Source organism: Phyllostomus discolor, chromosome 5 (genome assembly GCF_004126475.2).
Source record: "Phyllostomus discolor isolate MPI-MPIP mPhyDis1 chromosome 5, mPhyDis1.pri.v3, whole genome shotgun sequence".
Taxonomy (NCBI): domain Eukaryota; kingdom Metazoa; phylum Chordata; class Mammalia; order Chiroptera; family Phyllostomidae; genus Phyllostomus; species Phyllostomus discolor.
In genome coordinates, this window is record NC_040907.2 from 54,391,783 (window position 1) to 54,463,871 (window position 72,089).

At 34.5% G+C, this 72,089-nt stretch overlaps 1 pseudogene; it reads left to right on the forward strand.

The window, feature by feature from the left end:
• The first annotated feature begins 30,660 nt into the window (after positions 1-30,660).
• On the forward strand, positions 30,661-31,839 carry LOC114498013 (annotated as a pseudogene).
• Positions 31,840-72,089: the final 40,250 nt, after the last annotated feature.

Below are 72,089 nucleotides of genomic sequence, written 5' to 3' on the forward strand. Positions count from 1 at the left end.
TTTTAATATTTTATTTATTTATTTTTAGAGAGAGGGGAAGGGAGGGAGAAAGAGAGGGAGAGAAACATCAATGCATGGTTGCCTCTCACGTGCCTCCTACTGGGGACCTTGTGCACACCCCAGGCATGTGCCCTGACTGGGAATTGAACTGGCGACCCTTTGGTTCACAGGCTAGCACTCAATTCATTGAGCCATACTAGCTAGAGCAAATTTAAATAATTTTTTAACATTATGGATATTTTTTAGCTAACCACAAAAAAAATGGTTTGGTCTCATATTTCATTTTTACACAGCAACAGTGATAATCAGGAAAGAAAATAAAGTAGGCCCAATATATTAAATTATTTGACTGATTCCACTCCGATGCTAGTTACAGCATGGAAATTTATTTAGGCTCTATAATATGATTAAGATATGACTAGCACACTTTTTAAAATGCTTCTCACTTTAGACAATTTTAACATTCAATGTGAAGGGAAGGAATCTCAATGCCCAGGCGTGGCTGAAACTATGAACATTCAAAAACCCAATCTGTACATTAAACACAAATGTGCCAGTCTATTGGTTCATGCTTGTGGCCAAAACATCGAGGGTATATGTCTGTCTGATATATGCTATGCTCAAAAATTCCTGATGGAGTTGGTAAACTAACACTGCTGTTCCAGCTGGCCATGGAATAGTAACCTGCATTTCTTTCCATGGGAAAACGACATCCTTCAATGCCATTGGCAAAGCTTGAGTTTTATGTTTTGCACTCATGTCAGATGTGTGGGAATGCCCGCATCTCCAAGGTCTTGCTTTCAGCTAGGGACTATACAGACTTGTACTTCCTTCATACTTTAAATTCTCACAGTGGGCTGGGAAATGTAAAACCTTGATGTCCTCCTTTTCCAGTTAATCCCTAGGGCCCTGCCTAAATTCCACCTTTCTCCATCCTACTTTTACCAAAAAAAGCTTTTTTCATTTTAGTTTTTTTTTCCCACTAGGGCAGCAAGTCTTGTATCTCAAATGGCATGTTCTTTGATCTCCTTCCAAGCATGAATGAGGGCAAAAATTAAGCTGGCAAAATGACTTATTAGGGAACTCTACCTCTGAATTTGACACATTTAGAGAAGCTCATAGCCCGCTAATAAATCTTATTACACTGTGGAACTGATTAAAGCAACCTTATGAAATGTAGCATTTACAAGCACTACTTCTATAATCTTTATTTAACATGAGTGTTCAGGTTGCTTTTGCCCAGAGCATATGAAATGATTCTGCTCCAAGCTGCAAGCACTAAAGCAAAAAGAGCAATCAAAACATCCCCCTTACACACCATACTCAGATGCCCTCTGCCCCGTGTAGAGAGTATGAGGGCCAAGAACAGGTGCCATGAATTGCCGGGGCCTGCTGTGTCTCTAAGAGAAGGAATTACCATCTGGGTAGGGAGATTCATCACTTGACTGGTGCTGAAACTAATTCAAAAACTACCCTACAACTTCTGGAAACAATGTTGGTAGGTCAACTTGACACTCAGCAATCAGAGTCTGCTAAACAAAGACATTATGTCAAACCATGATTAAAAGAAAAAGTATGATTATAAACTAATTTTCAAAGAAAAAGCCACAAGGAACTTTAGCATTACCTTAAAGTAGTTTGTAGTTAAATTGATGTACTGACTGACATCGAACACTTTTTACACTTATTTCCCTTGATAGTCAAAATATATTTGACATTTGTTAACCTCTATATTAGAATCTATTATACATTCCGTGAATGCAACTTTTTATCTTCCTGGGCACTGTTGCATTCATATAGGATTATTTCAAGAATTAAAATAGTGTATTTAAAGATGTTCATTTGCAAATTGCCTTTCTTGTTATAGAGCAGATGAACATTATCCACTAAATCCATAACCAAACACAGGTCCGGCTGCTGCCACCATGAAAGCCCATACTGGAGAGTCAGGTGCTGATATAAAGGGAAGTGATTTATTGAGATATCCACCATCTGGAAGATGGGGACTCATGTTGCAAAGCCCGTCTCCCCATCTCAGTGGAGGTAGAGGTTTTTATAAGAAGGGAGGGGAAACAGAATAAAGATATCAAGGGCGAGGTTGAAAAGTGCTCTATGTGAAGAGGAGCACAGTCCATTCTGATAAGGCAAGCAATATTCTGGTGCGCATCACCCTGGTTTAGTCATCCTGGCTTCACATCCTCCTGGTTCCACAGTTGCAAGTCAGCAAATCTCCTTTCAGAACCAGGATTCTTGAAGGTTGGAGTCTGTACCTTTTGAAGTTAATTCCTGGGATTCTTATACAACATGCTGTTCATGTACAAGCCACATTATCAATCAGAGTCAGCACTTACAGAAATAGTATCAAAAGACACTATTTTTAGTGTCAAATGTGTCATGAATAGTGTCAAAAGACAATAGTGTAGTTGTGGGAGGGGGTTACAATTTCCCTCTGTTACAAATCCAGGTGTTTATTTAAAAAAAATTAAAACATCACCACCAATGGGAAATTCCACTACAATTTTAAGTGAAATTTGCTTAATATCTGAAATCTGGTAATTATATGATTATTAACCTTTATTAACCTTAGTTTATATAACTTTAATAATATTCTTAAATAATTTTCTTTTCCTTCTTGGATGAATTATATATATACATATATTTATTATATAGTTGTTTGTTTGTTTGTTTTGTCTGCAACTTCTCAGCTGGGATTTGCTAGCAAAAGTCAGACTCAGGGCAGGGGGCAGGATGTTATTACTATAAATTCATGACCAAAATCTCCTCTAAACGTTCAGTTTCCCAGTCTCCACCTTTACACTGCATCTTTCTTCACTTATTACTTACATAATAAAGTTGGATTAACATCAACAAAACAACAAAAATGACAAAACATCATGATTGAAAAAGACATGGTGGTTTTAATCAGGTGGTTTTAAACACCACCTGATTAAAATGTATCAGTGTTTTTCCTATGGAAGGGTTTAAGGAATTAGTGCATTTCATTCTCATTTAATCTATATTTTTCCTTTTTTCCCAAGGTTAAACAGGGTTTTGAATACAGTCATTTCTATGGTAAAAATATGAGAGATGTGGTTCTCTTTCTCTGCCTCCTGAATTTTCCTCTTTACATAGGCTTGTATTTTGTGTTGCATCGTGAAAGCGTGCCCTTTTTAAAATTAATGATTCGTGTGTGACTGCTGACTTTATTTTACAATTGTTTTGAGTGGAGCGAGAATAGAGAAGCAAAATCTGCTCTCCTCATTTGAAGGACTTGCCACTAATTATTTATAATGTCGAATCCATGCAGATGCATGAATCACTTGTTGAAGAATGTTATGTACTTTTACACAGCATAGGGATACATTTAAGTTGTAATCATTCATTCATTCATTTAACAAATATTTATTGACAGTCTTCCTTTCCTGGATGTTGGGAATACAAAAAATGTAGTCTTGTACTCGAGTAACCTAAAAAGCTTAAAGCAAAAAAGGAAGTCAACAACATAAAGAGAGCTATGTGTACCATGGAAATATAGGTGTAAGGCAGGGAACTTACTGAACCAACTTGAAGTATCTAGACAAGAGCCAGCATCACACACATGCATGCACACATACACCTCACCTGACCAGGAATATTTAAACAAACTAAGACTTTGAGTTATCTGTGAAGTCAAGCTGCTTGGGTAAACACTTTGGGCTGCTATGCCCATGTTCTGTGCCCAAATTCTCTCATCTACAAAATACAGTTGTTTTAAACAAAGTAGTACTAAGGAAACAAGGCTGTTGAAAGCATACACAGTTCATGCTTAAAATAGGTCCTGGCATATGGTAAACAATCAATAAATACTAGTTGCTTTGCTCTTCTAATAATGCCCCTTTTTCTGACTAAAACCTATGTTTATTGTTTTTAGAAACAATGAAAAATATAGATGGGCAAAATATTTTTAACTATAAAATATGCTCCAAGATAATTACTATGAAAAATATTTGTACTTATCTTCATTTACATTATTATTCAGTGTTTTGCTTGTGTCTGTATATGCATGCTTTTAAAACTTACATGAATTGCATCATACATTAAGGATTTTTTTCACTTAGCAAGCTATTATAAACATTATCTCAAGTTAAAAATATTAATCTACAACATTTTTCTTAATTGCTAAAAGGCATTGTGTTGACTAGGTATAAAGATTTATTAAGTGAATCTTCTATTATAGGACACCTATGATAATTCTTTATTTTCACTTACACAAAACAGTCCGTGATAAGTATCTCTGTAATTAAACTCTTACATGGTTAACGAGTGCCTTAGGATTCTTTATTTTTTAAGAAATTCGAATTGCTCTTTCAAAGGTAACATACATCTATAAACCTGAAAAATATTAAATTTAAGCTGTAAAAAGAAGCTACTATAAAAACCATTCCAAATCCACTACTAAAAGGTTATTACAGATGATTATCTAGAAAAATTTTAAAGTGCCAATAAATAGCTAAATGTGTAAAAAATTGTCTTACATTTGCCATACAGCCAACTGCCACTCAACTCTACTTATCCATTCACTTCTGCAGAAAAAGCAGGAGAAAAACTTGTACACATTGCATGGGCTTGCCTCTCCACCAGTGTAAAAGACCATATTTGCGTGCCTAGGTTATTTCCCCTGTGTTTGAGTCTCATGTATTCTTTGCACCAATTTTAACTCCAGGCTTCTTTTTCATGTTTGTATTTGGTGGGGTAGGGAGCAGATATTGTTGAAAAGGCTTTCCTGAAGCCACGAGAAAAGCAAATTTTATTTTTTTGTAGAAAATAGGGACATTTAGAATGAAACTAGTTTCTTTGTTCTCTGTTGAAAAGAAAATTAAGCTCCATAAATTTCAATGGCCTTTTGAAACTTTATATTTTACATCGAATGCACAGTATTTTAAAAATTATTTTAAGTATATTTTTCCCTTATGGGTATTGCATCTTTTAATTTGGAAAATTACAAAATTGGATTTGCACTCATGAATATTTATGTGTTCAGGAAGTGTCTGAAAAAAAACACAATATTTCAAAGCAACTGACCTGAAAATAAGACTTTTACTCATCTGCATGTCTGGCAAGAACAATGGGGCAGGCTTTTTCTCTGGAATGCCACACTGATCCCTGATGTCAATATGATCAGCCCCTAGTGAAGCTGGAACTGCAGAATCTCAGATACATTCCTCTTTGCCTTAGCTGAGCACTTACACTGTATCAGGAACTACACCGAGTAATTTCATCTCTTTTCATTCTTACAACAGCCCTGTGATTTCAGCATTTTATCTCCATTTTTTAAAGAAAAAAAAATCACAGAATTGAGCTAGATTTTGAAACCTAGTATCTTGAATTGGAAATCTCTGAATTTCCATTTCAGCTTGCTACTTATTTTATTCCTTGACTTACTCTGGACAAATTTTTGATGACTTAGATAATGCATTCTCCAGATGAGCATAATGTCACCAGGCACCTTGGCCAACAGGGCTACCAGCCTTCCCTCCCCTGCACTGATCCCCTAGCTTTTTAAAATCTTTATACTTTGACTTTTCCATTCATCCCTAAATCAATATAATATTCTTTGCAGTAAATTGATATTCAGGTTTTCATAGTATTTTGCCCACCCTAAATAATTTTTATAATTAAAAATATCTTATTCTATAAAGGACACATGGACAAAAACTAGGGGGAGGGTGGTAATGGGAGGGAAGTGGGGAGGGTTGGGTGGGTGGGCTGGATTGGGAGTAAAAGGGAGAAAACTGTACTTGAACAATGATTAAAATAAAATTTAAGAAAATATATCCTGTTCACGTATCCTTCTAAAGAGGTACTTTGTATGTGAGAATCTACAAAGTGAGATTGCTGAACCAAAAATTATATCTTAAAATGTATCCTATATTATTTTCTAGCAAGGTAACAGAAACTCACATTACCAGGGTGACCTAACAAAGAACCCAATTCTGTATATCTTTTGTCAGAATAGATGGCTTTGATTTTTTTTTAATTTTAAATTGGATGATACAAGAATATTTGCATTTGGGGTTTACTTTCCTGTCATATAATTAAATAGAGTTTCTTTTAATTTGGTTATGGATCAACTGTATTTTTTGTGAATAGCCCTGTTATAAATCTTTGACATCATTTACTCTTGGTATTATCTTTTTTTCTCTCAATTTATAGATGGCTATCAAATATTAAGGGAATATTGAGTCTCCATCACATGTACCACAACTACATTTTCTCAATCTATTGTTTGTCTTTCATTTTGTTTGGCTATATTTGTCACACAGATATTTTAATTTGTATGAAGTCAAATGTTTCAGCACTTTCTATGGTTTCTTGTTTTCTCGTCCTGCTTAAAAAAGCTCTTTCCCACCAGTAGGCATTCATATATTCTTCAACATTTTTCTATTATTCTTATTATTTGATATTTTGCCCTTGAAATGTATGCCCTAAATGCATTGTTCTGAGGAAAGCAACTCATAGCCACCTGTAGTCATGTAATTAAATCTGGCCTTCCTTTTCAAGCTCCTTCCATTCGGTCTCGTACATAGCTCTCCTGGGAACTTCAATATATCCTAAAATCATTCATTTCTGCCATAATGTAATCTCCAGTTCTTTCTTTGTACAAGAATGATGAACAAGAGAGTAAGCCATTAATTCAATTTGTGCAAGTTCAAGTCATTTTTTCTAGTAACTATAATAAAATTGCATTTAGAATAAACATAATGACAATGAGCATGCCTTTGTTCTATTTTATTACCTTTGAGAGAGTGTTCTTCAAGCATTGCCACTGAACAGAGACAAGCTTCTTGTGTACATGTATTTATTGCATTACTCCTGAGCATTCTCTTTGTCTCCAAGCAAACAAATTAATTTTCATTTTCAGATGTTTAACTCCAACACTGTCCATATGTTTCAGTTGTGAGGATGTGTGTAAATTTTAGTTCCCTTCCATCTCCAACCTGGATTATTGTCCATAAGATGCTGTGTGAACTTTCTCATACACTATTCTCAGTGGTACTTCCCCTAGTCCAGCAGAGAGGTTTTCTTCATACAACCCTTTCCTAGTGTTCCATGTTCCTGAATACTTTGGAACTGGTCACTGATAATTTGCTATATCTTTTCTCATCTTTTTAGACCAAGAATATTCTCACTGAATATCCTGAATTTTGCAAAATTGGTTTGGGGATCCAGAATTATAGAGCTATTTCATTCCTTCCTGGAAATATGACAGCAAAATCCTTCTTGATCATTGTTTTCCCAACCAACTATGGCATCCTCTTTCCCTTCAGGTAAGTAGTGAGGCATGAAGCTGTCTCCAGCCTCTATGGAAGCACATATCACCCCACAGGGAAGGAACTCAGATAAATCTCATAATGAGATGTATAACAGGGTCAACCTATTATAAATATGTCTAAATTAGGTGCTGTAAACAAGAAATGACAACATCCAAACTATTTCTTTTAACACAGGAACAAATAAACATTATCAATTCAATGAAATTTTTGCATAATAAAATAGAAGGGTAGATTTTTTTAGCACTTCAGATGGAAGAGTGGAGAAAAAAAAGAGCAGAACAGCTTAGGAAGGGTGAGTAGATCTTGAATTTTATAAAAGATCAAGGGATTATTAAAAATAGGTACATCTAATATTCCATTTTGTGATATTTGTTCTGCTAGTGCATAAATTCCAATAACTCTAAAAGTAGCAATTCCTTGCACTAGAATTCATATACTGCATGCACAATATAATATAAACAATATATGTGTAATTCTTATTTACAACAGTAGTTTTAAAGGTAGGTGACATTATCATGTCATATTTGCATGTGTAGATGATGAACAGATAGTCTGAGTGATTTGCTGAGTGTCACACAGGTAGTAAACATGAAGGTCAGATTTAAAACAAAGCGGTTTGATCCCCGGAGTCCATATCAGTAAGAGTACACCAAGTGTTCATTACAGGCTGATTCACACAAAAAAGCAGAGGGGTATTTTTTAGGAGGATAGACCTCGAATACAAACTTAAGTTCTATGCCTTTGTAAACATGTAGCAGCACATGGACCATTCCCATGAAGTACTAAAGTGATTTCTTCATTGCCACTTGCCTAGCTAAAGACAAAATCCTACTTGTATGGACTAGATGGCTATATGTAATTTTCTATTGCTTTTTACTATTTCCATCTTTATATTCCCTTCCCTTTAGTAACAGAATCACAAGTTTCAGCTGTGTTTGTAGCCACATAATTAATTCTAGGCAGAGAAGTGTAAGCAGAAGTAATGTGAGTTAACTTAAAAGAGAAATTGCCTACCATCCATTTTCTTTCTTTTCCTACTCCGCGTGCTGTAATATGAACCTAATGCTTGTGAGCAGTGTCTATGGAGCTAATGGGGGACATTATGGGATAAAAGAAGAGAAATAAGAAAGAAAGAAAGAAAGAAAGAAAGAAAGAAAGAAAGAAAGAAAGAAAGAAAGAAAGAAAGAAAGAAAGAAAGAAAGAAAGAAAGAAAGAAAGAAAGGAATGATGGCACTATTGAAGCTACAAAAGAGAAGAATCCGGTTCCTGGAGTGATCCTTTGGAGGTGAAATCCCTACGTACCATGGAGCAACTAGGTGAGAGAGAAACTTTATCTTACTCATTCTATTGATTTTGCTGGCTCTCTATCACAGGGCTTTGTCTCTACCCTAAGTAACACATTTTTCTGCAATTCATTCACTATAGAGTGACCAAAATATACTTTTGAAATACATTTCAGATCACCTCCACACTTTGTTTAAAATCTTCCAGTTGTTTCTAATGTATTTTATTTGAAATAAAGTCCACACTTTTTGCCATAACTTGCAAGGCCCTTCAAAAACTAGAAGTACCTTACCTTCTACACTTTATCTCTCTCTCAGTTTGGCCTTGCTGACCTTTTTGCTGTTCCTTGAACAGCTTGTTTCATCCTGCTTTTGGTGTTTGACACTATGATCCCTCAGATTAAGGGCTTACTTCCTCAATGCTGTTTTCATAGCCAAATTCTCTTCAGCATATAGATCTCCTAAGAAAGCCCTTCCATAAAGTTACTGCCACCCCCATTTCTCTTTTATTCCACTAAGGTTTATTATGTTTATAACACTTTTCAACTCCTGAAAGCATTGTGTTTATGTATTTGCTTGTTTCCTTTGACTTCCTCTTCCTCTCACAATGTAAGCTGCTTGAAGGCAAGAAACTTTGCTTTCTTAGTTCTGTATACAGCCATATAGATCAATGTCAGCCCACTTATAAATATTCAAGAAATAGTAAAACAATTAGTAGATGGAGGAACTAGAGGGGACTATGAGAATGTTCCATTCTTGGTCATCCTATGATAGTTTATAAAGGGAGAGAAGTAACATATGGAGTCAAACACATATCTTAAAACACGTGGTAAACCCAGCTGACAAATGAGTTTAAAAGCTATATTTAATGAATATTTTGTTTGAATTATATATTCAACAGGATGTAAATTTTTGAAGAAACTGAGTTTTCCTAATGTAATCAGGATCTTACATTATAGCTTAGGCACATAGAGAGTTGCTTGATTATTTAGATAAGTAGATGAGGAAAAGAGCTGCAGAAGCAAATGTAATTCGGTGAAATTTTGAATCATTTAAAGAATTTTAGTGTGATCTTCCAGAAAAAACTGTTTATAACTGACATCTACAACATTCAGTCTTTTATTTCCCAAGAGTCAACCTCTTACCATAAAGACCAGAGAGTGATACTAAACCAGTGTTTTTAGTATCTAGTGTTTTTAGAAGGTGGGAACTCCAAATACTTTGTTGAAATTTACAAAAACAAACTAAAACTAGAATAAACCATAACCAAACCTTGACTAAAAGTTCCCAGAAACTCCACATAAGAGCACAGTGCAATGAAAGTATGTATAATAGTAAGAAAAGGGTTAGTAGGTTTAATAGGATAGATTATTTGGACATGAAAAGTTTATGTCTTTATGTTTTTTTTTTTTAATTTTCTGTTTTTAGAAGTGGTAGAATTTATATTTCCATTGAAGCTATGGAGTAATGACTAATTTTTCACAATTTACATACCTAATTTCATTTACCTTTGATGTTTCCATTACATTTTCAAACATTATAATTTTTTTCTTCTCTAATGTCACACTTCTATCCCTGATAGCACTTCACATAGAGTTCTGCATATAGTAAATGCTAAAAAATTTTGTTTGAATAGGTTTTCAAACAAAATTTTGAAAATCTTCCCTGCTGTCTTAGTAACAGCAGGAAACATATCTTACATATGAATTATATTTTCTCAGAATCTTGTGTATAATAATCTTGTCTGCAGGAGCTTAAAATCCACACCTCTCCAACACTTGTTCTCCAAATTCAATATAGCCTATATTGTTATATTTGTGAAACCATAGTATGTATGTGCAAGTGTGTGTTTAATATATTAACTTGATATGACCTTAATGCTGGTGAATTACATTAAAGAGAACCAGAAAATAAACCAAACTTGAAGCAGATATTAAAAATTCACACATCTGAGATTTCAAATGTTTAATTAGCTATCTCAGTATGATCCCTTCCAGGTATAGCACTGTTTAATATCTTGGCAATATACAGCTTTCTTGTTTTCTCTTTTTGACATTATGATTTTTATTGAACCATTTGATTAATTTTACTATAGAAAAGAAAACAAAGGGCCAGAAAATTTTGACTGTCTCCCCCACCATTTTAGTAGAAAAAGACAAATTTCACATTAAATGATCTTTGAAACAAAATTTTCGCAGGGAATAAACTACTCTGGTGTTTCATTTTATGCTAATGTGTTCTGGAGATGATTGTTAAATTCACTTTATTTGAGGACAGCTTTATTTATAAACTGTGTTTCGGTTTCTTCAACTAAAATCCAGTGTATTCATACACTTACTGTGCCCACTATGCTGGAGATCAAATAAAAATCTTAAAAATTTGCAAATGACTGTGCAAAAATTGAGCCTAAAAAACTGACTCTTACAAACTTGTAGCCAATGGGGTAGTCAAGAAATAACTGGTGATTTTTGGACTACCTTTGGGAAGTTACTGTGTGAATATCAGCTGTTCTCATTGGTCACAAGGGAAGAAATATAATTGCTGACATCCTCCAGGATACAATATTTTAAGGAACTGAAAGAAGAAAATGATATTAAATCCTTTTCCAAATCTGAAATGTTTTTTTTTATCCACACAAATAACAATAAATAACAATAAAAATTAGAACTGGAAAGTGTAGAAAACAAAAAAAAGAGAGATAACTAAGGAATTGGTTGTGATTTTCCGTATAGATTAGTTATGAGTTAAATTGAATCTCACCCCTTGCCTTACATAGAAAAAAAAAAAACTATAGGATGAATTCTTAACACTGTGTACCTATAATGTAACCTTATTTGCAAACAGGGTCTTCACAGATTTAATCAAATTAAATTGAGGTCATTAAAGTGTGTCTTAATCCAATATGATTGGAGTTGGAAAAGAAGAGGTGAATTAGCCCAAAGACACAGACACATATAGAAGTAGAATGCTATTTGATGACAGAGGCAGAGATTGGAATGATGCTTCTATAAGCTAAGAAACAGAAAACATTGGTGGGAACAGCCAGAAGCTGGGGGAGTTGAGGAGGCGAAGACGGATGCTCTTCCTCAGGGGCTTTGGAGGATGCGTACCCATGGCATTACCCTTTCCAGTCTTCTGGCCTCCAGAGTTTTGAGAGAATAAATTATTGTTTTATTTTAAGTCACCCAGAAACTGGTACTTTGTTATAGCAGCCCTAGGAAACTAACACATAATTATTTTTACTTAGAATGTTAGGTTAATATCCACCAAAGATTACCCAGGTAATCCTCATTCCAATTATCTACTGTGAATAAGGAAGTGATTATACAAAAACCTAAGTCACTATTTTTTTTTCAATTAATTGCCCTTGACTTGTGTATCTAGGATTTTTGTCTCATTGTTCTTGAACAATTTTGTAGATATGTACCTTATATGGATGTATGTTTACATTGATTGTTACATGCTATAACAAAAATAATGTGATAATGCATACATCTTTGGATTGTACATAAATACTGATGTATTGCCATATATCAGCATTTTAAATGTTTATTAGTAGTGGCTCCTGACTCCTGAGCTCCAATAAAAGATCTTTGGTCAAACACTACATTTAATATTACCATTGGCTCATTTTTAAAGCTTCAATTTTCCCTACTTTCATTTGAGTGTTAAATCTTAAAATTTCTATAATCAAAGCTCATCTTTCTTCTTTCCATAACTCATGGCCAACTCTGACCTGCAGTACTCCTCTACATTGTCAGAGAAGTGATAGGATTTTTTAAAATTATACTTCCCTTATACTTTCCTTAACACTTTGTCACCATTTCTCTCTCTCTCCCCCCCTCACTTTGATAATGAAGCCTTTCCCTCTTTTTGAAATTTTCAGTTACAAAATGTTTCACATTTTGCTAAATGATTCTAGTAGTCATTGGATGAATTTCCTATGATTATATGAGCTATATCTAGATAGCATTGATTATACTACCCACAATTGTTTACTATACACAGCTATATGTCAGATATGTTAATAATTGCTGGAGATAAAAAGATAAATGAAATATAGCCTCTTTTTACTAAGAACTCATGACACCCTAAAGGAAGTAGATATGCAAATAAAATGCAATCAGTATGGCATATGCCACCACAGGCACAAAAACTGCCATCATCAAGAACAGAGTCAATATTTCTGCCTGGAATTTTGAAGGATACACTGAGACAGTAATATTTAAATTGTTTTGGCAGAAGTTTTCTAAGTTTTCAATGATTTTTCTGTGGTTTCACCACTGAATCTTGCTGCTAGGCTGAATTTTCTGGGCCTTCATAGCTGGAAGAGATCTGTGACTACTTCTTTTCAATGGCAGCAGGAATTGCATATACCATTTCCAGGAGTGACCTTTAAAAATCTCTTAAAAGATGTTTATTCTCTCAACACTTGGTTGAGTGTAGAGGATCCACTGAGGTCTTCTTAGAAAATCACAGTATTGAGATAAAAGGGGCCTGAATCTCCGAATTACTGTGTAGACAGCAGTCAGCCAAATAGTGTGAAATATACCTTTTGCATTATACTTAGTACCAAGATCTAAAAAACTAAACGAGAGCTTTCCAGACAAAGAAGGGCTGAAGGACACCATGTACCAACAGACCCAGTTCCAAAAAATAGTAGAATATCCAGAGAGCAGGACCATCAGGGGAGAGTGCTATGTCATCTTTCAGGAATGCAGAGTGAGGTCTTAGGGAACTGGACAGTAAGTGACATGGATTTTAGAGGGCTTTAATGCCAAGCAGAAAAGAAAAACCAGTAAAAGAATGCCTTTTTTAAAGAGAAATAATGTCAATGATAGTAAGGGAACATATATAAAGGACCCATGGACAAAGCCAAAGGGGGAGAAGGATGGAGAGTGGGAAGTGGGGGTGGGTGGGTCAGGGGAAAATGGTGGTGGGAAAATGGAGACAACTGTATTTGAACAATGAAAAAATGATTAAAAAATAAACATGTAGACAGATAAAAAATAAAGAGAAAGGATGCCAATGACATGAGCATGTCTAGCTTTTACATACCTTCCTGCTTTCCCTCCCTTCACTCTTATTCTTGTTTCTTTCACAGAGGACAATAACTCCTGATACTATATAACTTTATGTGGACTTAAAGTGAGCAAGACTGGGTGGCGGGAAGGTAGTGGTATACCGCTGAAGCATTTTAGAAAGGTATGGTTAGGGTCTTGTATAGCAAGCAATGTGGCCTTGTCCAAAGCAGAGTCTGGTGGTTGTCCCCAGTTCCCAGAAGGTAACCTCTTAATCCTTGGCATCTCTTGAGTGTCTTTGTTTTTGATGCTACCTCCCTTGAACCACACCTAATAGTTTACTCTAAAGAGGTGACTCGGGGTGGGATTAGCCACACTGTGTAGTTCTAGGGTAGAAACTGGCTACATTAGAAAGCCAAAAAATATAATTTAAGGTAGGGGCTTTGAATCTTGCAATACCAATTGATCTAGACACTGAGTTAAGTTTAATAACCAAGCATATTTTTCAGTTCAACATGGAGACCAATCAATCATGCCTACATAACAAAGCTTTGATAAAATCTCTGGTCGCTGAAGATCAGGTAAGCTTCCAGAGTTGGCAACACTTTGTGTTTATGATCACATTGATGCTGGTAGGGTAACACATCCTGGGGAAACAGAAATCTTGCACGTGGGACATTCCCAGACTCTTTTCTATGTGTCTGTTTATTTGGTCGATTTTCTGTATCTCTTAGTGTAATAGTTATAACCATGAATATGATAGGTTCCGGTCATTCTGTGACACTTTCTGTTGAATTATTAAACCTGAGAGTGGTTTCGAGAAACCCTCATACTTGAAGTTAGTGTCAGAAGTGAAGGTAGTCTTGTGTGGACTCTTCTAACTCTTTACTGTTTGCAGTTGGAGTTAGATGCCTTCCATAAGTGTGGAATTATGGAGAATTATGCCCTTAACCTCCCAATTTGCTGCACTTAAAGTAGACTACATTAGAAATGGGAAATAAAGTTGGTCTTTTGAGTCAACTCTAGTTATAATGTTAGTGGAACACTTTCTCCCTCTAAATAACCCTGGTTTCCTTGTGCTAGCTCTTACTGCTAACCAGGGAAGTGGACTAAGGTAACTTAAATACCTTGAGAGAGAAAGAAACAGGGCTTCTAACTCAAACCATTTTCTCTTCCCTTTTTCTTTTCTGAGACAGCATCCTGAGGAGGCAAACACAGGTCATCTGCTCTCTATTTAAATTTTACTAGCTGGCTGCAATGGAGAGCATGACTAATAAATTTTTAACAGAGTACCTGTCTACTTCTTAGGTTCAGTATTACAAAGTCCATTGTTGCTGCACATCTATTTTAGTTCCTCCTACCTAACATTGTTTATTAATAAAGTTGTAAATTGATTTCCACATTCTGAGTTTGTTCATCTCTCAGTTAATCCAGAATTAGAGCAAGGTAAATGGAGTTAATAATTATGCCTCCTTTATCTTGTACAAATTCTCAATAACTGGAAGTAAATAGCTAGGAATAATTTTCTTAATGAAAAAAGGATAGGCTAGATTAGTGATATCTGCACAACATTAGATGGCAAGTTGTTACTTGCCACTGTACCAGGCTTGTTTTAAATCTAATTACTTTCATCTGTTAAGACAGTGGTAATAAAGATATACAAGAATAGTTAGTTTTGGAAAACATTTTTGAAATTAAAAGTAACATAATTTGAAAGCTACCAGGTTTGAGAAAAGAAAGAATGGGAGTTTATAGCTTGAGAGATTTGCATTTAGTAAACTATTGAATTCCCTTGTGAATTTGGGAAGGTGATGATTTTACTTGAAAATATATTAATTTGAGATTGTATATATAACATATTAATGAAATGTTTGGAAGGTAACCCAGACAGCTGGATAAAACAGTTTCTAACAAAGACAAAGAAATCTGCAATTTTTTCTTAATCTTTAAAGACCTATACTTTCACATCCCTATCTCATGTAAGCAGAAGTCATTTTGACAAAACTCCTAAATTAGAAAGAACATATAGAGTTTTCCCATACTTAGAAACCAAGAATGTTTTTAAGTAATTTTTTTTCTGTCTATTGCATGATATATTAGTTCTATTAAAGCCTGTTATCAGTGCAACAGTGTCAGTAAGGTGGTGGAATGGGAGTTACCAGGGCTTGTCCTCTCACAGAAAAATCCATTTGAATAACTATCCACACTCAAAAATACCTTTGCATGAGTTAGGAATTCCAGGTGAAAGATTACAGCAACTGATTTGAGTACAGACGCAAGAAACTATGCACTGAAGAGGGTCTGAATGAAAATATCACATTATGCATGTCACTCCTCTAGCAAATCTAAGTAGTACAGTACTGAGACAGACACCTTGTGAAAGAAGGAGAATGAAGTAAGTATCAGATTTTACTGTGATCCCCAATTCCAAGCTCACTTCAGTGAATCCAAGCACCAGGCTTCTACCCATGGACATAGGATCTAGCTCATCTCCACGGTCAAAGGCATCAGGACCACCTCCATACCATGCCAGCCCCCATGCACTCAGGATCAATACTTTCTTCAGCAAAAGATTAGTCTCTGTGGACAGAGTCTCCAGACCTGATCATTCAGACCCAGTCACAGTGTCTACCCCAGGGGTTGCTGGTGCTAGGCTGGTACCCATAGATCCAGCATCAAGGCCTAACCATCCAGATTCATATCTCAGGCCTGCCATTGTGGATGCAAGTTACAACTCTATTTTTTTAACCCAAGCATCATATCTTCCCCAGTGGATCCAGGCTCCAGGTCCACTGCCATTGACCCATGCACCAGGCCCGCCTATCTGCTGACATTCTGGATCATCCTGCCCACAGACCCAACCAGATGGCTCTCTCAGAATCTTTTGTCAGGCTTACTGGTGAAGGACTTTTCCTGCCAAAGGCAGTCAATGAAGACTTAAAAGAGGTGCCCACTACTTCAAATGTGCAGACACCAATGCACAGCAACAGAATTACAAAAGATTATGAACACATGGCACTACAAAAGGAATAGAATAAAGCACCAAAAAACAACCCTACAGAAATTGAGATCTTTGACCTACCTGACAAAAATTAAAACTAAAATCATCTTAAAGAGGCTAATGAGCTATGAGAACACAGCTAATCAACTAAACAAAACCTTTTCCAACCACAGTGGTACAAAACTATGTCAATAATCAAGGGAAAATTAGAAATTCATAAATATGTGAAGATTAAACATCATAGTTTTGAGCAACTGGTGTGCCAAAAAAAATCAAAAGGAAAAGGAAAAAATATCGTGAGACAAATAAAAATGGAAATGGAATGCAGCAAAATAGTTCTAAGAGAGAAGTGATTAATGCCTATGGTAAGAATAAAATACCAATAAATACATTTAACCAAATAGGTAAAATACCTTTACATTGAAAACTGTAAGACTTTGATGAAAGAAATTGAAGAAGACAGAAATAAATGGAAAAGTATCCCATGTTTCCCAAAAATTAATCCCCAAAATTAATATTGTTAAAATGCCTATGCTATCCAAAGACATCTACAGATACAATGCAATCTCTATCCAAACTATGACTTTTCAATATCTTTTAATAATGCTTTGTAGTTTTCAGTATATAGGTCCTTCACATCCTTTGTTAGCTTTTTTTTTTTTTTTAGATATTTTATTGTTTTGGCTGCAATTGCAAAAGAAATTTGTTTATCCATTTCTTTTTCTGAAGTTTCATTGTTGGTACATAGGAATACAATGGATTTTTGTGCATTGATTTTGTGTCCTGCAAATTTACTGTATTTGTTTACTGTTTGTAATAGTATATACAGATCACATATCATAGAAACATACATTTGAAACCTATATAGTCTTATCAACAGATGTCACTATAATAAATATAATTTAAAATTCGCATTTTTTATAGAAATTAAAAATAAAAAGACTCTTCTAAAATTTCTATGGAGCCACAAAAGACCCCAAATAACTAAAATAACCTTGATCAAAAATACAAAGCTCCTGGCTGGTGTAGCTCAGTGGATTGAGCGCGGGCTGTGGAACCAAAGTGTCGCAGGTTCGATTCCCAGTCAGGACACATGCCTCAGTTGCAGGTCACGGCCCTAGCAACCGCACATTGATGTTTCTCTCTCTCTCTCTTTCTCCCTCCCTTCCATCTCTAAAAAATAAATAATAATAAATAAAATCTTTTTTAAAAAGTACAAAGCTGGAGGCATCACAATACCTGATTTCAAAATAAACTACAAAGGTATAGTAATCAAAACATCATGCTATTGACATAAAAACAGACATATGGGCCAGTGAAGTAAAAGAGAGAATCCAGAGTTAACCCACATATTTATGGTCAATTGATCTCCTCCAAGGTTGCTAAAAACACCCGGTGGGAAAATGACAGTCACTTCAATAAATGTTGAGAAAAATGGTTATACACATGCAAAAAATGAAACTGGACCTGTATCTCGCTCCATACACAAAAACCAACTCAAAATGGATTAAAGACTTACATGTAAGACCTGAAACTATAAAACTACTAGTTAAAAATATAGCGTGAATTCTATAATGTTGGTTCTGGCAATGCTTGAATAGACATGACACAAAAAAAAACCCCAAAGGCAACAAAACAAAAATAGACAAGGGAGGCTATATAAACTACAAAGCTTCTACACGGCAAGGAAATAATCAACAAAGTAAAATGACAACTTACAGAAGGGGATAATATATTTGCAAATCATATGTCAGACAGAGTGTTAATTTCCAAATTATATAAGAAATATAAAAAACTCTCAACAGCAAGAAAATAATCAAATTATAAAATGAACAAAGCACCTGAAAAGACATTTTTCAAAAGAAGACTTACAAATGGAAATGGCTATCTAAAAAGATGCTCAACATGACTAATTATCAGGGAAATACAAATAAAAACAAAAAGAAATATTATCTTACACCTTTTAGAATGACTATTATCCAAAAGACAAATGATCACAAGGGTGGTGAGGATGTTGAAAGAAGAATGATCTCTTATGTACTGTTGGTAGGAATGTAAATTGGTACATATACTAAGAAAAAGAGTAGGACATTCCTCAATAAATTAAAAATAGAACTACCATATGATCCAGCATTTCCACTTACGGTTATATAGTAAAGGAAATTTTTAAAAATCTTGAAAATAAATGTGCACTTCCATATTTATTGCAGCATCATTCTCATTTAGCCAACAACCAAGTATCCATCAATGGAAGAATGAAAGAAGAAGGTATGATAAATATATATACAATGAGATTTTATAAACTTTAAATATAAGGGAATACCGTCATTTGCAAGAACATAGATGAACCTGGAAAATACTATGCTAAGTGAAATAAGATAGTACACAAAGACGAATACAGCATGCTTGCACTGATATGTGAAAACCGAAAAATGTGAACTCATGAAAACAGAGTATACATGGTGGTTATCCATGAGTAGAAAGATATGGGAAGTGGGGAGATGTTAGTCAATGAAAACAAAGTTGCAGTTATTTAGGAAGAATAAGTCTAGACATCTTATATACCATAGGATGGCTATGTTAATAATGTATTGAATGCTGAAAATATTCTGCAACAGTAGATTTCAGGTGGTCTCATTACAAAATAATGGGAATTATGTATGCAGATGATAGGTTAATAAGGTTAACTTTAGTAATTATTTTACTATTTGTATGTATATCAAACCATCATGTTATATATCTAAAATATAATTTTTATTAAACAATAAATATTTAAAAGCCTAGATGTATATATTTTTAAAAATAGTGCCTTGGCTGGTATAACTCAGTGGATTGAGCACTGGCCTGTGAACCAAAAGTCGCTGGTTCAATTCCCAGTCAGGGAACATGCCTGGGTTGTGGGCCAGGTCCCCAGTGGGGGATGCTCAAGAGGCAACCACACACTGATGTTTCTCTCCCTCTCTTCCTTCCTCCCTTCCCCTCTGTCTAAAAATAAATTAATATAATCTTTAAAAAAATTAAAGGATAAAAATAGTGCCTGCATAACTTTGGTGTCATTTTAAGTGGAAGTACGGCCTAAAATTGTTTTTAACTTATATCCAAGTTTCCTGAAGCAAGATTCAACAAGACATCAGGCAAAGAATCATACTGAGAGATGGATGATTTGAAAGATAGTAATAAAGAACTGTTAAACATGATAAAAATCAATTTTTTCCATTTTGTTGAAGTAGAAAGTATAACCCACTGGGGGAAACATACAACCCAAACTTTTTCACTTCTTGATTCCAAATAGACTTTGACAATATTAGTTAGAGAACTAACTCAAGGAAAAACTTAGAAAATTAATCATATGTTCATTAGAAAACAAACTCAGGGAACATAGACTCTTCACTAAAGGTTCTAGTAAACCATTAGTCACTTCCAAGTGGTTTAAAATGTATCACACATTTTTATCTAAAAATAAAACTAGTGTGTGCTTCTAATTTTAATATGGTGATTTCCCTAAGAGTCCTGTACACAGCTAAGGAAAATTAAACAAATGAACAAACACACAAAAAATACTTACAGGTTTTAAAGAATTTGGTAGCCTGTTGGAGTTGATAATCTATAATTTTACGTTAGAAGATCTCAAGCAGAGGAATAAATAAGATAATGCTTAAGAAGATCGAGGTATATAAATGTATAAATGAATGCAACCCAGAACTGTGTGGTTTAGTTGGTTGCACATCCTTCAGCAAAGCGTAAGATCGCTGGTTTGATTCCAGGTCAGGACACATGCCTCGATTGCAGGTTCCATCTCCTATTGGGGTGCATTCAAGAGGCAACTGGTGGATGTTTCCCACATTGATAATTCTCTCCATCTCTTTTTCCTTCCTCTTTCTCTAAAAACAAATAAATAAAATATTTGAAAAAAAGGAATGCAATATATGTGTCCTTATTTAGCATCAAGAATCTGTGATTTTAAGACCCATATCCTAAGGGGATAAAAAGACTCTTGTTCCACTCTGGTAAAATTTTTCTGGAAGAAATTACTGAGTATGCAGTTTGGAACAGGAAATATGACGCAGAGAGCTTTGAAATAATAGCAAACACGTATATATTGTACTTAACTATGTGCCTTGCTGTGTTCTACATGTGTTAAAGATATACAAACTTATTTTTCTTCCTTTTAATTAATTAATTTATTTGATTGTTTTTCATAGTCATTTATCCCCCCATACCCTCTTCTACATCCACCCACCCACCCTCCCTTCCCCCCATACCAATGATATCCATATGCTTACCCCATTAGGTAGATGAACAAATTGAGGCTATTAATACTTTAATACCTTGCTAAAGGTGTGTGAGAGAGGGATAGATTTATTTTAAGGAATTGGTTCACACAATTGTGGGAACTGGCAAGTCCAAAACCTGTAAGGCAGGATGAGAGACTCCAGACTAGGGAAAAGCTGATGTTGCAGTGTGTGTCCAAATGCAGTATGGAGGCAGAATTCACTCTTCCTTGCGGGACCTCAGTCTCTTTCCCTCATGGCCTCCAGCTGACAGATTGAAGCCTCCAGACATTATGGAGGGTGCTTTGCGTGGGTTTCATCTTGCCTCCATTGAGTTAATCTATCTACCTTTTCAACAACATCAAGGTACTGTGGCTTAGCCAAATTGACACATAGTCAGGATATAAACCCAAACAGTGCTCATTATAACTTTAAAAAGCTCCAGTTGAAAAGACTAGTGAAGAAATGGTGGCAAGAAAAAAACATTGACTTGGGCAAAAAGTTTATTTAGTTTTTTCCCATAAAATAAAAAACATATTTTTTCACTTTTACCAATAACTTTATTGATGGATATTTTGACTATGTTGGCTATTTCCTGCATAGTATAGCATTGATTATTTTCATTTAATGTTTTTCTTTGATCGCTATCAACTTCAACTTGTTTACCTGACCACAGAGAATCATTCAGCAAGAAATCTCCATCATGAAACTTTGCAAACCACTTTTTCTTTTTCTTTTTTTTTTTTTTGGTAAAAAAGAAAGAAACTATTTATTCAAAAGTTATACAAGTTTGGAGTCATGGCCAAATGTCACTGTAAAATCTCAGAGTCCCTTAAAACACCCACAGACACACAAAGTCCTTCCTCCTCCCTTTTGTCCAACCAGGCCAGATAGGGGTACTATTTCTCGTTGGGGGGGGGAGAAGTCCATAGCTCAGCTTGGCTTCTAGTTCCTCCCAGCAATCTGTGCTCAGCTGACAGCACCATCAGCTGTGTCTCTGCCATGATCTCCAGTTCTTAATTCAAAACCATGTGGCATCTTCTTTTGGCGCACCAGCAAAAGTATTTTTACCCCTTTCCTTCCTACATGGTCTCTCCCTTATTATTCCAAACTGTTAAGAGAGAGCTCTGCATGGCTGCTGCATCTTGCTTTGCTGCTTCCTAAACTGTGTGGTCAAGGGAGCCCCCTTTCCGCCCCCAAATCTACATGGTTCTGCAAACCACTTTTGACTCAGTTGATCAGTCATAGCACCTTCTCTATACACTGCACAAACCTTTCCTTTTTTTGCATTTCAGTTGAATTTTTATCTTTCTTGATATAATGAAGCATAACATTCCAAACATGTTGTGTATTTTCTTCCATCTTTAATATTAAAATGACTACACAAAATTCACCAATGTTAATACTTTTCTTTAAATGCATGTTGATTTGAGAGCTGTCACAATACAATTTAACAAAATTGTTTTAAATGAAGTTAAATACAATTAAGTGCTACTAGAGCTATCTTACAGAAAAAACTAAATGAACTTTTTGGCCAACCCAATATTTAGCTCCAAGAAAAATCTATGAAGTGTTCACGCAACGTATTTTCTTCTCTTTTCACAATCCATTCTTCTAGAAGTCTTTTATTTTTATCTTCTCTTCTGAGTTAATGCTACCAAAATGTCCATTGACAATAAATGAAAGCCCACCATTTCAAAATGTTTTTGCTTTCATTATGGGACAGCGAGATAGAATAAGAAAGCACACATAGATTTAGAGTCAGTTTTAATTTCTACTGTAGGTTTTCCAAATATTAATGGCATGTTTGTTTCACCCTGGGTAAGATAGCAATTTTACTCTCAGAATTTTTTTTAAATCTGTATGGTAGTGTATTAATAACTAACTCATATGAAAGTTTTTTAATTTAAGTTGAAAAAACTCAGGTAAGGCCCAATTCAGTATATGTCACTCAAGTAGGTATCCAATAAATGCTAGTATTGTTCCCTTGAAGCATATACAATTGCCAAATTATTTCAAAACTCAAAAGAAACAATTTGTACTGATAAAAAATTTTAATGACAGTGACTGGCGGAGAAACTTTGTTGAAAGAAGGATTGGTTTTTTTGGTCTCTCCCCCATTTATCTACATATCTGTCTATCAATTTCCTATCACTTTCTACCTAAGAAGAGGGAGAGAATCTACATTCATATATGTTGATTTCATATCTGAATATTGTGCTGTCATGGCATATTTAGTATATATTATTTTATGTGACAATTCAACAAATATAAATTGAGTATATCCTGTGTGTCAGGCATAGCATATGTATATGTTCCATAGCCTTTTGTAGTACGATAGTTTTTACATAAAAGATTTAAATATTTTACCCTGATCAGTGTGGCTCAGTGGGTTGAGTACCGTTCCACAAGCCAAACGGTTGCCAGTTTGATTCCTGGTCAAGGCACATGCCTGGGTTGCAGACCAGGACCCCAGTTGGGGATATGTGAGAGGCAACCTATTGATGTTTCCCACATCACTGTTTCTCTCCCTTTCTTTCTCCCTCCCTTCCTCTATAAAAATAAATAAATAAAATAATGTTTAAAAGAATTAAATATTTTATCCATATCATACAAATTAAAATATGAAATATGATTAAAACCCATGACTATCTGCTCCCTGTGGCCTCACTCTTCCCACCATGTAACTTTCAGTAACATTCAACCAGTCTACATAGATCCGATCCTGGAGAGAAGACACCAGGACTGAGGTGGTCAGACAGGTTTACTGATCCAGTCAGTTCTCACACAAACTATTTCTGAATTTCTTTTATTGATTTGCTTCCTTCACTCTGAGTGGTAACATTAGGATACTATTTACTTGCCAGGGTACCAATATTAGGTATATCATATTCTGAAAACAAATGGAGTTCATTTTAAATAGTAGCACTGCCGTGATAAAAGATTATTGTTGTTACCTGATTCACTAGCCATACAGATAAATAAAATAAATCTCCCAAAAGCCCAGACTATTAATACTGAAGAACTCATATGTGAACAGATGGACCAGATTTGGCAGTTTTTTTTCCCACAGTCTTTAAAAAACATATCCTGACAGAAATTGTGCAACCCTGCCATATTCCACTTCAGCCAGACTTGTTTTAGCTAATCAAGCTTTCCAAAAACCTAAAAGTGTTACTCAGAACCTGAAGTAAACAGAATATTTTTATAGCACAAATGGTATGTAAGACAGTGGTCACATGTACCATGTATATACTCCCTATTGGCACAACACACTTCAAACACAGGCAAGTGCATGGTTCAGTATTGATAGCTCTAAGCTCTGTTGTTTTAACAATAACAATAATAATTTCAGTCAAATAACATTTCCACTGCATTATGCATTATGAGTGGGGTTTTACATGGCCCTACTGATCGATACTCAAAATTTAATGTTCTTGGTCACTAAATATATCTAGTCAGTAGGTAGGCATAACACATGATGCAGGTGTCAAAGAAAGACTTGCAGGAACTTCTTAAACTGTTTTCTCAGAGCACTAAAAAATCAATTATCTTTACTGAGTATAAGAGCAATATGCACTGCACTTGGCAAAGCAATTGAAATATAGTATCCCATTTAATCCTCACGACTACATTGAACTGTTGATATTTCTATACCCAGTTACAGATTAGGATAACAAAGTTTAGAAAGTTTAAGTAACTCACTATTATCAAAGAGTGCTTGTTAGAGCCAGGATTTGAATTCATTTTCTCTAAATATAAGCCCAAGCTCTAATTCACTAAGCTACACTGTCTCTATCAGTAAGAGTAGAAAATGGATTAAAATGGATGTTATAGTGTCAGATACTGTCTACTAGGATTTGTGCTACCCTGTTATTTAATACACAACCATATTACACTGGAAATATTATTTTCATTCTGCAATCAAGAAAATTAAGTTTCAAATAGGCTTAAGTAATATATACATTTTAGTGAATGTTAACAGGCAATGAGGCCAGGATCCAAAACCAGGTCCATTATTTTCTTAAGATTTCAACATCTATTTGGTCCAACTACTTATCCAAAACTAAAGCCAAAACAAGAGAGGTGCTTTCGATTTCTCTGCCTTACTCTCTATAGCCAAATAAAACCTAAACGTTCTTGATTTTCACTTCTAAAGAAGTACAAATTCCACTTTACCTTCCCCAACCCTTTATCCACTGTACTGTTTTAGCACCTACTTGTCTCTGACCAGAAAATGTCCATTTGTCAACAGTGTGGTTGGTATTTGTTGAACTTCTTATTTATGATTGTCTGCCTGTCCAACCATTATAAATCCCTATTCCTCAACCTTCGTCAACATTCAGTTCACCCCAAATGTTGGCTGTATCTCATGACTCAGGTAATTTGTCTAGAATATCAAGCATCTGTAAAAGATGGGATGCTCTAAATTACTCAGTGATCATGTCCATTAACTTCAAAATTCATGAGTAGAAATGTTCTAGTTACTTTGGGTAAATGAGGTGGAGTTATAAGACATGGCAAACAGGAAAGGGTGGGTCATAAGACATTGGCCATTGTCTCCATTTCCCTTGGAGTTTGAAAGACACACTAGTAAAACAAGTTTTGTGGTGAACTGGACAATGCAAGCAATGCAGTTCATCAGGCAGGCAGAGTCAGACTTTAAATTCCATTGTGGCCTAGTGACTAGAGTGGGTTCAGAGTCCAAACCACAGAAGCATACAGATATTTGGTCACAACATTGCAGTAGAATCCTCACTGCACATGTGCGTGTTCTGCCATGCATTGCCAAACAGCTTTCAGAGAACACACGCTGAGACTGCAGGATGGACTGGTGTCCTCTAAACCACATGATTACCTTCGTCTGTCACTACCTTTCTAAAAACACGGTTTTTGCCTGATTAAAGAAACAGGTTTTTATTTATATTTTAATCTACAGTATATTTTAACTGCTGAAATTTATATTCTGCCATGTTTATTGGCAATTAGTATTTAATCTTTTACAAATGACTTCACCTTGCCCATTTTTTAATCAAATCATTTGTCATTGCTTTGTGTGTGTGTGTGTAATTGATTTATAAGGTCTCATCTATTAAGGATATTAATTATCTGATTGATTTGTTACAAAAAATTAATTTTAGCTTATTTTTTTGTTTTGTTTTTCTCCTTTGACTTGCATTTCTGAAGCTTCTGAATCAGGCTGATTTCAACCTCTTTTTCAGAATTTTTACCAAAGTCAGTCTGGTCCTGTTACACCCAGATGGTGACTCTTTACACCTTTGGATTTCATTCCTCTCTTAAGACCAATGATGTCTGGACCTGGCTGGTGTGGCTCAGTGGACTGAAAACCAAAGGGTTGCTGGTTGGATTCCCAGTCAGGGCACTTGCCTGGTTTGCCAGCCAGGTCAGGTCCCCAGTAGGGGGCGTGTGAGAGGCAACCACTCCCTGATGTTTCTTTCCCTCTCTTCCTCCCTTCCTCTCTGCCTAAAATAAATAAAATCTTTTCTTTTTTTAAAAAAAGATCAATGCTATCTCAGCAAACTGCATAAGGGAAGGAGTAGGGGTTTGGGGGTAAATTTCTCAGAAGAAATCACAATTGAGTTGCCTTTTCAATACTTTCTTTTTTGTTTGAAAAATAAAGGTGCTGTTTAGCTACAGGGAAAACTAAAACTAGTTATTTATATGAATTCTAACAGGAGCAAAAGGAAATTTTATGTACTAATTTCATGTATTACTTTCAGTAATTTAATTTAGAGCCTAACAAAATTGACACCCTAATTCTTCTGGAAGGTTTTACAAAAATTATAATAATATTAAAATATTTAATGAGTATGAAAAAATTATATATGTATAGACCTATATAAAATAAAGAAATAAAAATGTAAATAAATTATGTTTACAATATATAACATACATATGTTAATATGTAATTTCATATATAAGCTTAGAGTTATACTTTTCCAACATCTTATTCTTTGCTACACCTCTACTTTCTGACAAATTGTTTAGAGACTTCAGTGTCAGCCTTATAAGTCTGTTTTGCTTTATTCTCCCTCCCAGTGATCAAGCCCTGTCTTCTCTATCACTTTAAACATTCCTCACAGCTTCTTGTCAGAACCTGAGTAGTCCAGGTCACTTGTGCTGCCTGGTTACTTCCACAACTTCCAAATTCCATTCCCTCCTTCTGCTTTGATAATAAGACCTATCTTCTTCAAATAATTCTGATCAGGCTGGTGATCTTTTATATAAAAAGCCTGTGTGGTTCTCTCATGACCTTAGGATAGAATCTAAACATTTCAAAGTGATTATAAGAACTTCAGAAACTTGCCCTATTTTCTCCAGCATAATTTTGCCCTATATTCTTTTCTGGACTTCACATCCCAAGCACACAGGGCATCTTTCATTTTCTCAAATATGCCATTATTTTTCTTATCTTGTTTTTTCCATAATTAAAAAATTAAATAAAAGAACTTTAAGAGAATAATTTGAACACGAACGGTTTATTTGTGAGGCAATTCCAGAAAACCAAAACAGTAATGAGCCACTTACTGTCAGGAGCACCTGCCTGACCAGGGCTCTGTGTCCTGGGCAACTGTGTTGTAGGAACTCTGAGTATTCTCACCTGAGTGGAGAAGGGCTGCAGATTTTACTCACTGCACCTTGTCTTCATCTTTGTGAGCTGCTCACAGGGCTCCCTGGCAACTCCGGCTTGTCCTGATAGTGTGTCAAACCAGGGCTGACTTATATACTAAGCAGAGTCTTCAGGCCATGATGCTTTTAGAGGCTTCCAAAATAAGTTTTAACTTCTTTTAAAGAAATAATAAAAATTTAATATAATACAATATGGATTATTCTTGTTTTTATACTGACATGGTCATAAAATATAATGTTTAGTATTCTTTCATGGAGAAATGGGCCCATGAACACCAATTAGCCTAGGGCCTACAGAGGTCACAATACTTTCGTAGGATAAATATGCTCTTGCAGCCAGAATGCCTTCAGGAAGAAAATCATGGATGTGAAAAGTAGAACATTATAGCATCTGCTATAGGAATTGTTGAAATTTTTGTTTGTGAAACACTCTATGTCATGTAGTCCACACCTTACCCCTGCAATAGTCCCCAATATACACTATCACCAATGCTTCTGATAAACTCTCTGAATTCCCCCAATCCAACTTTAAAAATCACTGCATCTAGGAAGTGTTCTCTGAATCACACATCTGAATTAAATGTAATTTATATGCACTTTGATATTTCCTAACATTTCCTCCATTGCCTTCCTTTTCCCATAGAAATTTCATCTTAATTGCATTCCTCCTCTATTAGATTACATGTCCTGTAGGTAAGGTCCAGGTTTGCATATACATCCATAATGGAGGCACAGTGTATGGCACATTAAAGGTAGTCAATGAATAGTAGATAATTTGAACTGATTAGTAGTCATAATTTCTTTTTAAATTGTTGAGTGTGATGACAGGTTTGTTTAAAAAGATTGTACAGTATCATGTTATGTCAAGTTGGCTGAAACTGAACATTGTTCCCTAATCATATTGCCTGGATACTTCTGGGTCCGAGTTAGCCAAAGGAGGAAAGTGCATGCTATTCGGCAGAAGTGAAACCATCACTCTCAAAGGCTGTCACAAGCAGCCACAGTGACAGAAAGGGATGCCCAGCTCTTCCTTACCCTCTCCTGTCTCATATTCTGCTTATCTTCTTGACTGCCTGCCAGGCTAACAGACAGAGGACTCAAGGCCTCTGTTAAGGGCTTGGCTGTAATCCTGCTGCAGTGCTGACTACACACAAGGAACAGCTTCCCCAGAGGTGGGGATTTCAATAGACTTTTGAGGGAGGCCCCTCTTCTCAGTACCTCTCTGGTGTCCAAATGTACTTGGCTTTTTTGATTTCCCTGCAAGTTTCAACTTGCCTTAGACACTCTGGATATCGCCTCTTTCTCTGATTTTCTGTCTCCCAATTTTCAGATCTCTGCTGCTCAGGTTTTCCCATATTTGTTATGTGTAATTCCTGTAAGAAATCCATTATTTCCATAAAATGTATGATGGATCTGTTTTTATCCCCTGAGCTCTTAGAGAGGCAGCACAGTATTTAATTCATGGATGTACCACAAGATGTTAAACTATCCCCATATTGTCATATATTTAGTTGGTTCTCACCTTTTTAAACTTAACACTGTAATGAAGAATCTTTCTTATAAATATTCATTAACATCTCTGCATATTTTTCAGTGTTGATTTTGATATGTATTTTAGGCTGAAGGATCTTTACTTTTTATGTGCCTTATTTTTTCAGAGGGTATTTTTGAAAAAGAATTGGAAAAATTGTTTATTTCTGTTTGTACAAATATCATGCAATAGGATGTCATTGTGAACATTTTCTATTGCTTTAGCTGAAGCAATTCTTTAATTGTTTAAAGAATTAAACAGTTCAGCAACAACTATTCCCTCAGTCTAGAGCAAGGTACTGAACCACTGTCACTGGACCTACTAAGAATGTAACAGAAAATGATTTTGTCACAAGTAACAAACTTTGTATTTAAAGACATAAAATGTGTCTCTTATATCTTTATGAGGTGGAGCAGACTTGGCTTAAATAATTCTCTTAGATAAATTTGTCCTCTGAGCCTCCCTGCTGCCATGAAGAACATGAAGGGTTACAGGATAGTGAGTGGAGTCTTCCCACTCACGTCAAATCTAGAGAAAGGACTTTTCAGAAGGCCACATGAAGAATTTTATATTGATTGGCTGAAGTCCTTCAGTGAGAAAGGTGACAGGATACAAAAGCTAAAATTAATGCTAAGTAGCCCACATCTAAAAGACTAAGATTACAGCTTGGGGCTAGAATGGCCTCTAGTAGCAGAAGAGTAAAGGCGGCTGCACTGGAGAGAAGTTATGCATGGCAGACAAAAGTAAGACCCACGAACCTAACATGGGTCACTTTCTAGAAAGCCAGCCAGGAATCATGTCAGAGGAACTTTGCCCAGGAGAGTCACCTAAAGGTATGGCAGGGCTCCAACAGAAAGTAATGTGTTAAACAGATTATAGGATGCCAAAAACTGAGGCCTGGAAAAAGGCAAACCAGAAAAAATCTAGCTCTCCCAGAAATTTCAGTTGGGTGTTTCCAGTGAGAAAAATCTCTGAAAAATACATAGAATTCAGTAGAGAAAAAGTCCCCTTTCAAATCCACTATTTGCAATAGGTACCAATACCATAGCAAATATACAGTAAAATAAGACCATTTAGTCCTGTATATAATCTTTTCTGTTCTGCTCACAGCTATAAAGCCAGGTTGAAAACCACAGCTAGAGAATGGCACAGAAGTACATGGAAAAGGGGTATCAGCTGCAAATAGAGAAAAATAAAAAATGAAAAGAGGTTGACTAGGCCCTTCTTCCACCCTTACAGGCTCCTGAGACTCAAACTACACCAAACTGAGGAGGCGAGAAGATACAACTTCAACAGATGTTCAGGGTTTTCTTATTAAACTCCATTGTATATTATAGCAGCTAAACAGTAACTGTTTATGTGGCTAAAATGATCAAAGTAAGTTTAAATATATGAGAATGATCATGAAATTATAGCAGACTGAGATTTCACCTAAGATGCAAAGAAAAATAAGTCTTGAGATTTAGATTTAAAACAAAAAATATTGCTTTTTAAGCACCATCTGCTCATGGCACCTCCCGCTGCCACCCCGAGTCACTGAGTGTGCAGCTCCATTGCCGGGCTCCCTGTGCTAGCCATAGATTTTGGAGTTATTACAACATGGCAGACATTGACAACAAAGAACAGTCTGAACTTGATCAAGATTTAAATGATGCTGAAGAAGTAGAAGAAACTGGTGAAGAAACAAAAACCAAAGCACATCAGCTGACTGTTCAGATGATGCAAAACCCTCAGATTCTTGCTGCCCTCCAAGAAAGGCTTGATGGTCTGGTAGAAACACCAACAGGATGCATTGAAAGCTCAGCTAAGGTGTTTTTAAAGATGAGCTAATGCTCTCAAAAACCTTCAAGTTAAATGTGAACAGATAGAAACCAAGTTCTATGAGGAAGTCTGTGATCTTCAAGGAAAGTATGCTGTTCTCTACCAGTCTTTATTTGATAAGTGATTGAGATCATTAACACAATTTATGAACCTATGGAAGAAGAATGTGAACAGAAACCAGATGAGGAAGATGGAATTTTGGAGGAACTGAAAGAAAAGGCCAAGATTGAAGATGAGAATAAGGGTGAAGGAAAACAAGAGCCCAAGGGAATCTCTCAGTTTTGGTTGAGTATTTTTGAGAATGTTGACTTGCTCAGTGATATAGTTTGGGAACATGATGAGACTATAGTGAGGCACTTGAAAGATATTGAAGTGAAGTTCTCAGATGCTGGTTGGCCTATGAGCTTTGTTTTAGAATTTCACTTTGAACCCAATGAATATTTCACAAACGAAGTGTTGACAAAGACATATAGGATGAGGTCAGGACCAGTTGATCCTGATCCTTTTTCTTTTGATGGACCAGAAATTATGGGTTGTACCAGGCGCCAGATAGATTGGCAAAAAGGGAAGAATGTCACTTTGAAAACCATTTGAAAGAAGCAGAAACACAAGGGATGTGGGACAGTTCATACGGTGACCAAAACAGTTTCTAACGATTCTTTCTTTAATTTTTTGGCCCTCCTGAAATTCCTGAGAGTGGTGATCTGGCTGCTGCTGCTGAAGCTATCCTTGCTGCAGACTTTGACACTGATTACTTCTTATGTGAGTGTATAATCCCAAGATCAGTGTTGTACTTTACTGGAGAAGCTATTGAAGAAGATGGTGGTGATTATGATGAAGAAAGTAAAGAAGCAGATGAGGAAGGGGAAGAAGAAGGTGGACATGATCCAGACCATGACTCAAAGGATCAAAACCCAACAGAGTGCAAGCATCAGTAAAGCAGGATGTATGTGGCCTTGAGGATAACCTGCACTGTAATTGCCTAAATGCTAGTATTATTTACTTACAGCCTTATATTTTTGTATTTTGGTAGACTCAGCAATTTTTGTAAAGGGAAGGAATTGATATTTTAAAGACAATTTTGTTCTACCTTGTGTTTTAACTTTAGTTTTTCTGCTAGATATGTTGAATGCACAAATTCTTTCACATTTTCATTTATTGCTACATAGTTTGGTTCTTCTGGGTTATTTTTATCATGTAATCATTAGATTACAGCTGTGAAAATAAAAATATAACTATTAAATTAAAAACCAAAAATATAAAATAAAAAAATACTATTTGACATTCTGAAATTTCAACATAATGGCTACAGTTGATTTTAGTTTTTTAAAAAAAGCATCTAGCCTGATGTTCACCAGCTATACATGTGCATGCTGCTCCTTAAACTATTTAAAATAATAGAATTCACCAAAAGAAGAAACAGAAAACAGTTCCCTAAGTCATGTGAAAAATTTTATTTTTACATAATTGCTTCATTTATGTTTTTAAATATACATAATACTCTTTTAAATTTATGAACTATTTCTAAAAGTTATCTATAATAATTTGCCATGTAATTTCTTAGCTAAAAAATAAATCTTTACTTCCACTTATATACTAAATGGGTAATACAGAATGTAAGCTATGCTGTGAGAACAAAATATAAATATGCAAAATGTTATAAATGTCCACCTAAAAAATAATGTGATCAATATTACTGTTGTGCACTGACAAAGAGATATTTTACTTTTGTTTTAAACAAAATTATATGCAATGACCATCAACATAATGTGCCAAAAAGCATGCATTTTAAAATGAAATACTTATCCATTTCTTGATAAAGAAAATGACTTCTCATTTCTATGAAGAAATGTATTGTATGTGAAGGGCATCATAAATTTTAAAAAATATTCATGAATAAATGATATTATTGAACACCTAAAGAAGTAGAAAGGGGATTGGTCATAGAAGCTATTGGACTTAATCTAGTTTACTTACATAGTAGCTGTTGGTCTTTGGCAAGCCATTTAATCTTTCTCTATATGGCACCTTACCAGAAAAACAAAATCAAAAACAAAAAGGAGTCAGAGATTGCTATAGAGTTTTAAAAATCCATTCACATAATATCTATTCCACTCTACTCCTGTTCAAGTACTATATTATTTTATATACTTTTCAGGTTTAAAATATAAAGTTTATGTAGGTTTAGTGGTATTTCTAAAGCTACATAGAAAGTCAGAAGTATAGTCAGGTTTTTTGAATATTCTTGTTGTTTATCTCCATACAACAACCTTGCCTCCCTACCTCCACCCAAAATTCAATGGCATGAAAGAACAACTATTCTGTTACCTCAGAGTTTGGTGTAATGACTAGCATCAGCTGTTTCACATGGTATCAGTGCTTCAATCACCTAGGTCCATCTGGGCTGGAAAATTAGAGATGGCTCTCTTATATGGCAGAGCTGATCTTGTCTGCTGATCAGCCATTCAGCTGGGGCAGTGAAGCAGAATGTCTACACATTGTTTCTTCATATGGCTTGAGCTTTTCATGACATAGTGGTTGTTTTTCAAGAGGAAGACTCACAAAAGCAAGAGTTCCAAAAGACCAAGAAGGAAGCAACAAGGCCTTTTTATGATCTAGCCCTAGACGTGAAGTAGTGTCATTTCTACTATGTTTTATGCTTACAGAGGACCAGACTTGATATAGAGTGGAAGGAAGCAAACAAAGACATGAATACTTAGAGACTGAGGTCACTGTAGGGAAGTCTTGCAGACTAGCTACCACATCGAATATAAAGGCACTGCATCAAATTACTTTTGTTTAATAGTATCTGATCCAATTATTTCAAACTGTGGTTGATAAATATAAAATGGAAAAACAATGACTCACTAAAGTAGAATAATTTATCTTTGTCTATTATACTAGCAGAACACTTTCACCATATGACATGGTCATAGGACTCTAAAGCAAATTATCTGTTTGCACATCTACTTATCCCCTTACTGAAAACTAATTATATCTAAAACAGAGAGTAAGAATATAAATTTCAATATTAATTTTACCTATGTTGAAATCCTGACTTCATCAGTTACTGGATGTATAACATTGACATAGTAAAGGATAATATTACAAAACTTCAATATACTTGTTAGTAAAATATAGTAATAATAAATGATTATAAAGTAGTTACTGCTCTGCTGGTTGTGAGCATTAAATAATATAGTGCTTTGAGAATGCTTAGTATGAAAACTGAAAGGTAGTAATTTATTAAATAGAAGGTAGCTACTTTTATTATAGCCATAGCCCAAAAACATTTAAATGGAGCAAATACAGTTTTTAGACTATACACTGAGGAAGCAGAAAAATACACTATTTTCTCCATGTGAAATGGAATTTGATTTCATTTCAAGGCTCCATTCTACAAGGGATAGTTTTATCTCAGTCAGTGCAAGGATATTTCAATAAATATATGCCCTTCCCACCTTTCCCTAAGGCAAAGTGTGGGGCAGACTGTGGGGCAGAATTCCGTCCAAGATGGAGGTATGGGTAGAAACCCTTTGCTTCCTTGAACAACCAGAAGGAGGATAATAACCAATCTAAAATCAATAAACACCAGAAGTGCCAAAAAATCAAACCTCATGGAACTCTGACAACCACAGAATTAAAGAAACAATGAACCAGAACAACCAGAAGGGTAAGATGCACAGACAGAGAGAACCCTCAGTGAAGCAGAAGACCTCATGGGCAGTTTTAATAGGAAACTGAGACTCAGAGCTACAGCAGGAGTTGCCAGGGTGAGAGAAACTCCCAGTCTCACACGAGGGTTATTTGGAAAGTGGGCTAGAGCCGAGCAGGCAAGTTGCACTGTTCCCTCCCTGACGCCTCCCCCACAGACAGTGCTGCAGTGTAGCAAGAAGGGTTGCCCTGCCCTGGTGAATACCTAAGGCCCTGCCCCTTACAACTTAATAAGTGCACCGAGACAAAGAAATAAGGCCTAAATGAAAGAACAGAGCTAAACTCCAGAAAAAGAGCTAAGCGACAAGGAGATAGCCAACCTATCTGATGGAATGTTCAAAGCCCTGGTAGTCAAAATGCTCACAGAACTGATTGAGCTCAGTCAAAAAACGAAGGAACAAATGAAGGATATCCAAAGCAAAATCAAGCCAAATATTCAAGGGACCAAGAGTGACAGGATGGAAACCAGGACGCAAAGCAACAATTTGGAACAAAAGAAAGAAATAAACATCCAACTGAAACAGAATGAAGAAACAAGAATTCAGAAAAATTAAGAGAGGCTGAGGAATCTCTGGGGCAACCTGAAACATTCTAATATCTGAATTATAGGGGTGTCAGAAGGAGAAGAACAACAGTAAGAAATTGAAACTTATTTGAACAAAAAACTTCCCCAATCTGGAGGAGGAAATAGACTTTCCAAGAAGTCCAGGAAACCCATAGAGTCCCAAAGAAGTTGGACCCAAGGAATAACACACCAAGGCACATCATAATTACATTAGCCAAGATCAAAGGTAAGGAGAGAATCTTAAAAACAGCAAGAGGAAAGAAGAGAGTTACTTACAAAGGAATGCTCCTAAGCCTATCAGTTGATTTCTCAAAAGAAATCTTGCAGGCAAGAATGGGCTGGGAAGAAGTAGTTGAAGTCATGAAAGGCAAGGGCCTATATCCAAGATTACTCTATCCAGCAAAGCTATCATTTAGAATGGAAGGGCAGATAAAATGCTTCCCAGATAAGGTCAAGGTAAAGGAGCTCTTCATCACCAAGCCCTCATTAAATGAAATGTTAAAGGGACTTATCTAAGAAATTGAAGAAGATAAAAAATATGAACAGTAAAATGGCAAAAAACTCACAACTGTCAACAAATGAACCTAAAAAATTAAAAACAATAAAAAAATACTCAGCAAACAACTAGAACAGGAACAGAATCAGAGAAACGGACATCACATGAAGGGTTTTCAGTGGGGAGGGAAGGGGAAGAATAAGAGGGAAAAGGTGTAAAGGAATAAAAAGCATAATTGGCAACTATGAAATAGGGAGAGGTCAAAGTGGTATAGAAAATAGAGTATTCAAAGAACTTATATGTACAACCCACAGACATGAACTAAGTGGGTAATGCTAGAGGTTTAGGGGATACAGGGTAGAGTGGGAATAATGGGTGAAAATTAGGAAAACTATAATAGCAAAACCAGTAAAATATACTTTAAAAAAGAGTGTGGGGCAAACAAGAAAATCTCAGATAACCTCATGGATATTAGAGAGCAGAGACATCTAAGCTACATGTTCCTGAATAGGTTTTGAGAATATTGGTAGATTCCCAATTTTTCTGGCCCCTAACTGCATTGTACCTGCACCAAAGATACTTAAGTTTTACCAGTTACCTCATGATCTTGGATGGATTTGGAAACATCAAATATTTCTCATGTGCTAGAGAAGACTAAGGAAGTAGTTTAGAGAATAAACTGGACCAGGAGAGGCCTTGTGTTTAGGTTCAGGAATTGCAATAATTCTCAGACCTGAAGGAAGGAATTTTAGTAGATGACAGTGTGGCCATGCGTCTGAAGGCTGGAGGGCCTCCTCTGCCCAACCCGCCCCACTCCTTGAGCTTGCCACAGCCACAGGCACAATCCTGGAAATGGAGTGATAAGGCAAAAAACGAAACTGACAGATTAGACTTAGATGCCAAAAATAATTTTCATTGACTTACAGAGAGAATGATTTTTTTTCTACATGGATTTCTTGCTTTTGCTTGCATTTGTACCAGTTGCATATGGACCCAAAGTAAATGTAAGCACAAATATTTTCCACATTTTTAAAAGCAGAACAAATCATAGGTTTTATATCAGATATGGAAACCTATCACAGCTTATCATAAAATCAATTTAAAGAATTATTCTCATTGTTAGATAAATTAGCTATGGTTATAGTTGGGAATGTATTAAATCCAACACTATGAAATTATTTCTATGTGTAACTTTATCAAAATCTATGTTGTTTCATCTGTGTTTTTACTGTTATTGTTGTTTTGAGATGGACTCATTGAATTATCAGAAAACAGAATAAAATGATAGGGTGTGAGTCAGCATATGTAGGCAATACTACGCTCGGGATATCAAAACTTTTTAGAGGCTATAGAGATCTTCCTGACAGTTGTTCAAAAGGCCATTTGCAAGTATGAAGGACAGCAATATTCACTTCTAATAAGTTTGCATTTGTCCAGCCATGACATGGGACTTAATATCTCAAAACAATTGTACCACTGTGACTTAATATATCATTTTCTCTTGTTTCCCAAGTAGTATGGTGTTACATTTATATGGTGCCATGTCAAACTTTATAAATCAACCTCTGAGACAAAGGATAAATAGTCGCAAAACAAAAAGCATGAGGACAAAGGCTTGAGCTCACAAGTCACAGCTCACTGAGCAGCCTTCCCAAAATCATCTATCTCAGCCCTTGTCAGCGACTTGTCCGGAACATGCTGCATTTTGCATCTTTCCTTTCACCAAACTCACCCAGGCTGATGACATGCAATCAAAACTGCAGAAGCAAATCAATGAATGTCTTACTCTCTAAAGTCTTTGTTGACTTGTCCGGTGATTGGTGACAGTGGATTCAGCAACTTAAGGACAGCGTGGCACGGCCAAACCAAATGTGTCTTTTTTGTTTGTTTGTTTCATTGCTCATGGAACAGGAAGGAGCAGCATGATATTTCTAAGTTACTATGAAGAGTATTTTGTTGGGATATTGTACAAAACTGCACCCCTTTCAGTCACTTTATAATTAATTCTTAGGAAATGGTGGAGGAAAACCTTGACATTCTCATGCAAACATAAAATCACCTTGAAAACTTCTGACTTGATGTGGCAATAACATGACCAGCACACCTGGCCCACAGTGGGAGAATGGGGTAGGGCTCAAAGCGTGCTGTGCATGGTGCATTCACATGCATCTTCGGCCACTGAGATAAAAGAAAGTCCATACAAATTAAAATTTCAGGATTCCACAAAAAGAAATAGTCTGAGGTCCCTTCACATATTTGCTGTCAACTTTGTTTCATCCCTTAGTGATCAAGGAATACTCTGTACCTTAGAACTAGTGTCTGAGGATAAGTCAGATGTAATTTTTATCTTTGTTCCTTTGGAGGTAAGGTATTTTATTATTTTCTTTCTTTCTTTTGTTCGGGATATTTTCTTTACTTTGATTTTCTATGGTTTAAAACTGACATGTCAAGTTGTAGTTTTAGGGGCACCTGTCATGCTTGGTGTTCTCTGAAATTTCTGGATCTGCGGTTTGGTGCCTGACTTTAATTTGGAAAAATTCTCAGTCATTATTGTTTCAAGTGTTTCTTCCATTTCTTCCCTCTTTCTTTTTCCCCCTGATATTCCCATTACACATATGTTGCGCCTTTTGTAATTATCCCCCAATCCTTGGTTCTTGTGTTCTGTTTTTTTTTTGTCTTTGTTTTTGTTCTCGTCCAGTTTCTTCCAGTCTTTGTTTTTGTTTTTAGTTCTGTAAGGACTCTATTGAGACATATAATTGTGCAGTTGTAAAAAATTTTAATGTATGTGTAAACTGTTTAGTAATTGTGCATGGTTTACCCTAAGTACAGATTCAAACATTTTTAAAAACAAAAATCTCAAATAGGTGGGTTCTAGGTGAAAATTACTGTTAAAATTTAGGATTCTCTTTTTAGTAGGAAGACTAGGCAAGCTATAATCTGAACATACTGGTACTATAGCAAGATTTCATATTTTTTGCACAAGGATGTCATTTTATAAAGGATACTGTATTTCACCCAGCACTTTCAAATAAAACCCACCTTAGCTACTAAGAAAGAAATGAAAATTTGATAGTTATAATGAATTCTTGAACCCTGAATGAATTAGTGAATGGATACCAGTTTTTCAATTACCTTCTTCTTGCAAGTCAATGCAGAGTGCACATTCACTCACTAAACATGAATTGTACAAGGGATGACAAAAGTAGGTTTGCAACTGTCTGTATGGAAAAGGTCACACAGGTCACGATTATTACAGTAGTTTTATTCACTTTGTGTTTTGTGTACTCACAACTAAAATCTACTTTGCCCACCCTTGTATTCTTAGCACTTGCAAATTATTTTTCTTAGTGTCAGAAGAACATGTTTCCAAGCCAATATTACCAAAGTTGTTGCCTTTTAGGTTTTATTGCAACGTGAAATATACCTTTAATAAAATATACCTAAAATAAATCTTTAATTATCAAGCAAAGAAGTTAATAAAAAATAATAATATCATAAGAAAAGTTTGTATTCAGAGAATGACTGTAGTAAAACATCTAGAAAGAAATGTTTCACCAACCACTGACTTCTTGCCATTACTAAGAATTATCTCCTGGCAATTTCTCTCCTCTCTATCCCTCTGAACTCTGAGTTATCAGGCTAAATGCTTGATTTTAATGGTAACCCCTCATCTTATGCAGTCAGTATAGTGCAGTTAAAATAACTGTGTGGCATGGGCACATATTTGGATTCAGGTACAGTTGTGGAAATCATCACTTAAAGTCTCTTCCCAGCTTCTTTGCCATTTTTCATCCTCATCTAGAAACAATTCTCAACCCTAATTCTTCATCTATTCATTTATCTAACAATTATTTATTAAGTTCACAATATGTGACAAACCCTGTAATGACATAAACCAAATACACGTGGCTGTAGTCTTATGAAGCTTAAAATACAGTGATAAATTCGGATGTTTATAAAGTAATTAAAATTTTGATGAGTAATATAAAGTATGCATACATAGAGAAAGAGAGAAAGTATAACAGAGTATGAGTCTCAAGGGAGACAAGAAATGGTGTTTTCCTAGACCAACATTGTAGGGAGGTGAGAAACAAGTAGACAGAGGGGAGATTTGAAATATAATTTGGAAATAGAACTGACGGAACATAAATGGACATTTTAGAATGGGCACAGCACGAGGGACAAATATGGATTAAGGTTTTTGTCACTAGGCTGAGGAGGAAATGTGTTGGCAAATGTTAAAAATCCACATTTGTACCTGCTATGTCTGAGACACCGGAGGTGTGTCTGAAGTGGGTATTCAGAACTGAGATAACTGGGAGATATTTGACTATTCAAAGCTAATGTATAGGAGAGATCCTAGATTGCAGATAGAATTTTGCAGTCACTATTGTGGAAACTGACACCATGAGACTGGACGACGTCACTCTTGGAAAGTGTCAGAACAAGATACTTTCAGAAAACAAGCAACATCTGGACTGCGCAAACTTAAGGCAGATGACGAGAAGGCTTCACAGGAGCTATAAAAATGAATGAGACACAGGACTCCTAGAAGTCCAGCAAATGATGTGTCAGGGGAAGAGGAGACTGATCACTCTTGTCAAATACCATCAATAGGAAATGAGATACAGAGTAAGTTGTATCCATTAGAAATGGTAACAAGGAAAATTTTGCTGACGTGGGGGTAGGTTTTTTCATTAAAATGATAAAAGATAAAGAGGAGGTAATAGCAACCAAATTGATCTTTTAAATACACACATCATATTAATTATTCTCTGGCTTTAAAAACATGGTAGCTTTCCATTATACAAGAAATGAAATATTACCTCTCTGTCATGGCCTCCCCAAATTCATCCTCACCATTGTCTTGTCCTTAAAATGCTTCTCACTGATTTTTTCACATCTCAATAAAACAAGAAATTTTTACTATGTTAAGGCCTTTGAAATGGCTTTTCCTCCCTTAAAAACAAAGTCTTCCCACTTTTATTTCAGAGAGTTTATCTTCTTATTGATTTTCAACAGCTCTTTAATATATTTGTAGTAGATTTTCCAAGTATATTTTAGAGACTATATTTTCAAAATGCAAACATTTTCTGAAACCTTTTAGACACCAACAGAAAAATGAAAAAGAAAAACAGATTCTGCCAATTCATAAAAACTCATTGGCTAAAGACAAATTATTATATTTTAAATATACAAATGAGACCATAACAAAGTTAGCTTAATTTTTTTTTCTGTGGGTTTCCATTGTAATTGGAAGAACATCTCACCACAGGCTAAAAGGCCCCGGTATTCTAGCCCCTTCCTATGTCTCCCTACTCACCTTTTCTCCTCTCCAGCTGCAGTGACCTTCTCTGGGTTCTTAAAACACACCAAGCTCACTTCTGTTTTTCTCTTTGAATTTAATGCTCCTAATTAACTTCTTTGTCACTCAGGTCTCAGCTAAAAGGACACTTCCTCAAATGCTACCTTATTCTTTTTTTTAGAGCTTGCCTTCACTCTTCTAATTACATATTTGATTGTTGGTCACCCCTCCAGAATGAACTTTCATGGGGGCAAGATCTCTGTTCACTGCTGTAGTCTGAAAATAAAGCACAGTGCTAAGGTCCTCGGCTGTTTTCTTGAATGAATTAATTAATAGATGAAGGCGAAAAGTACCTAAGGGGCTTGTGGCTTAAATGAAAGAACTTTTGTTTGTTTTCATTTATAAAGTAAGAGATGTTTGAGTTTTTCAGTACTGTTGGGAAACAGACTATACATATGAGGGCAGGTCATATATATATATAGATATATCTATATATATCTATATATATATAGGGAGATATATATAAGAGAGAAAGGAAAATTGACTGAATAAAATCTCTGGGAGATTTAAAACATAACACTATTCTCTACAGCAGCCTATACTTTCTATTTCATATAAGCTACTCATACTTGCTTTAAGATGATGATTTTTTTAAGCCCTGTGGTAACAGTTTCAAGACAACAATTGCATTTTGAAATATACTATTCTTGGGAGGAAAAGAACTCAACAAAAGCCGGTGCTTGAAAATGAGGTCAATAAGAAAGACAATTTCTGAATCCTTCACTCGCACTAATATACGTCATTCAGCACGAGGCAAATGGGACCAAGGCAATACCACAGGAACTCCAGAGAAAATTATTTCTCCAATTTACAAGAGCTAAAGGATATAGGTATATTATTTCCTTTGTTGACTTTCTGTACCTCTCCTATCAAAACACTTTCAAAAGCCTCTTGACTATGCTATAGCTGAACTGCATTTCTTAAAGACCGCCAAATGACCCGAGATTTCAACGAACACTCACTGATTGCATTCTACTTCATTAAGTGTGCTAATCATCGACAGGGGTAGTTAAAAACATGAACCATATAGTTAAAAACAAGAACTGTATGTATTTTCAAATGGTTGCCTAACTTCAGTCTTTCTTTTTACTCCATGAACCTAGAATTATTCTTTAAAAATATATGTTGAATCAAAGTAACACATTGATTTCTACCATCCATTGCCTAAAACACTTCCCTGATTTACTGGGGTTGTCTGACCATGGGCTCCAGAGGCTCTTCTTGGTCTGGCTCTTTCCTTTTTCTTCCTCTTTACCCACTCCTCCTCACAATTTGTATCTTATGTTCTAGACATGGTAAAGTGCTTGCATATTTTTAAATAAACCATGTATTCATGCTTATGAGACTTTTCATACATGTTCTCACTTCCTGAAAATTATAAAATGTCTTTTTTTCTTATAATAATTGCAATCATCTTCAATGTGTTTGTAGACTGATATCTCTGCCTTCACCCTCACCTGGCATTTTAGCAGGCCTTCACCTCAGTATGGAAATTCTCACACTGAAATGATCACATTTTACCTTAATTGTTGATGGACTTCCCTGAAGAGGCACACATTAAGGTGGATTTTGGAGAAAAAACAGACTTAGGTATGAAATGGTTCCACAAAGTATTAGGTGAATCATTTGAACAAATTAATAGACTTTCTCCATTTCTTCATCTGAAAAGTGGGATTAATAATCATGAAGTCATTAATTTGATGCCTTCATTGATCACAAAACATGGCATATAAAAGGCACGTAAAAAGGCCTCAATCTGTATTAGTCCCAGTTCCTTTACTCCCCATGGATGTGCAAGCTGTTAGATAACAGTGAGTCTGCCATATGTTTCTTTGTGTTCCAGCAGTTGACATAGCATTGGAGCATCACAGTTCTCAATAAGTGTTATAGATAATGAAGTATTGTGAAGGTACAAAGTGTGGTCAGGCATGGAAATTTTGCATGATATTGTCACGACAGGCCTCAAAATATATTGCTTCATTATAGACACATATAGTATCTCAAAGTAGAGACTCCACCTTTATTTTCACTACTTGCAAATAATTTTCCTCATGATTTATTCTAAAGAATTTGATTATATATTTTCTTCCCAAAAGACTCTTAAACAAGATTAAACAGAATATTACCAGTCAAGATAAATATCTTAATTTTAGAGTCAGTATCTTTTTTAATAGGTATGCTATAAACTGTATAAAAAGATAATAGAAAATATATAAATAATGTTGAAATTAAGTGGTGTCTCTGTATTGTCTTTGAGAAGTATATCATCACAGGCTACTTCAGTCAATATTGTCAAAGCATCAGTGTGTAATGGAAAGCATGTTAGTACCAAGGAAAAAACCTTTGCAGTCTGTTTCTTATAGAGACAGGCAATTTGGGTTCTAGATGCAAATTGGCTACATTCTTGTTCTGTGACTTGGGGCAAATCTCTAAGGCTCTTCCTAACTGAACTATCCTCAGCAAAATAATGAGACTAACACCTCTGTTTTGGCCTACCACATTGTCTTATTATTAGACTCAAATGTAATAATAAAAATAAATGAAGTTTTAATCTTGAAAAGAGTGTACAAATTTAAAGAACTTTAAGTCCTAGTAAAAGTAGCAAATGAGAGGTACCAAAGCAGTGGTTAATGAAACTATTTTTACTGAGAATGAAAGCAGGCTAGGAAAAAATCATTTACAGCTACTTTGGTTATGCTTTATTTCTTAAGGTGTATTTTTGAACAGGCTAGAGAATACTGTTTCTAAAAAGTGCTAAGTGACTGTATGTTAAATGTGAGATTAATAAGAAAGAAGTACACTTAAAAAGAGATTGTCATTCAGCTGGTAAGGGATTTGTGTGAAATTTTAAATGGTATGGTATTTCCTGTACTTCTGAATGTATGTGCTTGGTATGTGTATGAATGTATTTATTCATTGCAATAAATAAACAGGCAAAGCTAATAGAAGGGTGTAGGGTAACATAGTAAGAAGCCATTCATATTTTATAGGCAGTGATGGAACAAAGTTATCTCTGTGAAAAAAAATTAGAAATACTTTTTCTCATGCTGATATCTATTTACATGAAACAAATGACCTCACAAAAATTTACTCAAATCATATACTAGTTTACAATACAATTCTACATATATTTAATTCCAATTGAAAAACACTATTATGAATTTTATTGTTTATGCCACCAATATGTGTTTCATTTTATGAGAGTTTTGTTGTTGTTGCTTCTCAGTCTTTGGGCTATTTTTCAATCGATTTCAGTTCTCTTGTCTTGGCTCATTTTCTTATTTTATTTCCTTCTGAAATATAGGTTTTGAAATTTGTTTTAAGGAAGGAGACTCTGTTCTTGGTAAGCTCTTTCAGTTTTTTTAATCTGAAATTTTCTTTATTCCTTCTTTCCTATGATAGTTTTCCTGAGTATTCTTTTGAAATCATTATGGAAGTAAACTTTTGGTTTAATGATTATATTTATCAAGCAATCAGTCTAATTATTATTACCCCTGCAAGTAATCTATTGTTCATTGTTGATTTTCATATCATTTCTTTGTTTTTGGATATATGGTAGTTTCAATATATTTCTATAGATTGACATGCAGAAATTCTCATGTTATAAAAATATAATTTTTCCTTCTTATATTTGTCTTTGACTTTATATAATTTTTCATTGTATTTGACCAGAAAGTTACATATGTGGTTACTCACAGATTATGTGAACTTTTTCACATAATTATAGATGGAGAAATTATATATATGTATATATGTGTGTTATATGTATATATACCATATTTTATGTATATACCATATTTTTCAGACCATAAAACACAGCTAGGTTTTAGAGAAAAAAATAGGAAAAAAATTTTGAAGCAAAAAATGTGGGAAAATATTTAATAACATAATATTTCACCAATGTAAATGTAAACAGAACTCAATGGCAGCATTGACAACCATTATTCCTCCCAAATTTGTGGAGGGAACATGAGTCTTATAGTCTGAAAAATATGGTACATGTACATGTATGTGTTTAGGTAGGTCCCATATACCCTACATGCATTTTCCCCCAGTGTTGTCTCTGATCAAAAATGTTTCCTGACGATTTAAAAATTTTACAGTCTAACTTTCTTTTTAGTTGTTATACTTAAATTTATTTTTCTAACACACTCTGAAGTTATTTACTATCTCTTGTCTTTTTTGAACAAAATAATAACTTTTAAGTACATTACCATCTCCAACATTCCTCTCCCATTTTCTATAGTACAATCTGAACTTTTAGTTCTAATTTTTAAGACACATGTATGTACACAACTGTGTTTAATATTTTACCTGTCAGTGCTAATTGGTTCTACTAATGTATTTGAATCACTTTTCTATGTGTCCTGTCACTTCTTGTTTCCCTCTCTTTAACCTGAGAGTTTGTTTTCCCACATGTAAAGTACATGCTTTTAAAATTATTTCATTCAGAGTGTGTGGGTGGCAATTTTCTTTGTCTTTGTATAATTGAAAATATATTAATTTTATTTTCACTCTTAAATAGTAATTCACCTGTATGGATAATTCTTTGTTGACAGTTATTTTCCTTGAGCACTTTGAACATATGACTTCATTATTTTTTGGTATCTATTACTGCTGAAGAGAAAACCCTTATAAGGCTAAATTATTTTTGTTTACTATTAAGTGAAATTTAAGGAATTTTGTTGGTAAAACCTTTATTCTTGAGTTTCTTCTTTATGGAGAAAAGCATATTTCCTTCCTTCTTTCCTCCCTTCCTCCTTCCCTTCCTTCTATATATTTTATTTATTGTTTGCTATTTACATTCAATTTAAATTAAGTACTGTGTCCTTCAATTATGGAAAGTTCTCAACCATTATTTTATTAAATGTTTATTCTGCCTCTTTCTGATTTTTTTAAAATTTGGAACATCAGAGAGAGAATAACTTTAGGATTTTCTACTTTTTTTTATGTTTCATCACTTATCTTTAAAATATTTTGTCTATCTCCCAGTTCTCCATTCAGTGAAATTTTTATAACAACATCCTCCAATTTAATAATCTTCTCCTCTACTGTGTTCACATCAGCATTTACTTCAGGTTGTGCATTTATTAATTTGTGACCATAATTTGCTCTTCCATTATTTACATTTTTTTTGTTTCACAGATGCCCATTTTGATACAAATGATATAATTAATTAATTTAGTAAGTAAACCACTATTTTATTTTAATGATATATTTTATATAAAGTAGAATGCACAGATTTTTAATAACTGCCGATTGAGACATTTGACAAATACATACATTAAAATTTATATACACCCTTATTATGATACAGTATTGTCACTATCTCAGAAAGTTCTCTCATGCCTGGATCCACAGACTTAATCAATGTTCTCATTTTTATCACCAAATTTGCCTATTCTAGATTTTTATATAAATGGGACCATTTATGTCCATCATCTTTCATTTAGAATAATGTGTTAAAGATTCATTCATTTTTGCATGTATCATAAATTCATTTATTTTTATTGCTTAGTAGAAACCCAAAATCACACATGGTTTGGATGTATTTAAAACCTTGCATTTGCACTAATATTTCCAATCCTCATGCAACACAAGCTTTCATCTACCATCATTCCTCTTTTTCTTACTTCTAAGAAATCTGCCTCCATCTTTAGGGTATTTATATTTGCTTAATCCTTCTACATGTAATTAATTTCCTTCCACACAGACTGTTTCTTCAGCAAAACTGAACTATCTCTGGACTTCTCCAACATACAATATTATTTGGCTCCAAACAAAATTATTTTGAAATAAAATGAAAAGGATAAAAGAGTCTATATTTATCTTTTGAAGACATCTATTATTTCCCTTTTCATTAAGTATATTTTATTTTCTGAATAATGTGTATATCTGTGCACCTGTGTGTGATGGCTACGATTCAACAAGGTAACTTGGCTTACGTGCTATGAAATTTTAATCTGCACACTCATCTACAGTGTGTATTTTATTTTTAGTCTTAATTTTTATTATTTTGCTTGTTTTCCTCCTGTTTGTATTTTGATATCTGATGGTTTTACATTTAATTCTTCAAATTTCTTAGAATAAAAGACATTTTTCAAGAAAAATAAAACAAGCACATCAATCATAAAAATAAAAAAGATAATTTATAAAATAAAATTTGCCTCACAAGATAATAAAAGCATGTTATGAAGCAGTACTAATTAAAGTGTCAAGTTGGTATAAGTATTTCCTGCATAGTATCCAAATGTTTTACTATGAAATATTTTAATATTATTGTTATATCCATTCATTTATTAACTTTTATGATTATTTCTTGTTCTATAAGCTATTTTTACACATACATACATACATGTAACCACTCATAATTTTTAGACCATGTTTTATCCCTTTAAACATAAAACATATCTATTTTATTATCTGAATATCTTTGTACCAGTATCTGAAAAATTTTGTGTGCTTGTCTTTACATAAACTATAGCTCTTCTTAATTGATAATTCAGTTTCCCTAGTGTTTCAATCTTTTCTTTCTTTTTATATTTGTATGCATGGTTATAATTCCAAGTATGTACTCATAATACTAATGTAGCTAGTTCAGGAGCTAACTGAAGCACATTTGAACCCGAAATGACCAACCTCTCCCTCCTGGTCACTAGGCTCTGACTCTGAACCCTCATCAGCTTCAGAGATTTCTCTTCCTTACTTAAGAGTTTCAACATGGGAAAACTTGTCCTTTCTGTGTTTTTTGTTTTTATCTCAGCAGTACAATTTGATTCCTTTACAGAAGCTCTAAAAATATTGCACCTCAGAAAGTATATGTCAATATGCTAATACACTTCATTACCCAGTTTTAAAAAAATCTTATTGTCTTCTCCAAAGGCAATTGGATTTCACCTTTTCCCCATTTATAACACTAAGAAGAGCCAGTAAGTGGTTCTTTTCAAAAATAAAAATGTTACAAAATAATTGTATGTCTCCATCTTAAGAGAAATGTATTCATATACTCAAAACTCACAAATGTTGAGTGGTAGCTACTCTTAGTAAGAAAGATTTGAAGGAGATAAGTAACAAATATCAAGTATATCTCACTGGGCACTCACTACTATACAAAAAATTCTACAGAATACATTCAGAGATATAAAGTAAAGAAAGCAAAAAAACATAAGCAACTTTTCATAGAAAAGAGAAACTATTTTTAATCTTTTTCCAATAAATGCTTGACTAACTCACTTTTTGTGGAAAATGTGCATAAGATTCACTCACAAACAAATCCTTTCACCTATTTTAGGCATGGGGCATGGGTACCAGGAAAACCCTTATCTGTTCTTGTTATGTTTCCAGGAAAGAAAAGAAAGAAAAGATAAAAGAAAAGAAAAGAAAAGAGAAAAGAAAAAGAAAGGGAAGGGAAGGGAGAAGAGAGAGGGATGGAGGGAGGGAAGGAGGGAAAGGAAGAAGGAAAAGGAGAGGCAAGAACAAAAAAGGAAATGAATAGGAAAGGAGAGGGAAGGGAAAGGAAGGGAAGGGGAGGGGAGGGAAGGGAAAGGAAGGAAAGGGAAGGGGAGGGAAGAGAAAAGAAAGGAAAGGAAGGCAAAGGAAAGGAAGAAAAATGAAAAAAAAAAAACAATTAAAAACTTCTGTTGTAAAAGAGAAGATTTTTTAGTATTCATGGACTGGAAGAATTAACATCATCAAAATGTCCATACTACCTAAAGCAATTTATAGATTCAGCACAATCCCTATTAAACCACCAATGACATATTTCACAGATGTAGAACAAACATTTCAAAAAATTATATGGAACCATAAATGACCCTGAATAGCTGCAGCAATTTTGAGAAAGAAGAACAAAGTAGGAGGAATACCTAATATCAAACTACATTACAAGACCACAGTAATCAAAAAAGTATGGTACTGGCATAAGAACAGATACATAGGTCAAGAAAGCCCAGAAATAAACCTAAGTCTCTATGGTCAATTAATATTTGACAAAGGGGATGGCAGCAGAAAATGGAATAGAGATAGCCTCTTCAACAAATGGTGTTGGGACATCTGGACAGTTACATGCAAAAAAATGAAGCTTGACCACCAACTTATGCCATACACAGAAATAAACTCAAGATGGATAAAAGACTTAAATATGAGTAACACCACCATAAAAGTCCTAGAGGAGAACATAAGCAGGAAAATTTCAGGTATTCCATGCAGCAATATTTCCACTGATATGTCCCCTAAAGCAAGAGACATAAAGGAAAGAAAAAATAAAAGGGATCTCATCAAATTAAAAAGATTCTACATGACTAAAAAAAACATAAAAAAATGGAAGAGGAACCAAATGTATGGGAAAATATATTTGCAAATGATACCTCAGACAAGGTTTTGTTTGACTAACAAAATATATAAAGAACTCACACAACTCCACTTCAGGAAGACAAATAAACCAGTTAAAAAATGGGCAAAGGACCTGAACAGACATTTCTCCAATGAGGGCCCAAAGTCATGTGAAAGGATGCTTAGCATTATTAGCCATCAGATAGGTGCAAACTAAAAGCACAATGAGATATCACTTCCATAAAAAATGGCCAGTCAGAATGGCCATTTTTTAACAAATAAACAAACAAGAAGTGCTGGTGAGGTTGTAAAGAAAAGGGATCCCCAGTGCACTGTCAGTGGGAATGCAGACTGGTATAGCCACTGTGGAAAACAGTATGCAATTTCCTCAGAAAACTAAAAATGGAACTGCCTTTTGACCCAGCCATTCCACTGCTGGGATTATACACTAAAAATCCTGAAACACCCATTCAAAAGAACCTATGTATCCCAATGTTCATAGCAGCATAATTTACAATAGCCAAGTACTGGAAGCAACCTAAGTGCCCATCAGTAAATGAGTCGATGAAAAAACTGTGGTACATTTACACAATGGAATAATACTACACAACAGAAAGAAAGAAGGAGATCCCACCCCTTGCAGCAACATGGATGGATCTGGAGAGCAATATGCTAAGTGAAATAAGCCAGATGGTGAAAGACAAATACCATATGATCTCACCTATAAGTGGAACCTAACTGACAAAACAAACAAGCAAGCAAAATATAACCAGAAACATTTAAATTAAGAACAAACTGACAGTAACCAGAGGGGAGGTGGGAGGGGATAATTGGAGAAAAAGTGGGAAGGGTCATCCAGTAACATGTATAAAGAAATCATGCACAAAGCTAAAGGGGGATTGGATAGAGCGTAGAAGGTGGAAATGGCTGGGGTTGGGGGGAGTAGTAGGGGTAAAATGGAGACAGCTACTTGAACAACAATTTAAAAAATAGAAAAAAAACTTCAGTTTGTAAAAGAGAAGAATGTTTTTTTAATATAAAAATACTAGAAGAAACTATAAAGAAATGATTAGTAGATTTTATTACATAACAAATCAAAACTCTGTATACCAATAATACAAAAAAGGTAAATAATAAATAATAAACTATTTTCAGATTAATAATGTGTTTACAATCTTGACATAGAAAGACCATTAAAATTGGTATATAAAAAAGATTTCAAAAGATAATAGGCAAATGACATATCAGGTGTTATAAGCTTATATAGAAATGTTCAACCTTATTACTAATAAATGCAATTAAAATTTATTTGTAATTTGTGTGATGTAAAATTTTGTATGCATGATTCAATAAATAATAAGTTTATTAAAGTATTTATTGAACACTTACTACCTTCTAATTACTAGATAAGATGTTTTACATGAAACAATCTACTATTGTTATGCACTAACCTTGTAAGGTGAGTGTGTTTCCTATGTTAAATGAGAAACCGTGCATTAAGTTTTCTAAGTCTTCCCAACTCCAAATCTGGTTGATTTCATACCCTAGCTATAACCACTATACTGTTACTGTTTTTAGCTATCTAATAAGAAAATGAATACTTTTTAAAGATATGTGTTAGCTAGTGCAATAAAATAAGCTCTATGATTAATTGTTGGTGGATGTATACAATGATACACTTCAAGAAACAATCATCCAATCCATACAAAGATCACAGGATAATGGAAACATTTTGAACCTGTGTGTCCTCTTCCAAAATTCTACCCAAGACAAAATCTAATATGAATACAAAGATTTATGCAAAAATAGATATATTGCTGTACTGGTCTCAATAATGAAAAATTGGAAACAGAATAATCTAACAATATGGCAGTAAGGAAATCAATGATCAGATGTCTTGAAAATTAGATGCCAAATACTAAAAACCGTATTTATGAATATGTAATCACATATAAATTTACCCTGCATGTAATATTAAGTCAAATTCTTTGAAAAGAATAATTAAAAATTAGGACAACTGCCATGTGCCCACTTTTTCAGCCTCCTGTTTGCAAAAATGAAAGTGTGAGGAAAGGAATGAAGAAGGGAATGTGACTGGGCAGTAACACACTCTGGCGTGGGGCCAGTCTCTGTCAGCATTAAAGAGCTCTGGAAGAAACTACAATACAATTACAACTATCCACTGTCCTCAAGCATTGTAACATTTGGTTGAATTTTGTTAAGTGTTTTATGTTATACTGATCATTCATAACTATTATAGTTATATTGTATTTCTACTTTTATATGTGCTAAGATACATATATACACATGTATAAAAATAAGCCACAGTTATTCAGTAGTTATTACTGGATGTTATTATTGATTATTTTTATATTTTTCATTATACTTTTCTGTATTTTTTAAAATTTTACAATGGCTATGAATTACTTTTATGTTTAGCATAAAGTTAACACAATTTTCAAGAGTACAACTACCTAATGCAAATTGCTATGTGGAGGATTCAATAAAATAGTATGTATAAGTAACCTAGCAAAGAGCTTACTATACAACTGATAATAAGTAAATTAATTTTAGTAAATTAATTATAAGATTAGCAAATGCTTTTCTTTAAGATAATGTATGCACAGCTGTTATCTCTAAAATAGCCACTGGATATCAAATATTAGAATTTATAGATGCCTTGATAAGTTTTCCTTTGTGCATTCCTATATTTCATATTCCAGGGAGAAAGCTAGGACAAAGAAACCAAGATTAAACCCATGACAAGAGATTATCCCACAGCTTTCTAATTGTTTAATGTTTGGGATACAGAGGTTCTAAAGAGAGGTGAGGCAGTGGAATCTCACTCCCTCCAGCAATGTTCTCCATCTACGTGACTCCTGTCTGGTGGGGAAGGTAGCAGTGGCATTGGGAGCAGTTCTTCAGGTATTTGGAATACAATTCTCCTTCCATCTTATTAAATAGATCTGTGCAAGAGTTGCTAAAAGTGGATGTACAGTTATTTGTATGGAAAATAATACCATAATGAATATGTAATAATATAAGAATAAAATCTGTTTCACATACTAGCAACTTAAGCCTACTTTTGTCCACCTCCATTTTTATTTTTCTCTTCTTGTGAGTCCATATTTGAAGCCATACAGAGTGTTTTTTATTGGAGTTTGAGTTAATGGGATGGATTGTAGTTTACCAGGTTGATTAGAAATGCACATCTGATAGCAACAGAGGAAACCCTAATTCTGTGGATCACTCAGTGACAGCTAATTAAAAGAGAGACAGAGAGAGAGAAAGAGAGCAAGAGAGAGAGGGGGAAAACATGTTGTTTATTTTGAATTTCTATGTGGTATGTTTATTTGATTGAGCCAAGTAGTAAATTAGGAAAGGGTCTTACAATATTATATTTGCTATCCTTACTCTTGCTCAATGCCTGGAAGTCCTTTCACCTGTAGACCATTAATAGTGACAATATCTTTTATTTCAGCCTGTCACAAATATACAGGAAGCTGATGCAAACTATTTCAGCTTCCTCAGTATGGTCATCCTGCAGTTCACTTACAGATAGCTTTAGGTGGGTATCTTCTTTCTGCTCTCCCTCCTTTGTTTTCCTAGTCTCTCACCTATTCCTATGGTCCTTTCTGAGTTTCTTAAAGTCTGATTTACTAAACAGCCCAATACTCATCCCTCATTGTCAATTTTTAAGGAGGTATCCTTCAGATATTTTTAGAACAAAATCGACTAGGCTAAGAAAGCTTACCACCTGCCCCATCTCCCAACCCCCACTAAAATTATTCCTATCGTACATACATGAGGAGCACAAAAATCTTTCCTTTTTTGGATAACAAAATGCCTAAGAAAATCTTTACTTTTTGTTTCACCAAAGTCTATTGCCATAACCCCTTAACTAGGAGTGAGAAGCAGAAGAAAAAGATCAAGAAGATATAATACCTAATCTTGCCACACAAATTATATTACAGCAAACCAAATATTCATCCCACAATCTAAAACAAGAGCTCCATATTCAACTATTGATCCTCTATAATTTATTAGAAAACCAGCTTTGTGAAAATACTCCAAGTTATAGCATGGTTATTTCTTTATGAAATCATGCATTCTATAAATAAATAATTACATTTTAATAGAACAACTATATGTTACATATGACAAGTAGATTCAGTGAACCAAAGACCTCTCTAATAGGCCATGATATTCTATGACTTCCTGTGGATGGATTTCAAGTTTATGAATGGACTTCCTGTGGATGGATTTCACCATTGATTATGTGTTATTTCAATTTCTGCATCTCTGTTTGAAAGTCAACATTGACTTGTAATTAAGCCTGTCTGGGCTTGCAGGCTGGGTGAACTTAAGGGAACTTTTGCCACTCTCCTGGTTCTCATTGTCACTGTTGTGAAGAGAGATGGCATGTGCTTAATGAGGAAAACTATGAGCTACAAAGCCACAATTAAGTCTCTCCCAATGGTTGGTGAGTAATCATGTGTGTGCCAATAGGAGCATTATAAAGGTTCGAGGTTGCCAGTGGAGAGGTGGTAGAAACAAATTTGAAGTGCCTAGTGAATGCATGATTAGCCATGAGAAAACATTTCTGTACAGTACTAGTGAGAGATGAGAGAATATTAATCAGCCAGGGTGATTAGTATAAGAACCCTTAGTTGACTTTTTAAAATACACTTGCAATCCATATAAGATATATACACACACACATGCACCTCTTGCACACCTTGCTGTCCAGTCAAGAGTTGGAAAACAGCTGTTGTTACAATCCAGACATAGTATTCTAATAAGAGAATAGCAGTTTTAATTGCTGGGAACCCTAAGGGCAAGCTGTCCTCAGCAATATGAATTAGATGCTGTAGGACAAAGAGAACAACTTCTGTGTGTTTAGGCCATCTGCACTACACTGGTCTTGCCAAAAACAAGAAAATCTGCAATTGACATTACTAAAAAGATACCAGGACCTTGGCCCCTGTGTAGTCTTCTAGGCCATCAGGGGTGAGACAGCTTCCAGGCCTGGCTGGCAGCCAAAGCAAGCAAAACAAATGCATTTCAATCATTCAGCCCTAAGTGCCTATGTGTTCTTGAGCAGGATTGCCTCCAAATAGTTTATGCAAGGAAAACATCAGTATATTTTGGATGGGATTAATGCTAGTTTGATCTCTATGCCTCCTAAAGTGCTTACTTGTCGTGAAATATGTTTAGTTCTCTATTACTGATTTAAAGAAAATCATCACATATTCAGTGGTTTAAAATAAAACACATTTATTTTCTTGCAGTTCTGGAGGTCAGAAGTCTAACATTGCTTTCATGTGCTAAAGTCAAGTTGTCATCAAAGCTATGTTCCTTCAACCAGTGGCCCAAGATGGCTAAGAATGCGGTCCAACACAAAATCGTAAATTTACTTAAAACCTTTTTTTAAGTAAATTTCATTTCATTAGTGTGTGTGCATTTAACATGTGGCCCAAGACAACTCTTCTTTCAGTGTGGCCCAGAGATGCCAAAATGTTGGACACCCTTGCTTAAGGGAAGCCTTTTCTTGCCTTTTGTAGTTGCCACATAACCCTCCCTCTGTCTTAAAAGTGCATCACTCCAATTTGTCTCCCCATAATTATGGCTCTCTGACTGTAACCCCTCTGTCTTCCCTTATAAGATTCCTTCTTAGTACATTGAGCCCCCTAAATGATCCAGATTAATTTTCCTGTCCCAAGATTCTTGTCACTTTTGACATAAGCAACATATTCCTGGGTTCCAGTAATTAGGATATGAACATTTTTGGCAGGGGACATGGGGGGACAGACAATTATTTTGACTACTGTAAACTATATGTTAATAGTATTATGCATGTACAGCGATATCTACAGAAAAGAGGAAATTCAGTTAGAAGGATGCCAGAAAAGACCGGAGATAGGGAAGAGACAAACAAATGAAATACTGAGAAAACACAATGCACCTATAACAATGATGTGCACGAAATACCTGTAGGTATCCTCTGAATAGGAAATGGATGTGAACAAACTATTGTGAAGGACATACTACTTAAAAACCCCTTCATTTGTGCAGTCAGGTAGGTATATTTGTTAACTTCAACTCTTCAGCAGCTCTTCCGTCCTAGCAGGAACGAACTACAGCCATGCAGAGAAGTGAATGTAATGATGCTTGAGTGCACCTCCATTAACTTGTGAGTTTCACCGCAGTCACTTATGCTAATAAGTCACAGTTGTGTAAAAGTGAACATAGAGTTAAAACATTCAGGATTGTATTTGTTTCCACTTAACAAATATTTAATAAAGCTGCAACGAGAGTTAGGGACTGGGACAGAGCTGCAAAGGACTGAGAAGAATGCCCCTTTTTACTCCTTACCAAGCCAGTCCAATCTCTATATACCCACTCCAGTTTCCAGAACAAATTGTGTTTCATTCACATTTCTCTGCCTTTGCCTTGAGCTATTCACTTACTCAGAGTTCTTTGCCTTTTTTCTGTTTCTTATTCTGCCTTGCATTTCAATTCTCACCTCAAAGGCACTCTCTGAGAACTTTACTTACATCCTCTCTAAGTGACATTAATCACCCCACTTCTGAACTCATACAGTGTTTTAAGTGGTGCCACGCTACTCATCTCTGCACCCTTCACAGCAATTCAAGTATGCTGAACATTTCTAATCAATAAATGTGGTTATATTAAATTGTATTGATTGTTTTATAACTATACCTGTCTTGAAATAATGTGTCATTTATAACAAAAGAGTTTCCTGCACAAAGAGAAAAACAACCAAATTCATTTATTATTAGAACAGTGACTTGAAAACATCCATATGGGTAAGTTGCAAAACAGATTCCAGAGTTCCACCATCAGAGTCTAAATCAGTAGGATGAAGGCAGAGCACAGGGAGATTCATTTTAATAATAATTTTTAAAAATGCACATTCAGGAAGCCCTGGATTACATTTTATAATAAAAAGGTAAATTATAATGCTCATGGATAGATATATTTCAAAGAATTATTTCTTCTTTAATAGTTAAGTAAAATCCTGCTCTTTATAAATAATTTGTTTGACGAATGGAGTCTTCCATGGGGAGTGGGGTGGAGATACAGGTGGATGGACAGAAAGCACATCGTTAAGTTATTAATATCATCTAGAAAGAAGCATTGGCTGCTGAACCTGGATTTCTTGTCTTTTACCACTTTCCATAATGGTCAACCTAGTGTCTTACCTATTTTGCTACACAGAACTCTTTAAGACAAATATAATTAATGTTTAGATGATAAATATTTTAAAGTAGGAATAGAAAAAAATAGAAGCTAAAGTGAACATCTAGTCTAACTACTTAATTCTAGCTAATTTTAATTTAACTACAAATGTGGTACACGCCCAGTCTCTGTCTCTAATCCTTGGACCAGCAAGGTTTTATTATACTCAGTCATTCTTCTCCTTATTGTCGTCGTCATCATCATCATCATCATCACCATCATCACCATTTAGCATTCGTCTAGTTTCTTAATCACAAGAAGTTCAGCTTCTTGTGAGACATGATAGTACCTGATTCAGTACTTGGAACCATAATAAGAATATATTCATGAGACAGAAAGAAAATGTAATTTTAAGAAAAAGAAATTTGAGATGATGCTTAAATTTCAAAGATATATATATGTAGTGAATGTCCTACTCATGCATTTTGTGGCATTCAACTTTCATAATGTTATATTCATATACATATACAAGTATGTGCATCTGTAGCTCTCCTCATCTTTAAATTACGCTTTGGCTTATCATTTAGTGTATATCTTCTCATAACTCTTTATAGTTTCCTCATTTCTTTCTTCCACGGAATATCTCTTTCCATAGTTGATTCACAATTTACTAAACATAAACTTAATATTTAAACTTGATTTTGTTGCATGTGTGCAACTCAACATCTATCTCTCTCTGCTTACATGATCATTTATTGTCAAAATAGTATATACTGTCTTATTGCAAAAGTTGAGCTATTTCTTGCTAACACTATTTTAAAAGATATATAAGCAAAAGCAGTCACAGTGATTTCGTCATGTTTTGGCAAACAGGTTGTTCAGTAGTTAATCCCTCCATATGCAATACTGTTTGCTATATTTCTTCTAAGCTATTTGGCAAAATGATTAAAGTGATTATTTTCAACTCACCCCACTGTTTTATCATACCGCTATAACAGACTGAACAACAACACAAATAACAGAAATATATGGTCATGTTTCTACTCACCCTACAGTTGAGAACATTATTGATCTAATTTCCTACCTCTTTATGTTTTAATATTATTATTTATAACAATGATAAAAAATCCAATTAATTCTTGTTTGTGCATATACATTTTTATGGGGGCAGAGAAAGCAGAATAGCTATGGAAAAAATGCAAAGTATTTGTTCATGGACCATAAAAGCTCTTCATCTAAGAGGATAAATCTAACATGTTCATTGTAAGTGCAACACAACACACAGTGTGTGTTACATCATTAAGAGATTCAACATGCTTTAGGACAAAAGAGATGATTTTTTTTAAGTTACCTGATAAAATCAAGAAAGACATTCTGAAGACAGCATCTTAGAAGTGAAAGTCCTAAAAGCTTTTCAACGAGTGGTAAGTGGTGTAGTAAGTGGCTTTTGGCAAAATGTGGAATATATTTTGATTTGTGAAGGATAATTTTTTAGAATAATTCATAAACTGGGTTAATAAGAGACTCAATAAAGATAAAGGCTCAAAATTTAAGCTTCAGAATTAAGTATACATTGTGTAGGAATGTGGACCAATGTGCTGTTTTTGATTGAGGAACAGTAGGATAATTCTGATAGCATTGTGAATGAGGACAGAGGAAGAAGTTAGAAACACTTGAAAAATTCCTCATTTGGTTAAGAGGGAATGTCAAGGCTCAGATATGTTGTCTCATAGAAGCAATTAAAAATTAACAAACTATATTTTTAAAGAATAGCACCAAAGTCATTGAAACCAGACAGCAAAGAAAAATGGTCCCTGACATGTGGTAAAAGCAGTAAGCCCTACGGCTGCAGCAGCTTATTGTCTAGAAAAAGTTTCCAAGGCTCCTTGCAGTGTAGAAATGGAAGAGTCCAGAGAAATCAAACTGGAAAGTGTTTACTGAACAGAGTGCTAGAGAGGAGAACTGCACAAAGAAAGAGCTTCTAAAATCTCCACAGAATGCCCACTAAGTATTTAGTTAACTGAAAATAATCATATGCATATGCAGATATCAATGGAGCCCAGAGGGAGAAAAAAAAAAACACCTGAAAAGGGTAAAAGAAACAGTGCTTACCTAGCCAGGAAGAGTTACTGTTCCCAATAGCTGAGTGGAAAACCTCATAATAAAAGAGGCATGGTTAGAGTGCTAAGAGGATATTGTCCCAATACTGAGGAACATTTATCCTAGATTAAAAGTGTTCTTAGCTCACTGACGTGTATGAGATAGAATTCTGAAATACCCTCAAGATTTTTGCTTCCTCATGTGTATGCCTTGTATAATTCCACTTCTTTGAATATGGGCATGATCTATGCATATGATGAGATTAAGGTTTTACTAAATGACAAAAGTGAAAATATTTTGGATATAAAATCCCCAATGAGAGTAAATAAACAAAATCTTTCTTTTAAATCCCCAAAAGCTGATTTTGAGTTAATAAAAAGAAAATTATGGGGGGCAGGCCTGTTTTAATCCAGTGGAAGCCCTTATAGGAGAACCTGGACCCTTCGTGAGTAGTGCCTTTCATGCTGTCTTTGAAAACTGAGCTATCATGCTTTGAGAAGGCCCGTGGGAGAGACACATGTCTAGAAAAAGCAGAGGCTTCTAAGAGATGAGTGTGGAACCTGGCTGATCGAGAGTCAGGAAATTAAGGCCCCTGTACTGCAGCAGCAAGGAACTGAATTCTGCCAGTAACCACGGGAGGTTGTAAAGGAGCCCTGAACATCAGAGAAGAATGCAGCCCAGTCTGCACTGTAGACTAACAAGGCCTTAAAAGGAGAGTCAGTTAAGCAGTGACTGGCCACCTAACCCACAAAAATTATGAGATAATAAAAGAATTGTGATTTTAAATATCACTAACATTGTGATAATTTGTTATGTGGCAATAACAAACTAATACAGTAAATCTGAAATTAAGAGTTGAAAGGTACAAACTGTTTCCAAATAATTTACATGTCTGTAAACAAAGATTAAGGATATTTGTATACATATAAGTATACCAAACTCACAAGAAGATAAAAGTTTTTTTAAAGATTTATGTATGTATGTATGTATGTTTGTATGTATTTTTAGAGGGGAAGGGAGGGAGAAAAAGAGAGAGAGAAACATCAATGTGTACTTGCCTCTTATATGCCCCCAACCAGGGACCTGACCTGCAACCCAGGCATGTGCCCTAGACTGGGAATTGAACCAACAACCTTTGGTTCTCCAGCCAGTACTCAATCTACTGAGCTACACCAGCAAGGGCAAAGATAAAATTCTTAATGTCCAACAACAAATAAAAATCGCCAGTATTCAGCCCTGACTGGTGTTGCTCAGTGGATGGAGTGCAGGCTTGTGAACCAAAATGTCGCAGGATTGATTCCCAGTCAGGGTACATGCCTGGGTTGCAGGCCATGACCCCCAGCAACTGAACATTGATGTTTCTCTCTTTATCTCCCTTCCCTCTCTAAAAATAAATAAATAAAAAATCTTTTAAAAAATTGCCGGTATTCAAAGAAGCAAGGAAATAAACAATAAAGAGGCTCTTCAAAAATTAAGAATAGAGTTACCATATGGCCCAGCAATCCCTCTTCTGGATACCTACACCCAAAATTTGAAAACATGTATTTGCAATGATATATGCACCCCTATGTTATTGCAGCATTTTTCATGGTGGCTGAAACATGGAAACAACCAAAATGTTATTCAACAAATGCCTGGACAAAACAGATGTGGAACATATGTACAGTGGAATACCACTCCACCAAGGAAAGATGAAATACTGCTATTTGTGACAACATGGTGAATCTTGAGAATATCATGCTAAACAAAGTGAGTCAGACAGAAAAAAATCAAAAACTATACGTAGGATATAAAACTGAAAGCAATAAAGAAAGAAAGAAAGAAAGAAAGAAAAAAAAAAAAACAAGCAAAAGCTTGGTAGACACACACAAGAGTTTGGTGGATACCAGAGGAAGGGAGGGTAGGGGGCAGTACAATCTAAAGAGGATCAAATATATGGTGCTCGGAGATTTGACTTTGGATGGGAGGGCACATGATGCAATATTCAGATGATGCACCATAGAATTGTACAATTGAAACCTATATAATTTTATTAACCCATGTCAACCCAATAAATTTAATTAAAAATACAAATATATCACAATGATGAGAAAAAACTGAGTCCAGACTGACTTAAAAATTGTAGAGATTACAGAATTAGTAGAAAAAATATTGAAATGTTAAATACATGATGTCATGAATTATTTTCTGTATTTCTTATATTCAAGAAACTAGAAGAAATAACATGGAAGAGATAAAAGAAATGTAATTCTAATTTACAGTGATTTGCTAAATAACATATATGTATAGTTCATGGGCACAGACAACAGTGTGTTGAGGACCAGAGGGAGGAAATGGAGGGAGGGGTCTAATTGAAGGTGGGCAAAGTGTGGGGGAAATGAGGAACATCTGTAATAGTGTCAACAGAAAACTAAAATACATAAATAAGTACATAAATAAATGCATAAATACATAGAAGAAGGTTGAAGGTAACCACAAATAGAGGGGACTCCCAAAATCAGCATATAAATCTTTCCTAAATTCTCTGATGACACCTGAACGCACACACACTGAAGATACTCCAATAATCTGAAGGTAAGCAATAGTTGGAAGATCGAAATATAAGATCTGAGATTTCAGCAATTGCCCAATGAAAGAAGACAAAGTGTGAAGTTCAAATTTTGTCAAGATACAAGAGCTTGGTAAACAGCTTCAACTTTTATGACTTAGAAGTAAATATTATATCTGAAGACTATGGGATTTTTTCTAAGTTTATAAGCAAAAGTTTAAAAAAAAACAATTATACATCCTAAAAAAGAATAAAATAAAGATTCTCTCTTAAAAGTACAGTGTGTGCCTTGAAAAATATACTACATGGAATAAAGACATTAAACATTGCAGAAGAATACTGAAATTGCACACTTAACAAAAGGTAATAAACTAATTAGATAACTGAAAAAATATTGCAAAGAATATCAATGATCTGAAGAAAAATTTCAAAGAGCCAAATACATGGCTTATTGAAGTCCCCCAAAAAGATCAGAAAAAAGTATTTGAAATGCAATTGCCAAAAAAAGTTAAATATCATGACCACTACAAACACATGAAGGTAAGAATCTTAATAAATCCAACTATAAGAAATATTTAAGGGCCAAAATGAAAGAATGGAGCAAAACCTCAGAAAGAGAGCTAAGGGAGGAGGATACAGCCAACCTCTCTCATGGAGAATTTAAAGCCTTGATAATCAAAATGCTCACAGAACTGATTGAGCTTGGTCAAAAAATGAAAGAACAAATGAAAGATACCCAAAATGAAATAAAGCAAAATATTCAGGGAACCAACAGTGACAGGAAGGAAACCAGAACTCAAAGCAATGATTTGGAACAAAAGGAAGAAATAAACTTCCAACCAGAACAGAATGAAGAAACAAGAATTAAAAAAAAATTAAGAGAGGCTGAGGAATCTCTGGGACAACCTAAAACGTTCTAATATCTGAATTATAGGGGTTCCAGAAGGAGAAGAACAATAGCAAGAAAGTGCAAACTTATTTGAACAAATAATGAAGAAAAACTTCCTCATTCTGGCTAAGGAAACAGATTTCCAGGAAGTCCAGGAAGCCCAGAGAGTCCCAAAGAGGTTGGACCCAAAGAGGAACACATCAACACACATCATCAATGAGTTATCCAAGATTAAAGATAAAGAGAGAATCCTAAAAGCAGTAAGAGGAAGAAAAGAGTTACCTACAGAGGAGTGCTCCTAAGCCTATCAGCTGATTTCTCAAAAGAAACCTTGCAGGCAAAAAAGGACTGGCAAGAAGTGTTTGAAGTCATGAAGAGCAAGGACCTACATCCAAGATTACTCTATCCAGCAAACCTACTATTTAGAATGGAAGGGCAGATAAAGCACTTTCAAGATAAGTTCAAGTTAAAGGAGTTTGCCATCACCAAGCCCTTATTGTATGAAATGTTAAAGGGACTTATCTAAGAAAAGGAAGATCAAAAATATGAACAGTAAAATTACAACAAACTCACAACTATCAACAAATGAACCTAAAAACATAAAGGAAAGAAAACAATGAAAAGAAAGAAAACAAACAAAAGAAAACTAAGCAAACAGCTAGAATAGGAATAGAATCAGAGAATAGACATCACATGGAGGGTTTTCAGTGGGAGGGGAAGGGGGGAATGGGGCCAGGACATGTACAGGGAAGAGGCATAGTTGGTAGGTATAAAATAAACAGGGAGAGGTCAAAAATGATATAGGAAACAGAGAACACAAAGAATTTATATGTACAACCCATGGACATGAACTAAGTGGAGGGATGCTGGAGGGTTGGGGGTGCAGGGTGGAGAGGGATAAAAGGGGAAAAATTGAGAAAACAATAATAGCATAATCAATAAAATATAATTATAAATAAATAAATAAAGCATTTGAAATAAAAAAGAAATATTTAAGAAATGTATTGAGACATTATCATAAAATTGCTTAAGACAAATGATTCAAAAAACTCAAAAAGAGCTAAAAAATACATTATTTATGAGAAAAATAAGGATAACAATTGCAGATTTCTTACATTGTAGAAATAATGTAAGCTAGAAGACAGAACTATGTATTTTTTAAAGATTTTATTTTTATTTATTTTTAGAGAGGGAAGGGAGATAGAGAGAGAGAGAGAGAAACATCAATGTGCGGTTGCTGGGGGGCCATGGCCTGCAACCCAGGCATGTGCCCTGACTGGGAATTGAACCTGCGACACTTTGGTTCGCAGTCCATGCTCAATCTGCTGAGCTATGCCAGCCAGGGCAGAGCCATATTTTTTAAGTACTAAATGATATTAGACAAGTATTTTTATGCAGCTTTGTTTCAAAAAACCAAATCTGTAGTAAAGTCTTCTTCACACATTAAGTAAATGAAAGGTTATTCATTACTAGAATTGCACTATAATAAATGTTGAAGGAAATCCTTCAGTCAAAAGGAAAACAATAATGAATTTCAGCACTAAAAATGATAAAGACATAAATAAAATAGCATAAACATAAATACTTTTCTTATTTAAATATTTTTTAAAAGGTAAATCACACTGGAAGCAAAAAACAATATTGTGGGGTATATATATTTTTTAAAATTTTTATTTATTTGTTTTTAGAGAGAGGGGAAGGGAAGGAGGAAGAGGAGGAGAGAAACATCAATGGGTGGTTGCCTCTCACACACCCCACACTGGAGACCCCGCCTGCAGCCCAGACATGTGCCCTGACTGGGAATCAAACTAGTGACCCTTTGGTTCTCAGGCTCCTGTTCAGTCCACCGAGCTACACCAGACAGGGCATGGGGTATATATTACATATAGAAGTAAAATTTGTATTAACAATAACATAAAGATGAAGGGAGGAAAAGTGAAAGGATTTATGAGGTCCTTATACTATAAGTTGTATACTCTAATATATTATCACTTGAAGGTACAATGTGATGAATTTTCCATGTATCTTTTAAACTGTAAAGCAATCAACATAATCACAGAAGAAGGAACTATAGCTAGCACAACACAAAATAAAATAAAGTAAAATAATAAAATAATAAAAAATAGGTTAAAATGTAAAATGTGTAGGTCAAATAGAAAACAAATGACAAGATGATAGACACAATTAATAGACATTTATCAATGATCACTAATAGTGATTACCTAAAAAACCATGTAAATACCCTCAATTAAAATGTGGCCATTATCAAACAGGGTAAAGAAACAACACCCAGTTATCTGTTTCCTATGAGAGTCCTTTTAAATATAAAAAAATAATAAAACATAAGGTAAAAGTAAAGAGTAAAAACATAAAAAAAAATGTACACCATGTTAACAGTACTTGAAAGAAACCACAGTGGATTATATTAACATCTGAGAAAGCAGATTTCATAGCAAAAAAAATTATTACCAGGCATATTGAAGATTATTTCATCTTGATAAAGGAGTCTATTTATTAGGAGAAGGAAATAAACAATGCTAAATGTTTCTTGATTTAAAAGCAAATACACAAATAGTGGATGAAAATTAACAGTGCAGAGCTATCACTGCAATCATATTAACATGCTAAAATAAAAAGACTGCATATACCAAGTGTTGGAGAGCACATGGAACAACCTGAATTGTAGAAATGTAGAATGGTAAGATCACTTGGAAAAAAAAAAGGAGGAAATAAAAATTAAATACATACCTAAAGAAACATCATGAATCTAGAGTGACAGAAAGCAAGTAAGTGGTTTCCTATGAAAGGGGGAGGTATGGGAAGGGTGAGAAATAAGAATTTCATAGGGTCATGATGGCATATTTGAGGGTAATTCATACATTCTTTATCTTGACTGTGGTGATAGATTCATATATACTGGATGATTCCATTTATACAACACTCTCTATATTACAACACTATAGAGATGAGGTCAAATTACTGGTTGCCAGTGGACCAGAAGGGAGGTTGAGTGAAGGGATGGGTACAAATACAAAAAGCTACCTCCAGGGCACTGGTTTGTGGCAATGACTAGTTCTTTATCTTGATTGTTATGATGGTTAGACAAATTTATACATGGGATAAAATTGCATAGAACTGCTCAAACATACATGCACAAAAATAAATGAATGCAAGATAAAAAAAATTAAATAAGTTCCATCATGTACTTAATGGTAATGTACCATAGTTAATTTCCTGGTTCTGATGTTGTCCTATAGCTACACAAGATATCAGCTTCTTGGAAGAAGCTGAGCGAGGAGTTCATGAAACTGTACTATTTTTTAAACTTCTTGTGAGTCTATAACTTAACAAAATTAAATATCCCATTTTTAAAGATGATATTTAAGTACAGACTTTCTGGATTTCTGTCTTTTATTTTGCATTTTTTAAACATAGTGATTTAAAATAAACTACTATAAGATGCTTTGCTGGTTCTTGATTTATAGAAACTACTATGTATGTCTGGTCTGGAGTAATTGATCATACTATACCTTGGGAAGAAAATTGTTCTCCGGGAATAATGTTTCCATCTAGTATTCATTACTTAGATTATGTCAACTAGCTGTTAAATTGCAAAATTGCAATGTAAAATCAACTACATTGGTTTATTTTCTTTCATTGCTTAGCTTAGGGCAACTTCCTGTGTATAAACTTTTCTTACCCTAACCATAATTTCCCTTCAAATGCCACAAACAACCTCCTCCAATTACCTTTGTAAAATTATTGTACTATGATCTCTTTGTGACTAGAGAATAACTTATATATTCCTCAATTACTATATGTTATCTACAGTTATTTGATAGACATATCTTGCTAGATAGGAATTATATTTTTTCTTTTGGCTCATTTGCCCATTCACTGATTCTTGCTGAATTTTTATTAATGGTAGTTTCCATTTCTTTAATTGGCCTATTTTTCCCATTCTTTTCTCATTAAGAAAATGATAGTATGGTGCCAAGCTCAAAACTTTGGAGTTATCTTAGACCCTTCCCTCTCTATCACATACATTAGATGCTCATTACATCTTTTGCTTCTCTCTCCTGAGATCTCCAAAATATTTCTCCCTCTCACATTTTATCACATGGCTGTTCTGTTATCATCCTCAGTATGGCTATTCAATAGTTTTTCCTCTGTCTCTAGTCATGCCCCTCTCATCCATCATTTATACCACCTTTCTGATATATAAAAATAATCATGTCATTTATTTGCTCTGTGTTCCTTCACCATCCCCCTGTTGAGCCTGATTTTCATTGATTCTAAATTCTCACCCACATTTTATTTTTATATCACAAGCTTGCTTAAGGAGCAAACTTGCTTAAGAAACTCATTTTCAGGATGAGAATATAACTAAGACTTCCTAAGTGTCATAACAGAAAGTCAGTTTTTCTGCACATGTGTCTAGAATGGAAATCATATCAGTAACTCTTCAACCAAAAGTGAAGAATGATATCACACCAATCTTTTTGCCAAAGCATTTGCAACTAAATTGATCCAGCACTTACCAAAAGCTCAGATGAGAATCTAACAGCTGAGAGGGCATGTTCAGTAAACTCTATCCTTATATTAAGTTAAATCACATATACAAAGTACTTTATGTATAACTGCATACCTTCTCTGGAAAAATGCTGTAACTGAATTGTGATTTGACATTATAACTTTATATTTTTTATTTTTAAAAGACATGTGATTTATATTACATTTATACAAGGCACTATATTATTTGAAGAGTGTTTGCTTATTTATAGAAAAATCATATAGCTGGAGAAAGCCTGTATTACTACAACTTGCATAGTGGTCATGCGGTCAATTCTCTCTAAGGAGAGTCTTTGGGGAAAATGTTTTAAGACAAACTTTTTAAAACCAGAATATATTTTAGGTTTTATATTGACTGATAGAAAATTCTATTTTGAGACCAAATTTTGCCAATTTATAATGGCTAAAAGAGATATTTTCTAGCCATAATTCTCTTCCCTCTAAATAGTTCATCAATTTAATTGTTTCTTATCTCCTTTTACTATTTTTAGTTGATAATATTTTAACTAATTTATTTTTAGAAATATTGAAAACAAATCTGGTTCCCTGTTTTTTGGAAGAATGGGTGTCAAAGATTTAAGAATAACCATACTCATATAAAATCAATACTTAGCTTTTTATCATAAACTCCAAATTTCCCCAACTAAAATCATTGTCACCATTGAAAAATCACTTTTTCTTAGTTTCCCAATTTTTATTAATAGTTTTAATATTATTTTAGGGATCTAGAAACATCTCCTTTGTTTTCAGTATTTAATCAGGTATTATAATTTCTTATTGTTCCCATGAGATGTCTTTCACATGTGTCTCAATTATAACATCCATCACTCTGTCTAGGTTTAATTATTTGTAGATTCTGCAAGAATCTCACAATGAATCTCCATCATCTTCAGTGATGGACTACATTCTAAATTCATTCTACTATATTTGTCATAGTTCTTACTTGAAACACTGCTTGAATCATATTACTGCTTCAAACCTATACTGACACAGTCTAGTCTAGCTATTGAATCTGATTTTCAGTCCTCTTCCAACCATAGCTTTTAGTTTAGCCTGGCCAGTTACTGCCAAAATAGAACATTTTAACATAGTCTTTTGAATTCAGAAATATTTCTCTTGGATGATTTCTTAAGACATTTTAATTTAATGAGGAATTTGTGGGGAAAAGTATGTTTTGAGGATCAGGGAAAAGGAAAAGGAAGACATGAGAAGTGTGATATAGGAATGTTAGTTGCATATTTTGTTTGGTAACCAGTTTTATAATCCAGTATCTTTTAGGAGGTAGAAAAGATATAAAAATCAAAATATTTCTTGTACCAGATAGTTGCAAATGACCTAGTCAAGATAGCTATGTTATAGGTCATATTCCATTTCCTAATGTTCTACCTATATTCCCCATGCTTTTTTCTAACACAGGGACTTTGTTCATTATTCTTACATGGTACTATCTTATCCGTCTTTATTCCAAACTGAACTATCCTTAAACCGTAGTTGAATCACTAAATTTCAGACATAAAATTAATCTGTTTCTGTCAATTTCTACAGAATCTGTCAGAAACACTCATATATCTTTTCAATAATTTCTTTTCTGGTTTTCACCTGAGGACATTTTTTATTGCTTTTAGAGAGAGAGGCAGAGAAATGTTGATGTGAGGAGAAAAAAAGAAATAAAACTTGGATTGGTTGCCTCCTTTATGTGCTCAGACCAGGGATGGAACCTGCAACCTAGGTATATTCCGAGACTAGGAATCGAACCCACAATATCTTGTTTAGGGGATGGCACTCTAACCAACTGAGCTTCACACTGGCCAGGGCTCCTTCTTTTTTATATCTACTTTTAAATGTGACACATCCTGATAGCATCACCACAGTTACCTAAAATACAAAATCAGTATGTGTAATATTTGTCCTGTACAGTGCTTGTCATACTGCTACACGTATTGATGGGATCTACTAAATATCAGATGGTTGATGAACCAATAAAACATTGTGCTAATAAAAGTGGTCTGCAAGCTTTTCGATTTTATTAGTTTCTTAGCTAATATTTTATATAATCAAAATTCTATTAGAGTGATGTGCTGTTCTAATTTATTGGGAAGATACAGCATGTTATTTCATTTAATGCTTACCCGAACTACTCAGTAGTTATGGGAGGTTTATTGTTGAAGACAAGGAGAGAAAACATGGAAAAAATTAAAGATTTGCTCAAGACCATATAGCTAATGGTTTTGTAGCTAAGATACTTCAAGTCAGTATTTTTTCCTACTGTATACCTTGCTTTTCTTGTGCAAAATATATATCCACTACTAACACAGAAATCATTTCAAAAGCAAAGTAAAAACAGTACTTGAGACGTTTCCAAAGTTTTTAGATAAAACTAATAAAAATATCGATTTGAATAACTACAAAATTCTGTTTACTATAAATTTTATGAGTATATTCATAAAATATATTTAAAATGTAGTAATTCTTTGTTTAATCAGTTGCTATGGTGTTTTGTTCCTATGTGAATTTGTATTCAGTAATCACAGTATCCTAATGATACTGTGTGAAATGCACTTCTATTTTTTATTACTTAAAAATCTGTGTGTAATGCAAAACCGTCTTGCAGCACAAAAGTATGGAAATTCAGATATTTTATATGCATGAAACATGAATAACCATAGTAATTAAAACAATCGGCAGTGATAATATCAGGGTCAGATAATACAATGAAAATGGATCATGACTGACTTTGTGATTGTTTTATTAAATGCATTATTAAATAATTGAAATTGTTACAGCAAGCAAGTCATATCATCATATCTTCATTTATTCATATAATTTTCAACAAATATGAGTTGAGCCCCTAGTATCTAAAGCAAGCAATATAATTTGGTAAATTGACCAAAAAGTAATAGGTTAAAAACATAATAATCTTATTAGTCAGGTCAAAATGACTTTAATATCATAAAATGGTCATTTTATAATATTGTCTCCTAGAATAGCCTTATATTATGATAAAAATAAGCTTGTACTTTTTTTAACTTGGGAATTTTTATATAAAGACAATAAGCACAAAATTTTAGATTATTTCCAAATATATGTTTGGTTGTCTAACAGTTTCCAGCAATCAAGAAATTCCTGTTCCTACAGCCATCATAGCATCTTCCAGGCTTCATAAGCATTTTCATAGCAAACATCCTCTCAGTGGTGGTCAGTTTATGGACAGGGAAGCAAAATGAAACCTGGGTTTTGAAGTCACACATACTGAGCTCAGTCCCCAGTTCTTCAATTCACTGTGTGACACCAAGAAAGTTAGTTGCCCACAAGTGTATCTGTAAAGTTTATATATAGTGTTATTTTATGTATTTGAGTAATATACAGCTATACAAATACATGTAACACATAGATAATAAAAAATATGCATGAAGTTGTTGTGAGGATTGAACAAAATAAACATGTAAAATAATTACCAGAGTTCCAGGGACTTAGTGAAACTTAAACAATTGCAGTTATTACTGTACATTATTTTCAAATTTTCCTAATTTAATTTGTAATTATATGCTTCTACTTGTTTAATGCCATTTCTTCAGTGCTACTTGAACTTATTGTACTTTACTTAAAGTTAGAAGTTGTTTTGCTTTGTATTCTTTTCATATTTATGCATAATTATTAGCTTTGATTTACTTAATATTTAAAAATAAAATTGGCTACTTCACTGAGAAAGACTACTGGAGACATATTCATATTGGCTGAAAGAATGTCATATTGTTTTTAAAAGGTTGATCAAATTATGAGGTATGAATTAGAAGTAGATGAATAAATTTGCATTTTTAAAAAATGAGATGTTGACATTTTCAACCATTACTTTAAATATAGAATTAGAGTAAATCAATTAGGAAAACAACTTATTGAATGAAACAACCACTTCTAAGCCTGACTTGTAGAAAGTGAGGAAAATACACCTTGAAGAGTTAACATGAGTTATTTCTATTTTATCAGTCCAGCATAATTCTAAAAATAAAACAAAAGAAATAGATCAAAGCTTTGGATGTAATTAGACAATAACTTTAAAGATTAAAGGCCTAATAGAATAGAAGACTCGTTATGTGTGCTTATGTTGTGTGTTCTGTTTAGACACATATAATAAAAGGAAGAAAATGGTTATTCTGATTTCAGATTTTAAATATTTTCTCATTTTGATCTAAATGTGTTCTCAGGAATATTTTTAATGCACATTTCAAACGAGTGCTTTCTAGTCATTTTGTGCCAGCATTAAGAAAAAACACTAAAACCAGTTTCTAAAGAAAAATGAATAGCTTAAGTTTTCACATATTAAGCTGGTAAGAAGACTCACAAAAATTGGTATGCCTTAAAACTGTATAAATGATAACAGTAATCCCAACTCCAATTCTGACATGGACTGTTAGGAACAAACCATATGTTATATTCATAAATGTATTAAATACAGACAAATGCCTCACTTATGTAAAAGTTATAAATTATAATTTTCAGATTATGAATAGAGTGCTAATCAGAATTGTTAAAACACCCTAAATTTCAAAAATATGCACATTCTGTGATATTTTTAGCATTTCAGTGTGAGTAAGCAACAACCAGTTTGCCATGTGACCTTTATATCTAAAAGGCCACCTGCCAGCTCATTCCCATTTCCCCCTCAATGGGTTATCAGATGAATATAAATTAGTACAGTTAGGAGATTTTCAATAAAAGCTGTGCATTCCTACTCCATTGTGAAATGGGTCAGATGGCAGCACTCGCTCTGATACCACCATCAGGTCCGAAGTCATGAAGTACAGCTTTCCCACTGTTGTCCTCCCGGTGATTATCGCGCAGGGGTTAGGCAGCATAACAATGATTGAGTGTCAGTTAGTTCCTACCAAAGGCAAACAGTCTAAACTGTTAGGAATTTCTGAAACAAAACATGTGTTGCCAATTCCCTTTAATACCCAATTGGCAGCCAGTCACTGGCAAAATCTGCTGTTCAGGGCAAACTGTTAATGTGTCTTTCTCAAAGGTAGTGAACAGATGTGAAAAGAGCTGGTCAAGAAGGAGAGCATACTGCATGCTGCTGCTTTAGTTAACACAAATCAAGCTCTTAATAGAGGTAAAAATGCTGGTAAGTCTATTGTGATGGTGGTATCAAACGTGAACTTTAAAAGAACAAAGAAGAATTAAGGTATTTCTCCTGAATACCTTGAATTGGCATCAACTATTGAGAACTTTTTAATTTAAATGTCTATAATCATTAAAAGATTTTTAAGATGTCATAAATCCCTGTGCACTTTCTTAGTGCCTATTGTTTTCTTTCCCAGGTTGCTTTGCATGTAGATCTACAAAATCATTAAAAGATTGGTTTTACAAATAAAATAATGTCTCTAAATTAAAGTGCAGAAAAGAACAAGCATTGG